This window comes from Lissotriton vulgaris, chromosome 9 (genome assembly GCF_964263255.1).
Source record: "Lissotriton vulgaris chromosome 9, aLisVul1.2, whole genome shotgun sequence".
Lineage (NCBI taxonomy): Eukaryota > Metazoa > Chordata > Amphibia > Caudata > Salamandridae > Lissotriton > Lissotriton vulgaris.
This window is the reverse complement of record NC_141697.1, coordinates 1,101,514,337-1,101,586,425: the sequence shown is the minus strand read 5'-3', so window position 1 is coordinate 1,101,586,425 and position 72,089 is coordinate 1,101,514,337. Positions and strand designations below refer to the sequence as shown.

The following is a 72,089-nucleotide window of genomic DNA, read 5'->3' as shown; positions in this document are numbered from 1 at the left end:
CGTGAGAACTCTGCCCAGTATTGACCAGCAGTGCAATATACCAGAAGCAGTGTGCTACTGCTCCGTGCCTGGTTGAACATATCCAGCAAGAGCTGTGGTGAGTGGGGCCATCAGACTCCTCACCCCTCGACCTCGTTGCTACAATAGCCCATTAGACTCAGGGCTTGGTCATCCCCCCAACATTTTAAGGTTACTCTACAAGCAAATTTGGTCATGTTACTTAAGCCTACTGTGCTCTGCATTGGCTGCCAATAAGCTCAGGACTTAGGTAAAATCACAATACCCAGTTAATCGATCTCTAAATGGTGGTGGTACTGCTACTAACCAGGACAGAATTGTGGAGCGTGTGATTACATATTCACTTCATTCTTCAAATCATTTAGAGCTTTAATTTCCCAGTTTACCTGGGCGAACCTTTTCAATTCTGGCCCCAAAACTGTGGAACTAATTGCCTCTTGCTCGCCGCTGAATCTCAAATTATGCCATGCACTCCGCAATTCAGTTTCAGCACCAAGACACCCCTGTGTGAGCATTTGCTTAAAAGTACTTCTTGCATTCCTTAATTTATTGCTTTTCTTCGGCAAAATCTGATGCTTGTGCAATTCACTGAAGTACAGTAACCAATAGGCTATGACCTCTGGTGAAGGGCCAACCCTTGGCAGGGTTAAGAGCTACAATTGTAAGCATGATGAATTTTCTGATGTTGTACAGAAAATTCTGGACAAAGGAACTACCTCAAGAATATGGAACATTGTGGAAAAAACAGCAGGCTTTCTGTGTCACTTGGAACAAAGTCCTGCCAGCCCACAAACCTGAGGCCTACAGTTGAATCCACTGCTGCAGTGAAGAAGCCCCTTTGTGGAGCAACCTTGCGCCGGAATTCACTGACAAAAATGGAGAGTTGTCCTGCTGGTCCTCAGGATGGGCCCATCAACCCAGAGGTGTGGCTGAACACTGCCAGTCGGGGCAGCTGGTTAGAGCGGCCTTCAGACCTTTCACCCCTTGGGCTCATGGCTGCCTATAGCGCATTAGTATTGGGCCTGCTGGTATACAAGCGGTTTGCCCACCCGGTACCTAAATATAGCATCAGAGGGCTTATCCTGCAACTAGACCTGGGAGGGACAGACTGGATATGGTGATGAATGACGCACCGGAGTGAAAGCATGGCAGAAGCAGTAATCTAGCAGCGCAATGGAGTGTGGGCCCTCCCTGCTTAAAATTGGATGGGGCTTCATTTAGAATTGTAATTGGACTGACCCTCGGGCCAGGGTAATCCTTTCTGTGTCTGAAGCTTTATTACAAAACAGACCATTTTCTTTCCTCCCCAGCCCCCGTACTGATCATTCCATCAGTCATTGCATGGAGCACATTGGACTGTTTTAATACATCAGGAAGTCCTGTAATGACAACTGCGAATAGGCTGCTCATGCTGCCCCACTGCCATGGGGCATAGAGGAGCTAGGACTGTCTGGTCACTTCCTTCTTCTTCTATCCTGTGTATGTGGCCACCACCAGACCGCCCAAAATTGGCATGATTGGGAATGGAAAAACCCACCCATAGCAGAGCATACTTTGTAAGTTCACTATTATCCTCCCAATTCAATGGGAGGGTACTCTCAAGTGGCGGTTGGCACCAGACCTGAAGAGACCCCAGACCTTGAGGAGGGCAAAAGTTCTACTACTGATGTCATTCGTCATGTCATACAGTCCTCCAGACTTGCCCTAGAAACTAAAACTGGAGAGGTGAGGGTGAACGTGGTGTTCCTCTGCCAAGACCATTGCAATACTCTTTCCTGAGTCACAGAGGAGGAAGGCCATATCACTACACTGGAAAACACTGTCTCCACACTATGCCAGACCATCAAGAAGCTCCAGAGTTCAGCAAAAGAGACTGGAAGTAGGGTGGAAGGACACACTTAAATATATGCTTTACCACCCTTCATGACTCAAGTTCCTCTTTCATTATAAAGCTTTGTTCTTTAACCATTGACTATCAACAAAAAGAAATACAGAGTTCCCCGGTAGCAGTCAGCTAAAGGACTGTCATTGGTCTCTCTCTTGTCGGGTCAAAAAAGGAGAAAAGTGAGTGTAGTGAACCCTCTCTCGGAATTTTAGGGGTACCTCACACAAGTCGCCGGTTGGACTACATTTGTAATCCCACCCGGTGATCGTCCAGCGTCATCATCGGTACCCTGCCCCTGCGCCAGGCTGGCAGTGCAATGCCTGTCGGGCAACAATAGTTGTTGCTCTTTGGCGGGGATCTTCTATTCCTTCGCCAAAGGGTGTGTGGATGTAAGGGGACCATGCAAGGAGGTAATAAGTGAGTGTGCAAAAGTGAGCGTGGGTGAATAAAAAGAGTCAGTGGAGTCCAAAAGTTTGGTTTTTAATGATATGGCTCACTGCTCTATTAAAAATACAAGGGGTATAGAGGCAGAACAATCAAGGTAGTAAGCCTCATTCGACCCTTGGTGAGTGGATGGTCAACATGTTTCTTGCTTTGGAAGCAATTCGTCAGGACCAAGGAGTGCTCATATGATTTGCAAGGGCACCCCCGTGATCAGGGGGCCCAGTATACGACCTGGTAGGTGTCGTATGGCAGTCCTTCCTCAGGACCCTTCCCAGGACTGAATGGGAAAGAGAAGAGAGAAGTGTACTGTCAAGGAGAGACCAGAGAGTCATTATGGATAAACGTGGAAACACTCGCGTTTTGTAACTGTTATAGTATACAGTGAGTGAGCATGCCTATGGTCTGCTTCAGGAGGATCGCATGCTTAGTGGTATCCAACAAGGTTGGCTGGAAACATGTCATGCAGTAAAAAACCTGGAAATATCAAGGGCTGTTACTGTGCTATAAGCATGCGCGGTTGCTAGTGGTAATTGAGACAACATTCGTGGGGGGAAAAAAAACAGTCTTAAAACGTTTCTTTGTGAAGTTTCAGAAAATAACACTAGATGGAGTCAGTGTATGGATAACTAACCCTTAGCGTGAACTATAACACCAGCCGAAGTACTATAGTGCTGGCAAATTTTAAAACAACCTTACCCGTATGTTAAACTCGGGAGGCTTCCTCGAGCTGACCGGGTGGGGCCAGGACTTGGTGGAGACCACCTGTTAGGAGGAAGTACCCCCGCCATGTTAACGATTGGCGGTCAATGTGCCTCCCCATTCATTTGCTTAAAGCTCGGTCCCGCCGTGGCGCTCAGAAAGAGGCGCACGCGGAGGCGCAGAATGAAGCATATGTGCCTTACCTCGAAGTTCCTGGCGTCGAGCGTCTAGTCACCTACCCTTCCCACTGCGGACGGTACCGCAGGTCAGCCGGTATAACTTAGGCGTCCCGGGCGCACTACTTATGACCAGTGTGTGTGGCCAGTTTGATGGGCGTGGCCCGGGCGTGTTACCAGGCAACGAATGGTCAGTAGTGGACATAGAAGATTCACTCGCTCCGTGTGATGCCGATAGTAAACAACGAAGACGGCTTCGCGTGCTAGCGAGGAGGGAGGGAATCGTAAGTGCCATCTTAAGAGGGGGGTGAAAATCGGCAACATGGTGATAGTCATGCTGGGGTGCTAGTAATGTTCCCCCGCGATTCTATACAAGGGGCACTGGATATTAGGATCATTCTGCTTGATGGTTATGGGCAGTGTTCGGCATAGTAAGGACAATTCAGTCCATCGGTCAGCTATCTAGTGAGCATCGTCCAGGGCACCGCATCGTTCAGCCCGTTTTCATCTGTGTGTAGGCGGTGTACCCATCTCTGCTCCAGTCTAAAGAGGGATTGCTGATTCATACCGGGTTGGCATTCTAGAACTGTCCACTGTATGTCCTCAGTGGTATGTTTATGTTCCTTGCAATGTTCATAAAGCCCGGTGTGTGCTTTGGAGCATCGAATATTGCTGTTGTGCTCCATTATACGTTGTTTCACCGGGCGCATTGTCATTCCGATATAAAGCATTCTGCAGGGGCACACCAAAATATATATACATCTCGAACTGTTACAATTGGTGTGTTTGTTAAAGGTCCAGGTGAAATCTCCTGGGAGTTCGATTGTTCTGCCTTGGATGGTTTGGGGGCATACCACACAGGAACCACATTTGTAGTGTCCAGTGACAGGGGGAAGATCCCAAAGGGTCCTGACTGGTCGGGTTTGTGATTTCTTTGGGCGAGTGTGGATCAATGTGTCCTTTAGGTTGGCAGTCCTTTTGAAAGCAAACCGCGGTCGTGCCAATTCCATCCCAGTGGAGTTCAAAATACCCCAATGTGTCATCACGGCTTTCTTGATAAATGACGAATGCCTGGTGTAGGAGGTGACACAAGTGATGGTGTCATCTGGTTCTTTGGGGTGGACCTCTAGAAGGGCATCTCTGTTGTTGTTCAATGCACGTTTGTACGATTTCTTCAACAACCGGGTGGGGTACCCTCTGTCCTGGAGTTTATGCTGAAGGGTCCGGGCCTCTTGTCTGAAGTCTTGGACAGAGCTACAGTTCCTCCGAATCCTAAGAAATTGCCCAAAGGGCAAATTATCTCGCAGGGCTTTAGTATGATGGCTTTGGTAGAGAAGTAAGCTATTTCTGTCAGTTTCCTTTTTGTATAGCGTGGTGGTTATTGCTTCAGGTTCCAGATTGATGGTAAGATCCAGGAATGGTATGGACGTCTCAGAGATGGTTCCAGTAAATTTAAGGAAGGGGTCTTGTAAGTTAATCCAGTCACAAAAGGCTTCACAGCTAGGACGGTCCCCTTTCCAAAGGATCAAGATGTCGTCGATAAAGCGACGCCAGAGAGTTAAATTCTCTCGGTATGGGTTTTGCTCCGGAGGGTAGATGTACCTCTTTTCGAACGAAGCCATATAGATGCAAGCCAAGCTCGGCGCAAAGGTAGAACCCATGGAAGTCCCCCGTACTTGGTGGTATAACTGGGATTCGTACCTGAAGAAGTTCTCGGTCAGGGCGATATGAGCCAGTTCCATAATGAATGATATTGGTGTTGGGGATAACCATTCCTCTTCTCGCATCAGCGAGTCCACTGCTTCCAAGGTTGCTTGTTGCGGGATGTTAGTATATAATGCCTCCACGTCGAGGGTAAGAAGCAGGTCAGTGTCCTCTCTGCCATCTATGTCTGCAATTAGACGGAGTACATCCCTGGTGTCTTGCAGGTAGGATGGTATCTGTTTGACGTAAGGTTGGAAGAACGCATCACAGAATTGTGACAGTGGTTCTAGTAGAGATCCAATTCCAGAGACAATGGGTCTCCCAGGAACAGGAGACGTGCCCTTATGTATTTTAGGGAGAGTATAGAAGTAGGGGATAACAGGATCCGGAGTGACCAAGAAATCTGCTTCCTTTCTACTAATCCACTCATTAGTCTCCCCCTCAATCACAAGGCCCATGATGGTAGTTGTCAATCTTTTGGTTGGGTCCTCAAGGAGAGGTCTGTAATGGTTGGTATTCGTCAATTGTCTTCTGCACTCACGATCATAGTCTTCGTAGTTCTGTATGACCGTGGCGCCCCCCTTGTCTGCTTGTTTAATGACGATCGACTCGTCTTGGCCTAGTGTTCTAACTGCTAGTTGTTCTGTATTGGACAGATTGTGGAAGGTTTTCTTCGAGGGTATCTCACGCATGCTCCTCAGGACCGCCCGCTCAAAAGTCAGGACTTCGGGTGGTACCATCCCATCAGTGGGGGTGAAGGTGGAGGGTTTTCTTAGACCTGTATCAAGATCCGGGAGCTCAGGTTGGTTTTCAAAGAATGCCCGAAGGCGGATTTTCCTAAAAAATTGTTTCAGTTCGATCATCTCTTGGAATGTATCTGGGGTCGGTGTAGGAACAAAACCAAGACCTTTCTCTAGTACTCGTGTTTCGGTTGGTGTCAGGGTTCTATTTGATAGATTGACAACTAAGCTCGTCTCCCCCTGGATGACGTGCTCCTGGTCTCCATTGCTGCTGGTGCTGGTATCTGGTCCTGCCACTGTACACCCTTTTGCCCGCCTCGCTTTCGCCCTCTTCCTCTGCCCCAGCCTCTGCCGTGAAAAGGTGGCGGATTGGGGGGGTAGAATTGCGGGGGGCCCTGTGGGTAGAAGGGGTACTGCCAGGGGGGTGCCATCTGTGGTGGCCCATGGAAAGCTGGGCCTTGATAATAGCCTTGTTGCCATGTCCGAGGTGGTCGGGGATTTCTTGGTGGGACTCCCCCACTGGAATCACTACTATCCGATCCACGTCTGGTATCGCTCCCTGAGTTGTCATCAGAGGAATAGGTCTTCTTTTTCCCGTTGTAATCATCCTTCAAGTAGGGGTAGACTTTTTCTTTTACAAATCTGGCAATATCTTTCTCGAGTTTGGTTGTTTTTTGTTTCAGTAGAAACTCGTGGTGATCCGCCATTTCTTGATTTATTTCCGAGAGTTTGGTCGTGAACGCTGTTTTGTTGTTCTTGGATATGGCGGTTTTCATGGTAGCTTCCATAGCGGAGATCTTCTCTAGTAAAGCATCCGATAGACGCTTCGCCGTTTGACTGATGAGAAAGAGGAGATCCTTGGTACATTTCCACGAAACTTGACACCACTCTAGTTTGAACCTTTTGTCGTCCAGAAATAGTCTCGGAATTATGTTCACTATCAAACCTTGTGGGGCTATATTACTCCTCAAGTATTCAGTCATCATGATTCCGTGAATGGTGATCCTGATGAGTTCCTTTTTCATTTCCGATAGTGTGGTCCAATCATCGGAGGATGCGCCGGATGGTGTGGCGGGCGGATTTGTAAGGAGGGATGGTGTCGATCTTAGGGCATCGGCTATGGTGTCCTCATTGAAACTGAGCCCGGGGACGTCCTCCATGGTCGTAAAGGTTCCGGATGCGGTGCCGAGGATGTCTGCCGGCCAGAGTCAGGTGATCGTCAAGATTAATGTGATTCTCCCACTCAAAATGTTGTCTCAAAATGGTCCAACGTGGCGAGTGAAATCATCGCCAATTGGTAACCTATAAACAAAGGGGTTCCCGTGCCAGAGGCACGCAGGGAATTGTATCAACAGGGGGGAACACAGGGTTAGGACAATTATTTAGAGGGGTCCAATGTGTGTGTCCTAGAAAGACTATCAACAAAAAGAAATACAGAGTTCCCCGGTAGCAGTCAGCTAAAGGACTGTCATTGGTCTCTCTCTTGTCGGGTCAAAAAAGGAGAAAAGTGAGTGTAGTGAACCCTCTCTCGGAATTTTAGGGGTACCTCACACAAGTCGCCGGTTGGACTACATTTGTAATCCCACCCGGTGATCGTCCAGCGTCATCATCGGTACCCTGCCCCTGCGCCAGGCTGGCAGTGCAATGCCTGTCGGGCAACAATAGTTGTTGCTCTTTGGCGGGGATCTTCTATTCCTTCGCCAAAGGGTGTGTGGATGTAAGGGGACCATGCAAGGAGGTAATAAGTGAGTGTGCAAAAGTGAGCGTGGGTGAATAAAAAGAGTCAGTGGAGTCCAAAAGTTTGGTTTTTAATGATATGGCTCACTGCTCTATTAAAAATACAAGGGGTATAGAGGCAGAACAATCAAGGTAGTAAGCCTCATTCGACCCTTGGTGAGTGGATGGTCAACATGTTTCTTGCTTTGGAAGCAATTCGTCAGGACCAAGGAGTGCTCATATGATTTGCAAGGGCACCCCCGTGATCAGGGGGCCCAGTATACGACCTGGTAGGTGTCGTATGGCAGTCCTTCCTCAGGACCCTTCCCAGGACTGAATGGGAAAGAGAAGAGAGAAGTGTACTGTCAAGGAGAGACCAGAGAGTCATTATGGATAAACGTGGAAACACTCGCGTTTTGTAACTGTTATAGTATACAGTGAGTGAGCATGCCTATGGTCTGCTTCAGGAGGATCGCATGCTTAGTGGTATCCAACAAGGTTGGCTGGAAACATGTCATGCAGTAAAAAACCTGGAAATATCAAGGGCTGTTACTGTGCTATAAGCATGCGCGGTTGCTAGTGGTAATTGAGACAACATTCGTGGGGGGAAAAAAAACAGTCTTAAAACGTTTCTTTGTGAAGTTTCAGAAAAGAACACTAGATGGAGTCAGTGTATGGATAACTAACCCTTAGCGTGAACTATAACACCAGCCGAAGTACTATAGTGCTGGCAAATTTTAAAACAACCTTACCCGTATGTTAAACTCGGGAGGCTTCCTCGAGCTGACCGGGTGGGGCCAGGACTTGGTGGAGACCACCTGTTAGGAGGAAGTACCCCCGCCATGTTAACGATTGGCGGTCAATGTGTCTCCCCATTCATTTGCTTAAAGCTCGGTCCCGCCGTGGCGCTCAGAAAGAGGCGCACGCGGAGGCGCAGAATGAAGCATATGTGCCTTACCTCGAAGTTCCTGGCGTCGAGCGTCTAGTCACCTACCCTTCCCACTGCGGACGGTACCGCAGGTCAGCCGGTATAACTTAGGCGTCCCGGGCGCACTACTTATGACCAGTGTGTGTGGCCAGTTTGATGGGCGTGGCCCGGGCGTGTTACCAGGCAACGAATGGTCAGTAGTGGACATAGAAGATTCACTCGCTCCGTGTGATGCCGATAGTAAACAACGAAGACGGCTTCGCGTGCTAGCGAGGAGGGAGGGAATCGTAAGTGCCATCTTAAGAGGGGGGTGAAAATCGGCAACATGGTGATAGTCATGCTGGGGTGCTAGTAATGTTCCCCCGCGATTCTATACAAGGGGCACTGGATATTAGGATCATTCTGCTTGATGGTTATGGGCAGTGTTCGGCATAGTAAGGACAATTCAGTCCATCGGTCAGCTATCTAGTGAGCATCGTCCAGGGCACCGCATCGTTCAGCCCGTTTTCATCTGTGTGTAGGCGGTGTACCCATCTCTGCTCCAGTCTAAAGAGGGATTGCTGATTCATACCGGGTTGGCATTCTAGAACTGTCCACTGTATGTCCTCAGTGGTATGTTTATGTTCCTTGCAATGTTCATAAAGCCCGGTGTGTGCTTTGGAGCATCGAATATTGCTGTTGTGCTCCATTATACGTTGTTTCACCGGGCGCATTGTCATTCCGATATAAAGCATTCTGCAGGGGCACACCAAAATATATATACATCTCGAACTGTTACAATTGGTGTGTTTGTTAAAGGTCCAGGTGAAATCTCCTGGGAGTTCGATTGTTCTGCCTTGGATGGTTTGGGGGCATACCACACAGGAACCACATTTGTAGTGTCCAGTGACAGGGGGAAGATCCCAAAGGGTCCTGACTGGTCGGGTTTGTGATTTCTTTGGGCGAGTGTGGATCAATGTGTCCTTTAGGTTGGCAGTCCTTTTGAAAGCAAACCGCGGTCGTGCCAATTCCATCCCAGTGGAGTTCAAAATACCCCAATGTGTCATCACGGCTTTCTTGATAAATGACGAATGCCTGGTGTAGGAGGTGACACAAGTGATGGTGTCATCTGGTTCTTTGGGGTGGACCTCTAGAAGGGCATCTCTGTTGTTGTTCAATGCACGTTTGTACGATTTCTTCAACAACCGGGTGGGGTACCCTCTGTCCTGGAGTTTATGCTGAAGGGTCCGGGCCTCTTGTCTGAAGTCTTGGACAGAGCTACAGTTCCTCCGAATCCTAAGAAATTGCCCAAAGGGCAAATTATCTCGCAGGGCTTTAGTATGATGGCTTTGGTAGAGAAGTAAGCTATTTCTCCCGAGTTTAACATACGGGTAAGGTTGTTTTAAAATTTGCCAGCACTATAGTACTTCGGCTGGTGTTATAGTTCACGCTAAGGGTTAGTTATCCATACACTGACTCCATCTAGTGTTCTTTTCTGAAACTTCACAAAGAAACGTTTTAAGACTGTTTTTTTTCCCCCCACGAATGTTGTCTCAATTACCACTAGCAACCGCGCATGCTTATAGCACAGTAACAGCCCTTGATATTTCCAGGTTTTTTACTGCATGACATGTTTCCAGCCAACCTTGTTGGATACCACTAAGCATGCGATCCTCCTGAAGCAGACCATAGGCATGCTCACTCACTGTATACTATAACAGTTACAAAACGCGAGTGTTTCCACGTTTATCCATAATGACTCTCTGGTCTCTCCTTGACAGTACACTTCTCTCTTCTCTTTCCCATTCAGTCCTGGGAAGGGTCCTGAGGAAGGACTGCCATACGACACCTACCAGGTCGTATACTGGGCCCCCTGATCACGGGGGTGCCCTTGCAAATCATATGAGCACTCCTTGGTCCTGACGAATTGCTTCCAAAGCAAGAAACATGTTGACCATCCACTCACCAAGGGTCGAATGAGGCTTACTACCTTGATTGTTCTGCCTCTATACCCCTTGTATTTTTAATAGAGCAGTGAGCCATATCATTAAAAACCAAACTTTTGGACTCCACTGACTCTTTTTATTCACCCACGCTCACTTTTGCACACTCACTTATTACCTCCTTGCATGGTCCCCTTACATCCACACACCCTTTGGCGAAGGAATAGAAGATCCCCGCCAAAGAGCAACAACTATTGTTGCCCGACAGGCATTGCACTGCCAGCCTGGCGCAGGGGCAGGGTACCGATGATGACGCTGGACGATCACCGGGTGGGATTACAAATGTAGTCCAACCGGCGACTTGTGTGAGGTACCCCTAAAATTCCGAGAGAGGGTTCACTACACTCACTTTTCTCCTTTTTTGACCCGACAAGAGAGAGACCAATGACAGTCCTTTAGCTGACTGCTACCGGGGAACTCTGTATTTCTTTTTGTTGATAGTCTTTCTAGGACACACACATTGGACCCCTCTAAATAATTGTCCTAACCCTGTGTTCCCCCCTGTTGATACAATTCCCTGCGTGCCTCTGGCACGGGAACCCCTTTGTTTATAGGTTACCAATTGGCGATGATTTCACTCGCCACGTTGGACCATTTTGAGACAACATTTTGAGTGGGAGAATCACATTAATCTTGACGATCACCTGACTCTGGCCGGCAGACATCCTCGGCACCGCATCCGGAACCTTTACGACCATGGAGGACGTCCCCGGGCTCAGTTTCAATGAGGACACCATAGCCGATGCCCTAAGATCGACACCATCCCTCCTTACAAATCCGCCCGCCACATCATCCGGCGCATCCTCCGATGATTGGACCACACTATCGGAAATGAAAAAGGAACTCATCAGGATCACCATTCACGGAATCATGATGACTGAATACTTGAGGAGTAATATAGCCCCACAAGGTTTGATAGTGAACATAATTCCGAGACTATTTCTGGACGACAAAAGGTTCAAACTAGAGTGGTGTCAAGTTTCGTGGAAATGTACCAAGGATCTCCTCTTTCTCATCAGTCAAACGGCGAAGCGTCTATCGGATGCTTTACTAGAGAAGATCTCCGCTATGGAAGCTACCATGAAAACCGCCATATCCAAGAACAACAAAACAGCGTTCACGACCAAACTCTCGGAAATAAATCAAGAAATGGCGGATCACCACGAGTTTCTACTGAAACAAAAAACAACCAAACTCGAGAAAGATATTGCCAGATTTGTAAAAGAAAAAGTCTACCCCTACTTGAAGGATGATTACAACGGGAAAAAGAAGACCTATTCCTCTGATGACAACTCAGGGAGCGATACCAGACGTGGATCGGATAGTAGTGATTCCAGTGGGGGAGTCCCACCAAGAAATCCCCGACCACCTCGGACATGGCAACAAGGCTATTATCAAGGCCCAGCTTTCCATGGGCCACCACAGATGGCACCCCCCTGGCAGTACCCCTTCTACCCACAGGGCCCCCCGCAATTCTACCCCCCCAATCCGCCACCTTTTCACGGCAGAGGCTGGGGCAGAGGAAGAGGGCGAAAGCGAGGCGGGCAAAAGGGTGTACAGTGGCAGGACCAGATACCAGCACCAGCAGCAATGGAGACCAGGAGCACGTCATCCAGGGGGAGACGAGCTTAGTTGTCAATCTATCAAATAGAACCCTGACACCAACCGAAACACGAGTACTAGAGAAAGGTCTTGGTTTTGTTCCTACACCGACCCCAGATACATTCCAAGAGATGATCGAACTGAAACAATTTTTTAGGAAAATCCGCCTTCGGGCATTCTTTGAAAACCAACCTGAGCTCCCGGATCTTGATACAGGTCTAAGAAAACCCTCCACCTTCACCCCCACTGATGGGATGGTACCACCCGAAGTCCTGACTTTTGAGCGGGCGGTCCTGAGGAGCATGCGTGAGATACCCTCGAAGAAAACCTTCCACAATCTGTCCAATACAGAACAACTAGCAGTTAGAACACTAGGCCAAGACGAGTCGATCGTCATTAAACAAGCAGACAAGGGGGGCGCCACGGTCATACAGAACTACGAAGACTATGATCGTGAGTGCAGAAGACAATTGACGAATACCAACCATTACAGACCTCTCCTTGAGGACCCAACCAAAAGATTGACAACTACCATCATGGGCCTTGTGATTGAGGGGGAGACTAATGAGTGGATTAGTAGAAAGGAAGCAGATTTCTTGGTCACTCCGGATCCTGTTATCCCCTACTTCTATACTCTCCCTAAAATACATAAGGGCACGTCTCCTGTTCCTGGGAGACCCATTGTCTCTGGAATTGGATCTCTACTAGAACCACTGTCACAATTCTGTGATGCGTTCTTCCAACCTTACGTCAAACAGATACCATCCTACCTGCAAGACACCAGGGATGTACTCCGTCTAATTGCAGACATAGATGGCAGAGAGGACACTGACCTGCTTCTTACCCTCGACGTGGAGGCATTATATACTAACATCCCGCAACAAGCAACCTTGGAAGCAGTGGACTCGCTGATGCGAGAAGAGGAATGGTTATCCCCAACACCAATATCATTCATTATGGAACTGGCTCATATCGCCTTGACCGAGAACTTCTTCAGGTACGAATCCCAGTTATACCACCAAGTACGGGGGACTTCCATGGGTTCTACCTTTGCGCCGAGCTTGGCTTGCATCTATATGGCTTCGTTCGAAAAGAGGTACATCTACCCTCCGGAGCAAAACCCATACCGAGAGAATTTAACTCTCTGGCGTCGCTTTATCGACGACATCTTGATCCTTTGGAAAGGGGACCGTCCTAGCTGTGAAGCCTTTTGTGACTGGATTAACTTACAAGACCCCTTCCTTAAATTTACTGGAACCATCTCTGAGACGTCCATACCATTCCTGGATCTTACCATCAATCTGGAACCTGAAGCAATAACCACCACGCTATACAAAAAGGAAACTGACAGAAATAGCTTACTTCTCTACCAAAGCCATCATACTAAAGCCCTGCGAGATAATTTGCCCTTTGGGCAATTTCTTAGGATTCGGAGGAACTGTAGCTCTGTCCAAGACTTCAGACAAGAGGCCCGGACCCTTCAGCATAAACTCCAGGACAGAGGGTACCCCACCCGGTTGTTGAAGAAATCGTACAAACGTGCATTGAACAACAACAGAGATGCCCTTCTAGAGGTCCACCCCAAAGAACCAGATGACACCATCACTTGTGTCACCTCCTACACCAGGCATTCGTCATTTATCAAGAAAGCCGTGATGACACATTGGGGTATTTTGAACTCCACTGGGATGGAATTGGCACGACCGCGGTTTGCTTTCAAAAGGACTGCCAACCTAAAGGACACATTGATCCACACTCGCCCAAAGAAATCACAAACCCGACCAGTCAGGACCCTTTGGGATCTTCCCCCTGTCACTGGACACTACAAATGTGGTTCCTGTGTGGTATGCCCCCAAACCATCCAAGGCAGAACAATCGAACTCCCAGGAGATTTCACCTGGACCTTTAACAAACACACCAATTGTAACAGTTCGAGATGTATATATATTTTGGTGTGCCCCTGCAGAATGCTTTATATCGGAATGACAATGCGCCCGGTGAAACAACGTATAATGGAGCACAACAGCAATATTCGATGCTCCAAAGCACACACCGGGCTTTATGAACATTGCAAGGAACATAAACATACCACTGAGGACATACAGTGGACAGTTCTAGAATGCCAACCCGGTATGAATCAGCAATCCCTCTTTAGACTGGAGCAGAGATGGGTACACCGCCTACACACAGATGAAAACGGGCTGAACGATGCGGTGCCCTGGACGATGCTCACTAGATAGCTGACCGATGGACTGAATTGTCCTTACTATGCCGAACACTGCCCATAACCATCAAGCAGAATGATCCTAATATCCAGTGCCCCTTGTATAGAATCGCGGGGGAACATTACTAGCACCCCAGCATGACTATCACCATGTTGCCGATTTTCACCCCCCTCTTAAGATGGCACTTACGATTCCCTCCCTCCTCGCTAGCACGCGAAGCCGTCTTCGTTGTTTACTATCGGCATCACACGGAGCGAGTGAATCTTCTATGTCCACTACTGACCATTCGTTGCCTGGTAACACGCCCGGGCCACGCCCATCAAACTGGCCACACACACTGGTCATAAGTAGTGCGCCCGGGACGCCTAAGTTATACCGGCTGACCTGCGGTACCGTCCGCAGTGGGAAGGGTAGGTGACTAGACGCTCGACGCCAGGAACTTCGAGGTAAGGCACATATGCTTCATTCTGCGCCTCCGCGTGCGCCTCTTTCTGAGCGCCACGGCGGGACCGAGCTTTAAGCAAATGAATGGGGAGACACATTGACCGCCAATCGTTAACATGGCGGGGGTACTTCCTCCTAACAGGTGGTCTCCACCAAGTCCTGGCCCCACCCGGTCAGCTCGAGGAAGCCTCCCGAGTTTAACATACGGGTAAGGTTGTTTTAAAATTTGCCAGCACTATAGTACTTCGGCTGGTGTTATAGTTCACGCTAAGGGTTAGTTATCCATACACTGACTCCATCTAGTGTTCTTTTCTGAAACTTCACAAAGAAACGTTTTAAGACTGTTTTTTTTCCCCCCACGAATGTTGTCTCAATTACCACTAGCAACCGCGCATGCTTATAGCACAGTAACAGCCCTTGATATTTCCAGGTTTTTTACTGCATGACATGTTTCCAGCCAACCTTGTTGGATACCACTAAGCATGCGATCCTCCTGAAGCAGACCATAGGCATGCTCACTCACTGTATACTATAACAGTTACAAAACGCGAGTGTTTCCACGTTTATCCATAATGACTCTCTGGTCTCTCCTTGACAGTACACTTCTCTCTTCTCTTTCCCATTCAGTCCTGGGAAGGGTCCTGAGGAAGGACTGCCATACGACACCTACCAGGTTGTATACTGGGCCCCCTGATCACGGGGGTGCCCTTGCAAATCATATGAGCACTCCTTGGTCCTGACGAATTGCTTCCAAAGCAAGAAACATGTTGACCATCCACTCACCAAGGGTCGAATGAGGCTTACTACCTTGATTGTTCTGCCTCTATACCCCTTGTATTTTTAATAGAGCAGTGAGCCATATCATTAAAAACCAAACTTTTGGACTCCACTGACTCTTTTTATTCACCCACGCTCACTTTTGCACACTCACTTATTACCTCCTTGCATGGTCCCCTTACATCCACACACCCTTTGGCGAAGGAATAGAAGATCCCCGCCAAAGAGCAACAACTATTGTTGCCCGACAGGCATTGCACTGCCAGCCTGGCGCAGGGGCAGGGTACCGATGATGACGCTGGACGATCACCGGGTGGGATTACAAATGTAGTCCAACCGGCGACTTGTGTGAGGTACCCCTAAAATTCCGAGAGAGGGTTCACTACACTCACTTTTCTCCTTTTTTGACCCGACAAGAGAGAGACCAATGACAGTCCTTTAGCTGACTGCTACCGGGGAACTCTGTATTTCTTTTTGTTGATAGTCTTTCTAGGACACACACATTGGACCCCTCTAAATAATTGTCCTAACCCTGTGTTCCCCCCTGTTGATACAACTTTAACCATTGACAACAAGTCTGAGAATGGGGTAGAAGAACGCTCCCTCTTTGAACCAAGGGGGTTAGAGGTTGTCTGAGGCTATTTGAGAGGTGGTGAGAGGTGGTGAGAGGTAAGCAGCAACAGGATGATCTTACTTGCTGCATTCACTGTTACCGTAGATAGGGGCTTTGACCCCCGGAACCCATGACAACCTCCAGAGATCATGCCAGCTCCGGAACACTAACTCCTCCAATGCAAATGGTGAGGGAGGGCCTGCTTCTGCTCCCTGAAACATTGTAAGTGGTGGTCAAGATATCTTAGCCAACCTCATGATACATGGTTGGCACTTGATTGTTCCAATGATTACCAAACCCCCACCTCATAAGTGGTTTATTTTGTTTTTCAGGTATGTGGGTATTAATGGTCGGGTGACAGATGCTTCTGGATGGGAAGTGTGGTGTGTGGGGTCGTTGGGGGCTGCTGTTCCTAAAGTTATTCTGTTTGTGAAGAATAGCACACAGTAACACCAAATACAACTCCCAAACCAAATCTACTTACAATGTTTACACAATCAGATTTGCATTAGCAGTTTAAAGTTATAAAGTAAAATGTCAATGGGCTCCTGGTTAGAATCAAGGGGCAGTACTGTGACATATCAAACAGTTGGCCCTAGAGGTTATCCTCTTGCAGGCAAACAACATTTTGGGCACAAAAAGAATCCTTAGAGGACAATATGTGTATACTAGAGTATTTCAATATGGTTTCACTAGGGGTTCTAGATGGGTTTACGATTCTCTTCCTGCATTAGATCTAGTATTTGTACAGATAGATTGGGCTGTTTAGCATACTATAAGGATCAATGGAAGGCTCCTCATGGGAGACATGTAGCGAATAAGCCTAGGATAATAAGCTTAGCTTTAAATGTCTTATCTGAAAACCTCCTACAAGCGTCTGTGGAAACATTGATGGAAGGGGGCAACTTCAGTGCCATTCTTCATAAATCCTTAGGCACCACTTCCCCTTCTGCTAATTCTAAAACTGCAGCTCTACATAAATGAGTGACTTTAGCACCTAAATGTCAGGGACTTTGAACACTTCTCAACCATGCATCATTGCAGCTCTAGGTTTGATTATTTCTTTAGGCCTACAGTCTGTCTCTCCGCCATCAAAGGAATAATCATCCTTCCAAGACGTGTCTCGGATCTGCTCTGATTGAGATGCTTATGCATAGCCCTGAAATAGGACAGACCGGTATGTGGAACTTAAATGCCTGATGGTTCAGGAATGAGTCCCTGACAGAGACACTACGCCAGGGCATAGTTGTCTACTTTGAATGGAACTTGGATCGGCGTCCTCTCCTATTAGTCTCTCAGAGGCAGTTAAAAGAGTGATTAGAGTTGAGGACTTTTGAAAAATAAGAGGTAGGCAGAATGGTAGGGAGCAGGAGACTGTAGAATGAATTAGAATTACAGATTTTACAACTTGAGCAGCTTTCTCTTCTGACCCCACAGGAGAATTGTATGTTCAATTACATGACCTTTGTGAGACCCTGTAACAGAGACTGCTGGGCCCCTTGCTCGATACAGGCTGTATGAGTTCAACAATAAAGCAGGCATATTTCTCTGCTGGCTCTCATAAAAATAAGTGGGTGCCTATAACAGTCCCTCACCTCCATACATAAGATAATGACCTAGTCATTGACTCTGTCATGATTTCAGAGCCCTCTGCTTATTACTACTGGGTATTAAATTACAGGGTAACACCTCCTACCCAGGAACTGTTGCATCCAATTGCCAATTATCTGCTAATGAAGGTTCTCTACCCAGGTGATAGGGAAGAACTAGAAGCACCCCTGACACTGGAGGAGATCCATGGAGGATAACCACCTCACCTCCGGCGAAGGCCCCCCTATCAAGGTTTTCCAAAAAATGGAATTGCCTCTAACCCCTACCCTTCTCACCCTCTTCCAGGAGGTAGGGCAAATGGGCATGTTGCCTGTTGAGCTCCATTGTACTACCATCTCCTCTATTCTCAAGCCTAATAAACCAGCAGAAAATTGTGCCTCTTATCGACCAATCTCTCTTTTGAACGTTGAGGTAAAGTTTCTAGCCACCAGACTGGCCAAGGTCATACGATCCTTTGTCCATGAAGTCCAGAATGGTTTTATGCTGGAAAAGAGTATGCAACATTGCCTACAAAGACTTCAGGTAGAATTTTTCTACCTAGATGTGCAATAGGGTCCAGCGGCACTGTTAATAATTTACTACAAGAAAGCTTTCAGTACTATCCACTGTCCCTTCATCTTGAGCATACCACAGAAAATAAATATTGACCCAAAATCTTATGTTTGTGGCAGTCCTCTATGACACTCGAGGGTACAAGTCAGGGTGAATGGGGTACTGTCCTTAATCTTTCCAACTGAATGAGGAACATGCCGGGGATTTTCCAGTCTTTCCCTTCCTTTTCACTCTGCTCTTGGAACCATTGGCGAAATCGATCAAGAGAGATGCGCCACTCTATGGTATTCTCTCGGTCAAGTGTTCAGGATGGTTGAGGAGAATCATATGCAGATGACATGGGCTTGTACTTTCAACACCTGCACGTTTCTCTGCCTTGGGTGGTTCAGAAGCCAGCGATCTATGGATCAGCCTCTGTCCTAACAGTATACTGTGGAAACATAATATACATACACTACCCATACTTCCCACTGGGCTCCTGTAACTGAGAATCCATTTTAAGATTTGGGCATGCATATCGTGCTAGATTGACAAGAAGCCTGTGATGCAAATATCACTATCATCCTTACTGGAACTCGAAACGTCCGGCAGGACTCAGGTAGTTACATTAGGGCCATTTCAATCAGCCGAGCTGTCTCTGCCATGTGGGGTTCCTCAAGGCTCATCCCTTAGTCCGACTCTTTTTAACATCTTGAAGCCCATGGGATTCAATTCAAATACCGATTCGGTATTTACCGAATCGGTAAATACCGAATTTGTCAAGGGTGCAGGGGGTATCACTTTGACACCCTCTAGCACCCCCAAAACGGGCATGTGTGCAATGTGGCACACAGACATGCCCTAAGGGCACGTCTGTCTGTCACATGGCACATGTGTACATGCACAGATGTGCATGTACACAGGAATCGGTATTTTACCATGGATTTGTATTCCATGGTAAAATACCGATTCTGTAAGCCATGTGCCAATGGAAAATTGGCTACCCACATAGCATTTTCGGTAATTTTACCGAATCGGTAAATATTTCCGAATCGGTAAATATTACCGATTCGGTAATTATTACCAAATCGGTACGTATTACCGATTCGGTAATAATAACGATTCGGTAAAATTACCGAATATGTGCCCCTACATCTCCATAGCCCTTTACCGATCGGAAACGGCCGAAAATCGGTATTTTCGGCCGATTCCGATCGGTAAAGGGCTACCTACATCTGGCCCTATGTGTCGGACCTAGCTAGAGTCATCAAACAATATGGGATGGGCCTTACCTCCTACGCGGAAGACACCCAGTTAGTCCTCGCCATTAATAGCGACAGAGAAGAGGTGGCGGAGCGCTTCCAGGATGGTATGCAAACAATTGGAGACTGGATGTCCTCTAGCTGCCTTAAACTTAACTCCGAGAAGACCGAGGTTGTCATCTTTGGGAAACTCTCCCCACGCTGGTCATCCGTCTGGTGGCCTTCATCGTTTGGAACCCTGCCCAACCCTGTCTCGAAGGTCAGGAATTTGGGAGTCGTTTTTGATGAACATCTCAACTTTTCCGCGCATGCTAATCAGACAGTGGCAACAAAACTCATTAAAAAAATCATGCCGTTTTTACCTGAAAGTGCAGGCAAAACCCTGGTCAGCACACTTGTACTCTCATCACTCGACTATTGCAACGGCCTTTTCGCCAATGCTCAAGTCCGGGTCGTTAACAAAATGCAATCAGTACAAAACGCTGCTGCAAGATTGTTATCTGGAACCCCCAAATTCAAATCTATTGCCCAAACCATCCGTAATTTTCACTGGTTACCGATTAAAAATCGAATAAAATTCAAAACACTCTGCCTGGTATTCAAAGCACTGCATAAGTTAGGCCCGCAGTTTCTTAGAAACCAGTTTATACCACATCATTCTTCAAGGCAATTGAGATCGGTGACCTTGCACCAATTAACTGTTCCCCGTACTAAAACAGTCTCCTGGGATGACAGACGCTTCTCAGTCACAGCAGCCAGACTCTGGAATTCACTTCCGCTCCCAATTAGATTAAGCCACTCTCTTTATTCCTTCCGCAAAGGTTTAAAGACCTGGCTGTTCACCCAGTAAACCCTCAGGAATTATATCAGTAGATCCACGAGTTGAGTTTTCAGAGCGAGACGCCCACGGGCATTCGTTCACGCTTTACAAATCTCATAAATAAATAAATAAATAAATGATCTAGAATCTTGGACCTCATTTTTTTTTGTATTACAAACAATCCATACATTTTTTTCAGCTACCTTCTTTCAAGATCTCCAAAGATTGATTTTAAATTTCTTTGGCTAGGCAAACTCCCTAGGGTTTCACTTGCTAAATGCACTCTCCTTATGTATGCATGATGGTGGCCTGGGTACCCCTGACATATGGCTTTATTACTGGGCAACGCAACTAATACCAATTGAAGACTGGCTACATGGAGACCGTCATGACTCCTTCTTATCGTTAGTTAGAAACAGTCAAGAAGCTGGGGATTTTTAATTTACTGTACGGGGTCCTACTCCATTTTCACTTCATCTAATTAGGAGCCTACCACTCCTTTGTTGGCGGGCTGCACTGACTCACATGAAATGTATTAACAGACTTTCAGCTCACACTACCCTCTTGTGGTGTACAAGGTTTAAGCATGTAACGCCCCTTGCAGGCTGTCATATCTAGGACTTCATTGGAGCTTTAGGACATTTTCGAAGGAGATCGTATTTTTACATTTGAACATCTAACCAGGAAATTCCTAATGCACATATCATAATTTTTTAGATACTTCCAAATCTGTCATGTATTAAAATCCCATAGAACAGATTTAGTGGGAGTGCCAGAATACATTCAACTGAAGGCTCAAATATCAATGGGCCCATTGAGGCCGAAGAGTATATCCAGCTATATTGATTCATTTATCTCAATGGCCTAGTGGTAGGACCATAGCTCAATCTGTGGACATAACATGAGTGAGCTGGATGATGATGACTAGCGAGATGCAGTAATGGCTCCCCGAAAATGTTCCATTCCTAATAATCTCTGACTGATTCAGTTCAAATACTTCCATAGGGCATATAAAGTCCTAACAGACTCTGGAGAAAAGGGAGAGCTAAGTCATTAGTATGTAGAAGATGTGTTGACCAAAGAGGATCATTTTACCAGGTAGTGTGGTCTTGACCCCTTTATTGCCCAGTACTGGCAGATATAGCACAACACCTTGGCCAATATTCTCCATACCCCCACAACATTAGACCCCAAAGTACACGGTTAGGAATCATGGGGGGATGGACTAACTCACTATCAAAGATCACTGATGACTACTGGCTTCTTTTTTTGGGTCAGGGGGAGTTTTATATTGCGCAAACTAGACCTAAAAATATCGAAAAGCATGACATGGGCACCAGTTGCGTTACAGATGGACACATTCATTTTATTTTTTGTTAGGCATGGTGAGATTAAGTGATTTGCCCAGAATCACAGGATGTTGAGCGTCTCTGCCCCAACTCGAACCCGGTTCGTCAGCTTCGAGATTGACTGCCCAGCCATAAGGCCACATCCTCTCCCCGAAGGATGGTTGCTTAGCAAGACATTGCTTGGTACTGTAGCATCCCGTAACATCCCCATTTGGTGGTTTGGTGCTGGCTTCTTGGTTGATTAGCAAATCATTGTTTGTCCTGTAGAAACCTGTACAATCCCCCTTTGGTGGTTTGGTCCAGAGGTATAGAATACGGCGAGAGGGGAGAAAAGGAGATACATAAAGATGAAAATATGGAGTCCTTGGACTTCCCGACACAAATACTCCTGATTGGTACTCATCTGCTGTGCCAAATATTACTTATGTATGATGATTATGTGGTTTGTGGTACACCTTTCTTAAAGGAAAATTCATCCCTGCTGTATGTGGTTCATGTGCTACCTTTCCTTTGATGGAGTTTATTTGTTGTTGTACAACATTTAATTGGAATAAAATGAATTAAACATGTATATATTTTTTAAAGAATATTGAGCTACTGTATTCAGGTTGGGCAATGTGACTCTGTGGAGTTGCTGTCACCTTTCTAGGAATTCTTGTTTCTTCAGCTAAGAGCATGATTTCTATTGATGCTAAAAAAGTCTTCATTGTCTGAAGGAGTGTCTTCTGTTTGGAATTTCAATTCAATATAGTTATTTATTTGTATTAGTAAGCGCAGTTAGGCTCTGGAAGTGTTATTATTTCGATTTTTGAACATTAGCCTGGCCATTGTTTTAAACTATTTCTTAAAAGGACACATCTTGTTCTATTATATAAGTATACTTATTGAATGTGCAGAGTATTGCCTGGATGTGGCAAATGACAAGTGTGGGCAAAGCAGTCTCTGTAGTTAACCACAGGATATTGTCAGTTACATATCTTTTGATTCTCTTTGTGTAATACTCTTGAACACAGTTTGGGCAGATTTGTTTATTCCTTTTCGTAATTTTCTTAATTAGATATCTCCTTTCCTCTATTGAAAGTCATCCAAAGCAGTTGAGGTTCCAGTCTGCTCCTCTGCCTACAGGGTTTCACTTTCACACTTCTCCTAACTACTTCTCAAGATCTGCGGGCAGATTTACAAGACCCTTGCGCCACTTTTGCGTCACTTTTAACATTGAAAAGTGATGCAAAAGCGGTGAAAAGTACTTGTAAATCTGCCCCTGATCTCCAACTTTTATGTGATTATGTTGGAGGCTAAAGATACCAATAAAAGGGCATTTTAAACTATTTGGGAGAAAGTCATGGGGAAGACACAGCGCCCAGGGAATTGGAGGCCCTATGGCAGGATATACACAAGCGTTCCCTCTGTGTAAGAAACAAATTCATCTTAAAGTGCTAAACAAATGACACTATGTCCAAACCAAAATAAACAAAATCTTGCCAACACCGAGTCGCAGATGTTGAGAATGTGGAGTCCAAGGGGCAATTTGTTGGATATGTGATAGGAATGTCACAAACTGACCCCGTTCTAGAAAGATATCAGCAAAACATTAAAGGAAATGTTGGTATTCCCAACCTCAAACATCACAGAAGTTTTTATTCTGGGATTACGCCTCCCAAACAGGAGAAACTTTGCAAGGACCGATAGACTCTTGATTGGGCTTCGTTTAGGTGCAGCTAAGCTGACCATAGCTTTTTGGTGGAAACAAAAGGACCCGCCATTATTGGGATATATTAGCAATGAAGTGGTTTGTATGCAATGTTAATGAAGAACATATGAGATCTGAAGAGTACTGGGACACTGCTAAACTATCTGTTCAATGGTCTCCCTACTGTAGCGTTTCCTCTGTGAATTAAAGCCCTGGAGTTGTTTTAATAAAATGGGAACGTTGGATATATGATTGCAATTGTGGAAAATGAAGAGGAAATGAAGCTCACAGAAAGGAAACTGAATTCAGTGTTAAATATTCAATTACCTGTGTTATGTTGAATGGTGACCTATGCAATCAAGAGGTGGGGGCTCTATAACTTTAGTATTTGTTACATTGGGGGTAAAAATGTTCTGGCTGGTGTCTCTTCCATGTGATGGATAAAATATGTTCATATAAAACAAATGCCAGTTCAGATGCTTCAAATGATCAGAGAGTTGATTTTGCAGTGTAATAAATGCAACCACCAACAGAATTTCGCTTTACAAAAAAAAGAGGGGAAGTCCCAGAGTTTTTCCAATGTAGATGCAATCTGGGAAATTGCACTCAACCTATAAGCATTTCAACAACCTGTGCTGAAGTCTGCGCATGTCTGTCACTACTCAGCGCCTTTCAAACATGACATTTTATTAGACTTAACGATTTTGGATAGAAACTTGAACGCATGAAAGGAGGTAAATCAAAGTGAAGCGAAAAACTATTGAAGATGCAGTAACTCAAGCTGAGTGCATTAGGGTTTTAAAGTAAGTATTCAAATATTTTTTTTCGAGTGGATTTGAATCAATGAAAATGCGCATTGGTTGTGCACGAAGCCAGACAGTAGGTGAATGAGAAAGCAGTGGGAATGGAGCCTACGACCAGATGGACCACCTTGTAGGACGCAGTAAGAAGCTAAAAAAACTGAAATACCTCTAATTACCCAGAATAAGACCGATGTGTGCATACATCAAGAAGCAGATACATTGTATGAAACAGCTCCGAATACAAATTTACAGACCCATCTATTTGCTTTTTCAGATGTAATATTTATTATTTTGTTTCCAACTTTAGTTAAAAGTTGACACTTGGAACTGCCATTTTTCTGCATAATTTTACGTAGAAGAGAAACAGATGTTACTGTGTTACTTTAAGTGAAGCACTTGTGCCAATGCACACTTTTTCTGGCACGTTTTTTAAGCTTTACGGTTATCAGTACAATATTACACCAATGCAGTGCTTAATTAGGGAAGAGGATGTAGCCTTACGTCTAGAGCGGTCAACCTCGAAGTAGGGGAACCGGGTTTGAGTCTCGGTAACGACGCTCAACATCCTATGATTCTGGGAAAATCACTTACCCCCAGATTCATCATGGTCATGTTTTGTGAGTCCTTAATAGCTAATTTTAAGGAATCGCTATTAAAGCTCGCAAAACACTATGCATGTAGAAATTGCAATATTTTATGCGATTTCTACTGCTTCCTTATTTGCGATTGTCTAATTGCGAATCGCAAATAAGGAATGACTTTCCCATATATTCCTATGTGCCTAAAGGCCCATAGGAATGAATGGGGAGTCATTCCTTATTTGCGATTAGCAATTCGCGAATCGCAAATAAGGAACCAATTTCAAGGGTGCAAGGGTGTCCAAAGGACACCCTGTACCACCCCTGAAATGGTAATGTGCACTGGTGTTGGGCACACACATGTCCAACTTAGAAAAATGCACTAAAGTGCATTTTTCTAAGTTTTTGCTATTTACCACGTAGTTAGACTTCGCGGTAAATAGCGGCCCCAGATTGCGAATTCGCAATTTTTAAATGATTCATGAATTGCATTTAAGGAATCTCAAATTGAGATTCCTTAAATGCAATTAATCGCAATTTAGCGATTTCTAGAATTGCGATTTTTGCATTTGGGATGATGAATCCCAAATGCAAAAATAGCGCCCGCAAAGGGCCAGATTCTCAGAATCTGGCCCTTTGCGAGCCGATTTCGGCTTGATGAATCTACCTGTTAATCTCCCCGTTCCTAACAATGAATGTTTCCTTGTGTTAGGCCCCTGGTGCTCATGTAAAATGCTTTGATACCCAATCTCTTCGGATCTAGTTCGCTATATAAAACTCTACAAAAAAATTATAATATTTTGGATGGATGGTTTCAGGTGGGGCCTACCAGTACTCTTTTTTTGGGGACCAGCATTTATTTTTCTCAATAGATTTTGTTCCAGTGCAAGAGGGGAAAACAGAAAAGGGGGAAAGGAAGAGAAGAGCTGGAATCAAGACCACAAGTTCTTGCTATTTGGCACCCGACATTCAAGTTGTAGCGGTGAGTGGTGGAGATCCAGCGTCTCTGGCACTGGTTGAGGTTGGGTCGAGGACGGGCGCAGACAGGCTTGACTTGCGACAGCACAGCGGCCGCCATTAAATAGGAAGGGGAGGGATGTGCAACTGGAACCAGGAGCGGGGTGCCACAGGGGGGAGGGTCTCAGTGGGGAGGGGCCGCACGGGCAGCAGCGGCAGGAACTGAGCAGGGCACAACAAGGTTGACAATAACAGGAATAAGCAGAGTACCAACAAATAAAAAAGGAAAAATGAGTTCACACAATATTACACTAAAGGACAACAATACCACAATGCAGGCAACAATTGCGTGAAACACCAAGGATACAGGCCAAGACCAGGCGGGGCCCTGAAAACCTACAGGAGGAGGTCAGAGAGTCAGATGGCGAGGCACAGGACTTTGAAGAAAGAGCCAGCCTTAGAACAGAGGTCAGAGGTCTTGCTCTGCCATGGGAACAATGCTGCCTAACAGCATCTTAAGACAACCTGACAATGCAGCCGACATTCTATAGTCTATTGCTTCTTCCTCCTAGTTCCAAGGTACTTTCTCCTAGAAAGTGTGCACTTAGTGTTCTTTGCATCATCAAGATACATGATAGTGGCAGCTCTAGTCATACACAACAATAGACTACCAGCTGCTGTCAGGCGCACAGTCAAATCCAACAAAACAAAACACTGCAAATGAAATGTAGTTCCTAGTAAACAAAGCAAAACTGTAAGCCCCACCACAAGTTCAATTCTGGACTCAAGGAATAAAAGTGATGCATGTGCTAACAAAACATCAGTAAAAAAGAACAGAAGAAACTGTAGAACATATCCACGTGGGTCACATATGTAAAGTAAAATAATTCCCAAACAATGGGAATCAACCAAATTAAGCAATAAAATAAAAGGACAATAGCAGCAGCGCTGGGCACCTATGATAAACACAAAGTATGGCATGCTTAACTCACAACAAATGCTCCACTGTTCATACCTATTTAGAAGCATTGAGGATCCTCCTGCCAAAACAGGACTTCAACTAAGCGAGTCTCAATACCTACTCATCGCAATCCCAAGGAAAATTCCATAAAATGCAGTGTAAAGGATGCACGATGTAGGTAACGAAAACAAGATCCTTCCTGTTGCTGAGTAATCACTTCTCAGTGCTCCTGGTACTGAGCTATCAGTCCAAGAAAACCTCTCTAAAATTGTATATCTCATTGCTAAAGGGTGCTAGGAGCATCATATCAATATCTCCATGTCCAAGTAGGAAAGATCTTGGTATTGGAGATCTAAACAAGTTTCTGAAATTCAGGGAAAGTTGAGGCACATCCAGGTCTCATACAAGGTGTCTTTGAGACTTGGGCGCTGGCAAGCAGACAAGTCACTTTGGGTTTTGGACCTCTGCACAGCAAGAAATTGTCACAGAACCCAACAGGGTGGCTAGAACAAACTTTGTTTTGCACCAAGGCTAGTAGGGTTGCTGATAGGCCTGTGATCAACATGCCACCGGACCATAACTGCCGGGTACTGCGGAAGAGGCATGGAGGGAGGTCACTGAAGACTGAAGAAGAAAAATGTGGGCATGCAGAGTTAAAAATTCCAACTTTTTACTGTCAAGAGTATACCAGTTTCATAATCTTCAAGTTTTTCTACCCAAATCTCACCAAGCAAAAAAAATGTCTGCTCGTGCTTTGAGGTGAAATCCAGAATACTTGTTACATTTATGGTTTGAGAAATTATTTCATTTGTTTTTAAGTGTATTTACAGATTTCAAATCTGGCCACTGAAGGCAGCACATCATTGTACATGTGAACAGAATATGTAGCTAACAAGGGAGGGTACAAGGACATGTGAGTATGTTTACAAATGAACTTAGAAATACTAAAGCCGATCAACTCCATTTACTCTTATGCCCCACACCTACCTTTCCCACTACCTTCACCTTTCATGCAACATTTCTTTTCTCTGTATTTTATATAAAGAACTCTCTTTAAATCCAAATCAATTAAAAACTTGATGAAATCACCTTCCAGACTCTGTCCAATTCACTGAACCGAAAAAGATTCACCAATCAACCCAAATCTCTGTTAAACATACACACAAAAAAAAACATAACAGAAAGGTTTACTAAGGCCTAATTCTAAGCATTGGTGGTTTGAAGAAAGTAAGGCTCTCGATCTAATCCAACCGGAAATCCTGGTTTGGGTACAAATGGAGTTTGCTCTCATATTGGTAAATACATCTTTGAATAATTGCATGTAAAACTGTAAAACGTGGCTTAATTTGCGCATGAAAATACTACGTCATTCTGATATTTACACCCCAAAAATGGTTAAAAAAACAAACGTGTGGTTCTAATGAGCTAATCACCATTGTGGGGGATGAAACTTGAAATGATGTGGTAAATACACACCAAGTAGAAAGCGCACCTCACTGTGTCTGTATTTATTGAGTGCAGCAATATTGTGGCACTCATAATAAGGGCCGTTGTCTTCATTAGACCACCAATGCCAGATTTAGGTGAGAGTCGAATTTGGGAGTAAGAAAAGAGGCCTCAATCTCTATTATTTTCCTACACGAAAAAATACTTTACAGAGGTAGACTTTCCATTGCAAACATTTCTTAAGAAAGGAAACGTCTTGTGCTGAGCCCAAAAGGCACCTCTACCATCAAAGTTTTGTTCTCTTTCTGTAGCCTCATTAAGGGGGGAATTACAGGAAAAGAAAAAATGACCTACAGAAAACCTGTGGACAATAGATTTGTCAGTGCAACTACCCACTAGGCCCCTGGATTCAAGCATGGAGTCTTGAACAGCAAAATCTATGCTATGCATAAAGAAGCAAAGGGATCAAGTCAGGGACTTCTTGCTTGCTGCAAATCCCCACTGACCTTAGGACAAAACATAAATTCCTGCGCAACTGAAAAGACATCACTGAAACTGACTACTTCAATAATCAAGAGTCCCTTATGCTGAACATATTAGCTTCTGCTCAGGAAGGAATCTGAAAGGCAAGCTTGGCTGGAGGCTCCAGCTGAACCCCCTGGACCTCATCTTTTGTTAAAGGCCACAGTTCTGTACAGTCCAACTGAATCAGTAACTCCTTTTGGAAGAGTGAGAAGAAATGTCTCAGGGTCCTAAAAACTACAGACAACTCCTTCCAATTGGAACATCATAGGAACACCCTTGCTGAAATTGGGTGGGGGACTTCCTGACACCGGAATTGACTCCCAATTGTCATCGATCTAAAAGAGGGGCTTTGTACTCATGGGAACTCTTGGGGACTGGAGGTCCGCCAGACAACAAGTTGTTTCTGAAGTGGCTAGATTGAGGAGCATATCCAAAACAAACGCAGATAGAAACAAACTTCTGAGGCGGAAGCCGGGAGCAACGCTGTGTTTTAAATTGTAATTTTGTGCAATCTGTGTTTTGTTTTAACTACTGGGCACTTACCCTCTTCCTCTATTCCCCTCACCGCTTGCACCCGTGTAGCCAATTAAGACGCTGCTACGGGCCACAGGGAGGATCGCCACCATTCTCGGGGGAAGCCCTGGGTGACGGAGCTAGGCCAGGCCAGCTGACGCTAGGTCATGCCCCTTTCCACCTACTTTACGATGAGCCTCCCCCGGCCACGCAGCGGACGTGCGCGTGCCGAAGGTGCGCCAAAGGCAAGCCCGTCTGCGCCCATCCGCGCCCAAACGGGCCCCGGGGCCGGCCATGCTGCCGGGCTGACCACTTATTCCTGTGAGGGGCTGCTGAACATTAACAACGGTCAGGGTCACTTGGCTGGGCTAACATACAACCGGGCCCCGAGATTGGGGATTTTAGCTAACTGTACCTCCACCTCTGAAACTACCATAACGACAAATCTAGGTCTTACCAGTCACACAGTGCCTGGCTTCCAGTCCCATTCCAAGTCCATAGGCTATCTAAACACCCGCTCCGTGTTGAAACACAAGATGGACCTTTTTCTCTTATTGGATATGGATAAACCTGGCATCCTCCTATTTACTGAGACTTGGCTGACCCAAGACTCTGTCCCAGATATAATAGCGGCACTGCCACCAAATTATTGTATTATCCATTCTGATCGTGGATCAGGTAAACCTGGCGGGGGAGTGGCGGCTATTTTTTGCTATGACCTGGGAGTCACCGCCTTGACTAGCCTGAACCTCCCAGACACTGAAAATCTGGTTCTAAAAATTGATACCTCCTACACAACAAAGGCATGCGTCCTTTTGTACAGACCCCCTAACAATATGCCTACTTTCCCTCTAACGCTCAGCGAACAAATCGCTAATTTGGTAATTGACCATGCCAGGATTCTTCTGGTTGGGGACTCCAACTACTGGTTTAATGATCCTTTGGAAGGCCCTCAGTCGTGTGAACTCACCGAGCTTCTCACAAATCTAAATTTTGAACAACAAGTCCTCTCACCAACCCATTGCAAAGGTCATATCTTGGATCAGGTCTGGCCCAACTCTCTTTTAGTTACTACCCCGGTAAATACCCCATGTTTATGGTCTGACCATTTTCTTCTTAAATTTAACCTCGTCTATTCCCCTAAAAAGATAACCGCTACAGTTGCGGGTGGACGAGCCAGGAAATGGAACTCCCTAGATAGGTCTGAATTTCTACAAACACTTGCCAATTCCATTCCATCCCATCACCCAGACATAAATACATCAGAAAACAATCTCTCTTGCTGGCTGCAAACAGCTAGTGATGCCCACGCCCCATACAAGAAGGTTAAATTGGCCCGGCGCGCAGACGCCCAAAAATGGTTTTCACCGGACCTTAAAGCAAAGAAATTGGCCCTTCGCCAAGTAGAGTGCCACTGGCGTCCCAACTACGCCCCTGACTCCAAATCTCGATACATCATGGCCAGGAAGGAATATATGAAATCTATCCTATCCACGAAGGCTGCTTACTTCTCTTCCCGCATTATCAACTCAACTAATGAATCAAAGGACATTTTTTCTATCCTCAATGAGTTAACAAACCTTGACAATGCCCACCCAAGCTTGTCTCCAACCAAGACTCTCTGCGATTCACTTAATGTCTTCTTTACAGAGAAAATCGCAGCCATTAAAGCCAGTATTCCACAAACCATAAATCCCACCCTTTCTGAACCAGCAAGTCCTAATACTACTGGCTCACTTAGCAGCTTCACTCCTATTACCTTAGACCAATTTCAGGAATTACTGGTGAGAGTAAAATCAGGTGCTCCATCGGACAGATGTCCACCCTACATCTTGAAAGACTGCCTTTCAGTTATTCCAGTCCCTACCTGCACCCTCTTAAACAATGAATTAGCCACCGGACAATAAGCATGGGCGTAAAATCCGTTCCGCTCGCGGATTTTGCGGATTTTCGGTAAATCCGCAATCCGCGAACTCTCGCGGATTTACCAAAAATCTGCAAATCCGCGCGCTGCGGATTTTTTGCTTGTGTTCGCACTGCTCGCGGCCCGCGGCGCGGGCAGCAACAATCTCGCATTCGTAAAAGCAAAAGCAATGAGCAGGTGCAAAAGTTCAAGCTCATCATTTGTAACCATTCCCTGTAGTGCTTCCTGAAGGGCCCCTCCAGAATTCGGTTGCCTACTTGCAACTATTGTGTGACCCTGCTCTGACAGTCACAGAATAGTTACAAGTATGCCATTGCCAACAAAGATCCTGTTAAAAAAAAATTACATTGCAACACAAAGTAAAGGGAGCAGACAAGCAGGTGCCAGCCTACATTAATGTCAGTTGGGGCAGGGCAGGTTTTGTTGTAATTTAATTTTGCAAAACTTAAAGCACTTAGCAGGTGTGCTTTGCTTTGCCACAATAATGTACACTCACTGGTCAACCAGAGGGTGCTGTGATGACACCGAGGGTGGCATGGGTGTGCCAGCCAGAGGGAGGCATGGGTGAACCAGAGTGCCAGTGTTGACAGAGGATGGCAGTGCTTTGCTTTCCCCCAATAATGTACACTGGTGAACCAGAGGGTGCTGTGATGACACAGAGGATGACATGGGTGAGCCAGAGGGTGGCATGGGTGAACAAAGAGAGTGCCAGTGGTGACAGAGGGTGGCAGTGATGAAGAAAGGCTTGCAAACAGGCTGGGCACGTAGAAACAACAAGTTCGCAAAACTGGCGACCCGACAAGTAAGTTCGCAATTTGCGAAATTGTACGAAACCCTCGCGAACTTGCAGAAACCCGTGCGAACACGAAAAAAAAAATCAGCGAGATTTCGCGGATTTTGCGGATTTTCGCAATCCGCAAATTCGCAAATCTGCAAATTCGCGGATTGCGAATCCGCAAAATCCGCCCATGCCTACCGGACAAGTTCCCCTCGCATTTAAGGAAGCAACAGCAATACCACTCCTAAAAAAACCTGGGGCAGACCCCACCTGCAAGGGAAACTACGGCGGCCCAATTTCCCTTCTCCCCTTCTTAGCAAAGGTGTTGGAGGCTCATGTTGCTAATTGCCTGTCCAACTTCATGGAGGTATCAAACTGCCTCGAATCACATCAGGCGGGTTTTCGCCCGGCCCACTCAACAGAGGCGGTGGTAGTTTCAGTAATGGATACTCTCCGGGACTGTGCCAACAAATGCCTTCCGCAGGCTCTAGTGCTTCTGGAATTGTCGGCCGCGTTTGACACGGTCGACCACACCAACTTGATCGACCGTGTCACCGAGGCCGGCATCCGGGTCAAAGCAGCCTGTTGGCTGAAGTCCTTTTTAGAAGACCGTTCTCAGGCAGTTCGTCGGGTGATTTAGTTGGCACCAAGCAGGTCATTACGTGTGGCGTACCTCAGGGCTCGTCCCTGTCACCCCACTTGTTCAATCTCTACATCTTCCCCCTAATCCAGGCCCTTAGAGACAAACAGGTGACGGTGCTCAACTATGCGGATGACCTGCAGCTACTTTTTACAATCGACAACTCGGAAACGTCCATTTCCTTCTTTCAGTCAACAATGAGGTTCATCCAAGCTTGGATGAACCAAAATCATTTGAAACTGAACCCAGGAAAAACCGAGCTGGTTCTGACCGGGGACAGTGTTAAACACTGGGGCTCACATTACAGGCCGACAGATATGGGTCAGGCTCCAATACCTTCATCTTTGGCAAAAACGCTTGGTGTCACCTTGAATAGCGACCTCTCACTCAAAACACAAGTGGGTCAGGTTTTCTCCAAATGTGTCTTCCAACTGAGAAAAATCCGGAAGGTTCGTCGCCTGTTGGCCCTTGAAGCTTTGACACAGGTGGTGATCGCTACTATGATCTCCCACTTAGATTACGCAAACTCGATCTATCTGGGCCTCCCTTAGTTTCTTCTGAAACGCCTTCAGATGGAGCAAAATCATGCAGCCAGACTGATTCTGAGCCAGTATATACCAACAAAGAGAGAGAAAGGGTTATAGGGCACTCTTGGTCCCCAGTCAGTATAACAAATAAACAAAGGATCCACGAGATCCAGCGAGGGAACAGCTAGGTGCCGAGAGGGTGCAGAGCGTTGCGGGCAGTGTGCCATTGTCGCTCCCACCCCCCTCCTGAGTTCTATGGGGCGTGGCTCATTTCTCTGCAAACTTCTAGGTTCCTCGTACCAGAGGTAAATCCCCAAACTTACAAGTTTGTTTACTTTTTGCACCTTTTTACACATAGTGCTATTTTTAACTTTCACAACCTTTGGCAGGGTGGGCCTTAGCGCGCCCTCTCCTGTCAAGGGGGCACTCGCAAACTGGTCCTGAAGAAAGCCCTGTAAAGTCACACATATCACAGGCAGAAACATGTTGACCTTTCTCTAAAAGGGAAACACCAGTATATTTTATTTGGTTAGTTTTCCCTACACATAGCAAGTTTTTACCATGTCAGGTTGACCAGCTAATAAATGATTTTTTGGTACAACCTTAGACATTTTTAATCTCACTATACTTTTTCACTCTTCACCCTCACAAGAACCTGCTCCGCAGTCTCCTGGCGTCGTAGCACACCGGGGAGGTACTCGATCTCTCCCGGTGGACCCGATGATGAAGCATGTCACCACTAGGGTGAGTGAGGGTTTCCTGAAAAAATCTTGCATTTTTTCTTGAAATTGGTCTTATCATCTGACCACTTACAACTGGCCTCAGACTTCACGTGCTACAACCACTTTGTACCCCTCCCTGACGGACACTCTTCCTTTGTTTATTTGTGATTCTAAGCCAGCCCAGATGGCAATCAGCCACATCCTCTTCTGAAGACACTTCACTGGCTCCCTGTGTCCCAGCGCTGCACCTTCAAAGTTGGCTTATGATCTTTAAAGCGCTTCACTGCAAAAGTCCTACATTTATTACGAAACTTATCACGAAGCATGCCCCGTCCCGAAATCTACGCTCGGCTCACCAATGTCTCTTCCAGACACCATCTTTTAAAAGCAAACGCTTGGGCGGTTGCAGATTCGGCACCCTGGCTCCTAGCCTGTGGAATGCCTTTCCTCTTGAGATCCGGCTATGTCCGGACCTCATGTCATTTAGGAAATCCCTAAAGACCTGGCTCTACCAACAAGCATACCACTAACTCTGCAGGCTTTACACTCTGACTTCGTTCTCTGTCTTCAACAGCGCCAGGAAACCAATCGGTGTCAGTGCGCTTAACATATCATTGTTAACATAACATAACATAACACGTACCCCAAGCAAATGTCAGCCACTGCCTGACATTTCAACATTCTGATAGTTCCATTTTTAGACAGAGGGTTTTGTCGTCAAAAAGAAGCATCAAAACTAGTTGATTGACTAGTTAATTGCATAAATGAGGCCCAGTGATGGTAACATTTGTCATTAAATTGTTTCCTTGTCGTTCTGTAATGGAGACATGATGGTTATGAGTGTAAAATGTGTCATTAAATGGTATTTCTATGGTTCCATACACTACAATGTAACATCGCACAGTGAGTCAGTGCAAGATCTGCTGCTGAAAAACACACTGCATGCAAGGCAGATGGAAATTCCTTAGTGACGTCATCCAGCATGGGAGAGACTCTGAAGTAGTCCACTTAACCATGAAACCATGCCATCTCAGAAGAGCAATGGAAAACCAATATAAGTTATTTTCCTTGTTTCAGCCCTAATCCAGCCATAACATGTACATTATTGCTTTCATATTCTTCTAAGATGCTGGTAGACTGTAGGCAATACCAACAGTGGTTTCTGTAATTTAGGGCCAGATGTAGGTCAAAGCAGTTTAGCGAGTCCTTAATAGCGATTTTTAGGGAATCGCTATTAAGGATTGGCAAAATGCCACGTAGGTAGGAATCGCAATATTTTTTGCAATTCCTTAATATTCCTTAATTGCGAATTGCAAATTGCGATTCACAATCAAGGAATAGCTTCCCATTCATTTCTATGTGCCTAGAGGCCCGTAGGAATGAATAGGAATTGCACACGCAATTTGCGAGTACCCAATAGGTACTCGCAAATTGAGTGCGCAATTTCAAGGTTGCAAGGCTTCCAAAAGGACACCCTGTTGCACCCCTGAAATATGCATGTGTGCACATGTGGTGCACATACATGTCTTAAGGGCATGAATGTGTGCCACATGGCATGTGTAAAAAAGCAAAAAAAGTGTTTTTTTAAAGAAAATCGCAAATTACCAACAACTTGAAGTTAGCGGTAATTTGTGATTCCTTAAGGCAATATCGCGATTTGCGATTCCTACTCGCATAGCATTTTGAGCTCCAAGTCCTTGCGCAAAATAAGGAATCGCAATTTTTGCAATTCCTTATTTTGTGCGTAGGTATTGCCCTTCCTATATTGCACACAGCTGAATTGCAATCACAAACGCTGAAATTCGCAGAATTTCAGCGTTTGCGATCACAATTTGGCTTGCTATATCTGGCCCTAAATCCTCCTAGATCTGATGGAAACAGGAAAATACAGAAGGATACTGGGAATGCCAACATTTCTTCATACTGAAGTTTCATGTATCAGAGTTGTGACCCTCCTTGTACGTCAGGACTGAGACAGGAAGGATGGCATGGAAAGCCCTTTCGGCCCTAATCCTTGAATAACAAATATATACTCGTAGAATTTAATGAATAGGACATAGTCCCCCCACAAATGTTATACCAACACAATACAGTTTCCACATCATCATAAGCTGAATCAGAATGTGGCCTGCTACAGAAAATAAGAAATAAGTACAATGTCAGTGAACTGCTGAATACAATACTAGGCCATACCAGTGGCAGAATGTTGGCTAAAAACAAAAAAACATGCTTTGGCCTTTTCCCTCAGTGGAATAGTCAAAGTATGTTGACACTGTCTCTTTTGAATGAGGCTTATTTTTGGCAAAAACATTAATTACTATATAGACCTCAAAATGTTATGCAAGAGTAATTCATTATCAGTTTCTCAAGGTAAACAGATATTGCGCATACAACTTTTATTTTATTCTTAGCTCCTATCTGCACGGTAACTGTATTGTCAATACACATTGTTTTCAATAAACTAACAGCATTGCGTTTATCATATCATATATGCCTCGTGAAATGAACCAGCAAATGCGTATCACAATAATGCAAAAACAAGGTTTATTAAACAAACTATAACACATGATAGCAACACATTCAGGGATATGTAGTCATTTTAAAAATAATCACACAAAAACTACCAGCACCTAAAATATACACAGTGAAGAATATGTGACTAATGCCACATGATGGGCCATGAACTTCCAGCTCACGTGGGTTTTCGAGGGTTGTTCAGCCCTGCTGGCTATGGATGTCACTTGACCTGCAGATTTCACTACGAATAAGCATCAGAGAAACAAACAGTGACATTGCGCGACTGGCCAATTATCTTCCTCCTTCTTTGCTCGACCCAAATACGAGAAGGATTTAGACATAAGAAGGAAAAATACTGAGCAGGATGGCCAATGCAAACGTCTAAAGCATCTGTGCATGCACATGACAGAAAGGCTTGCAGCAATGGTATGCATTCCTGACATTTACAGTCATTTCTGGAGAGAAATGCATAGCCAGGCAGACCCAGACAGCTGAAAAACCTCGAGATGTGTAACAAACCACCATGCATGAAGGAATTGCAATATTTAGTAAGAAGCATTCTGCCTACGACCATAAACATGCAAATGCTTAATTTTGTTATGTATTTCCGTTCGCATCTCATTCATGTGGATAATGCACGCGAAGAGATGCAATAACGCCCTCACTTCTCCAAATAGGATTCTGTGTGCATCGGTGCAGAAACCATCAGCGTTACCACATGACCTGGACTGTTTTTGTTTACACCACATCCCTGAATGGCACGTTTGAAAAGTCCCTTTCCCTCCTTTTTTTATTCCCGGGCAAATACAGAGCTGGCATTTAGATCTGTAAGGGTGGTACCTTGCCAGGGCTGGCATCGCACTGAAGCGAAAGGTGTCACCTCTTCAAAGTGAGCGAACATTTAACAGCCAAAGCCCCGCCGTGAACAAGCCCTCTGAAGCCCTCCCCAGTACCACCTGCACATACACAAGGCGCAAGCTTTTTAAAGCTCCCCTGCTAGGCAAGTGTCTGAAAATAGACCCCAAGTGCCTTCTGATCGACAATTACAACGCGGTAATCAACAGTGCCTAAGCCATTAATTACGGCAGGCGGATCTAGGCGCCAATAAAGTGCCTTCGGCAATCTTCTGTTTTATCACTCCTCGTTTTGGCTGCACGCGCGCATGTTTTCTTCCTGCCATATTTCGTGAGTAAATGGTACACAAAACACTGTGCAAAGGGTTTGGAAAACAGCCTGTCCACGGCCATTACCATCACAGAATCACAGACGAGGTCCGTGAGAAGACATTGGGGATTTTAGTAGTTGTTTAAAAACGCATTCAGTTTCGAAACTTACCCATTCCAGGACGCGCAGAAACGCCAGGGGCTCCTTCACCTTTTTGAAAGACCCCGATCCCACCAGCTTTGGAGGCGTGAAAAATAAAACAGAATCCGTTGTTCAGCAGATAGTTTCTATTTTTATGAAAGCGATGCAAAGCGCCACTTGTCTGAGGCGAAGAAAGGCTCGCGCAAGCATCATTCTCACCTGGTTTAGGAGATCCATGCCTTTCTCGACCCCTGGAGTCCGAAACAAAGTAGTCCGGAGAGTGTAACAAATGACAGGTGGAGTAGCAGTCAGGAAAACTATTGATGGGGATGCTGAAGATTGCTGTGCAACCGCTGCTGCTGCTGCCGCCGCTGTTTCAGCTCAGCCAGCTCAGGCAGAGGAGGATGCAAGCGCTGCCAGCTTCTGAAGGAAAAACAAGCACAATCTCTCTTCAAAAGAAGCAAGAGTAGGTTCAACCTACAACAAGCCTTGGCATAGCCAGTAGGTCTCGCCTATGGGACCTTATAAGTGTTTAGCAAGATCTATTGATTTTGCTAATTTTTGTAAGCTATATTGTAGAGTATTGTGGTGCTGTACAGCATGTTAATGAGTTATAATAAAAAAGTATTATAAACCTTTTTGTTACTTTAAATATCACCAATAAGACATTGTGTACAACTGAACAACTTCATTCAAAAATATTTTTTATAAAAAAATATTTTCTATATTTTTTGTCCTTGCCGTAATGGCAAATTCTTTCTGACTGTTGTAGTTTTTTTTATATGGGGGTGGGGGGCATAACTAATGGGAGCATGGTGTTTGGGAAATAGTTCCTAAATTATAATGCGAGCAGCAGACGGACAGTAAAGGAGAATGAATAGATGCCATATTTAAAGGGCAGATTGAGCTGCTGGTACTTACTGATTTTGAGGTGGTGCTAAAGTGATGATGTGCTTGAAATAGAGATGATGCGTTGGTGATTCTAAATGATACTCAGGTGGTGCTTAGTGATGTTGAGGTGGTGCTTAGTGATGCTGAATGAAGCTGAGGTGGTGCTGAGTTATGCTGAGGTGGTGCTGAGTCATGTTGAGGTGGGGTGCTGTGCTGGTGTCCAGGTGGTGCTGAGCTGGTGTGCACCTGCAGGCCCAAAGGATAGTAGTAAACACTTAATCTCCCTGTGCCTACCAAAAAATAACTGTATCCTTATGTAATGTAAGTGGTGCTCATGTTAAAGTGCTCCAATACCTGTGTGTTGTGTTCACGCCATATAAAATAATTTAAAAAAAACAAAAGGGAGAGTTTTCTGGATGTAGGAAAAAGCAGAATATAAACAATATTCAAAGCTCCCATCTACTTTAAAGTGGGAGGCCGTAGGAACGGAGGCAAGGTGAAGATATAGCGACTCCCTGGTGAAGCAGTACACCACAGTGGGGCAGTTGGTTGTAGTTGTAAATGCTTTTATTAATAGCTAGAGGTGGACTGGAAATAGATGTCGCTAGGCGCCTAGGGCAGAATCAGTGACATTTCAGCATTTCCAGTGTCTGGCCTCTAGGCTGTGACGGTGACAGTCGCATATCAGGCTCAACTCTATAATGCCAGTAAGGCATGGGCAGAGTCAGTGGCATGCCAGGTGCCAGGCCCAAAGGATAGCAGTAAACACTCAATCGCCCGATCCCATGCACACTGGAGCACTTTAAATATCGCCATCCACTTCAAAATGTGAGGCTGGAGGAACGTAGGCTTGGTAAAGATAGAGCGACTCCATGCCTGTGTATGTTTGTAGGGACACTGCGGGTGCTACCCCAGTCGAAAGGTCTCCAAAAGACAGAAGCACCCGTTCTAACCACAGTAGGCAGGTGAACTCCAGCTGCTGATGCCCTGAGCCAAACTGAACAAAAAAAAATACACCAACAAACACATACATTAACAACAGAGCGAACAAACATCTAAACAAGGTTACTATATTTATAATAACATTTAAGGAAATACTATTACATATGTAAAAGCTGTAATAATGTGATTTCAGAGAAATTAATTAATCTCCCTGTGCCTACCAAAAAATGCACGTGTCCATATGTAATGTAACTGGTGTTTGTGCAAAGCGCTCCAAAAGATTTGGGTCGAGTTTGTGCTATATAAAACTTTTTTTTTTAAATCCATAACGAGACCCTGAAAGGATTGTTAGAGTAAACTGTCTGACCACAGGCAACCTAGAGCCCAGAAGTCCTCGAGGTCTGAAAGTATTCAAGCTTGGTGAAGAGACAATTTAGACTCTGAGTTCACAGCTCAGAGACTGGCTACAGCAGAAAAGATGTGGTATGACAGAAGCTAACTATCTGCTATCGAGAGAATGATAGGGCAGGCTTCTGGTACTCAAACAGACTAAGGAGGCTGGACTCTGAGCAAGGGTGGGTTTGAAGGTTAAGGGGCACAGTGGAAAGAATGTATGTCTGACAAGGGCCTCCACCTCAGTCAGCCCTGATTCATTAGCCAACAGCATTGAGCACTCTGGTACTAATTGTTCAAAATGTCCAATTTCAAAAGATGTGCATTTAAGTCACAAGTTGCTTAGTGCTGCTGAATGAAAAATCAGGGCTGGCTGGAGGTCACCCTAATCACATCGGGCCACTAGACAGTTAAGTGTTTGAGCAAGGAAACAACAATATACACTATCTGTAAACTAAACACTATTAAGTAAGGGTGTGCAGATGAACAGAAGCACCTATGGATTTCTAGATTTTCAGCCAAGCTGGGATTCAGACTGGTTAAGGAGATGACAGCAATTTATAGGGAAAGGGTTTTTTCCATCGCAGCTTATAGGGCTGGTGTCTGGCGTTATCACAATGGTAAAGCGCTGCAGACGGAGGACAATGGCTTTCTCAAACGCCTTTTTAGTCTGCCCACTCTGGCTACTTCTGAGATCACTTACAGAGAAGTAGGGCTTCAGTACCTTACAGACATAGTTTCATCTTGCTCCTTACTGCTCAGGCGTTACATATGGTCCAAAGAAGAAACTAGTTTTACAAAATCATTCATTTTAGACTGTTTTATTCTGTAAAAATGTTTTGGCGATTCCCTGGTTAAGTTATACCAATTCTTTGTATAGTAATTTGTTTAAGATGTCAGTCCATACTAACTTCATACAAGCAATATCACTTAGCAAGTTGTCTTTCAGAGATAATTTTATGAATTATAAGAGGGAAGTTCAGCTTGATTGTGAGAGAAGGAAACAAACTGTCAAGCTTTACCTATCACTTACTATAACAGCGGGTTGTCAAGATTATTTAATTTATATTCCCAATTTCATGCACTGTTTTGAACTAGTTAGGTTCAGATTTGGAATTATCCACCATTTAGTTGCCATCCCAAAAATGAAAACCTGTCCTTTGGACAAGACCCCTTGCCCATGTGATGGACAGAGTAAGCAAAGCACTGTGCACTCTGAGGTTTTTATTCTGGTTTTAGAAGTTATTACTTAAAACCAATTCTGCTTTGGTACAGCAATAGATCACATCTTGCTGCTTTAAAATACTTGTCCAAGCTAATTGAATGACAGGGTTTGCCTTAATATGGCACTTTCTATTATTAGTGCACTTAATATAGGCAGAAAAATTCTTGTATCGACATAGTGTTGACCTTTTAATGATTTCTAGAGACTGTACTACTTTAAAACAAATATTTTAGGTGTTTTTATACGTGAATAACTTCTGCCCCATGCTGTTTATTAAGCTTTATATGTATTGTTTTTTAACATCTGATACTATTTACGTGTAATGTAATCAGTTTGAACTATTTTAACTTTTATGGTTGTTTTACACATACCGAATAATGTTCTTCTAATCAAATCGGGTGTGCAGATTCAGCCTAGGAAAGGATAAGGAGATACGTCACAGGTCATGCAGCGATTATTTGTAAAAAACATATTGCCCTGACTCCTGCAGGGGATCTGCCACTTTTTAAATACCATGAGAGCAGGATTCCGTTCTCTCCTCTTGGCTGTAATACCCTCAACCTAGACTCTAATTCTGCTATTCCTGTGTTTCACCACCTTGCCAATCCTGCACACAGACAGACATGCTGAGTTCTCTAGACAAAGAAGACGAACAAGCATTTGACTATTAGTCCAGATAGCACCATCTTGTGACGTATGTACCTTTCACCTTCGAAGCAAAAGTGAAAGAAATACCAAGCTGCCAAGAAAATATGTCCTGAATAACGCATGTTTATTTTATATGACTATCTTTAGCACATCAATAAAATACATTAAGCACACAAAATTAATTATACGTGATGAAGTACAGCATATTGAAAGCAAGGTGTTTGAAAGTATAGACAACAACATAATCAAATTACAGTCCATTAGTTGCAATTAAAAAGTCGGCCAATGTCCCAGTTCCTTTTGCTTTTTGTAAGTTTAACAACGCATTGGCACTATCATGGTTGTCCCTTTTTTATTTCCAGAGCTGGTGGTGTTTTATGCAGCTACACCTGGTTCCATAAAGAATGAACTAGAGTTCTGACTTGCCTTTTACAATGTTTCTGCAGTTGTGTCATGCAGCTTCACAATTCAGATTTAACATTGTTTACTTTCCTCTGCAGCACTCTGAATTTGAGAAGGAAATGGGTTTTCTCTCTGCTTCTTTCCTTTGTAGCTTGGGATTACTACCTTTCTAATATTTGCATAAGAATTTCTGTAAAACTCCCCATACCTACTCCAAACAAGTACTAAACAAGTCGGGTAGGGAGGTGGCAAAAAAAGCGGCTGCAAGCCTTTCTTTTCTGAACATGGCGCCCAAATTAAGAACAACACAAACACAGCTCCCAAAGTAAATTTAAAACAAGAGAGTGCAGTGACTGTGAAGAACGAACAAGCACAGCAAATGAAGCGGCCACAAAACTTTCATCAAGCCACACACCAAGTAAACAAAACACGAACACTTAGCACAAGCAGAGGTAGCCCAACAAAACAGAGTGATCTCAAATTATCCTAAATTACCTGTAAAGTAAGAACACATGTGACAGGAGCAGTCCTCATGGGAGGATGCTAAAGTTCAAAAGAAGGACCTACTAAGCATCTTCACCAAACAAAAGCTGCCATTTATCAAGGACAGTAAGAGGAACCAATGAAAAAATTGGGTGGTGCTTGAAGCCCATATTGTAGATACAACATGTCTCAAAGAGACAGCGCACATGCGCTTCCTAGGCAAGACCCAAAAAAAGGAACAGGACGCTAAAAATGAGAATGTCCTTTGTTTTTTTATTCAAAATAATATTTAGTTAAGCAGGCTTTGCTTACTGCAATATTTCCCATGCACTGAAAAAGGACAATTTCCAGTTTTTTTTCTAGTAATTTTGTGACACCATTATTCTCTGCCCCAAAACGAACTTACCTCTCACCATATGGAATTACAACCCTGGTGCCTCGAAAGACTATTGTTCATCAAATATTCTAGGCCTTCCAGTCAGTAACATTAACTTGGGTCCCGATAATGGTCCCACTAGTAGAGATTCTTATCATAGGGTGGACCTGTGCTTAGCGATGCAACCATACTCCTTGTCTTCAAGTTGCAAAATTCACAGTTCTTTACAGGATCCATCTGACAATCTAGAGAACTGCCTAGTGATGCCATGTTTACTACTACTAATCCTAAGAAATTATTCAGCTCCAGACATACGGCCATTTGCTCAAGTTTTATGAAGCAGAAGAGGTGGGATGTGATACTTAAATGTCAATTTATAGCAAATCTTCTGTATATATATGTGTAAAATGGTTTTTTTGTCTCTGTTTACTTTAATCGTCAATCAGACATAATTTAGGGAGCTTTTCTTGTTCCTTTTGCTGTGTTAACTATGTACTGATAAGGGGGAAAATACCAGCTTTAGGTCGTTTCTCTATTTTTTTAAAGGCCTAATCGGTAAAATACTGGTCATTCCAGTAACAAAACATGTCAGTAAAAAGAACAGGCTAGATGGCAAACCTGTCCAGGGACTACGGTTATCCTGTGTGAAAGAAGTGAGGGATTAGTTGAGAGGAGTGAGTACCCACCTCAAATAACTACAATCCTTGTCAGTGTGAAACCTTAAAGTTGCTAAATTAACATGAGCTCAAACCCCTAGTAGCTATAGCACAGAGCAGAGAGTCTAAACTCAAAAGCAGTGAGAAAAGTATTTACATAGAGCTCAAACAGTAATAAAGGCAAAACACAACACAAGGATAATCAGAAATCAATTTAGAACAATAGAGTAAATGCTGAAAATAAATTGACATCAAAACAACAAAAATCCAATCAGTAGAATTGGAGTTATACATGTTTAAGGCTCAAAATAGGACTAAAAAGCATTAATTGGCAACTGCTGCACTTGAATGGGACATGGGTAAGGATTAAGGTCGATCACAATGGAGCATGGGTCGGATACATGAATCCGGTTGATCCTGGTGAAAAATATTACCGTTGGACTTAGTCTCTGGAATGGAAGTCAAAAATCCACAGTGGTACAATCCAACATGCTGTGGACAAGAGGGCTCCATGTGATTGGATAGCCGCTCAATAAGTCCTCCGTGAGGCTGTTGACTTTTGGCAGGAAAGCACATAGTTGAAGAAATTTGATTTTCACACCCAGAGAAGGTTCATTAATGGACGGATACTTTTCATGCCAATGAAGACTTCTACCATCAGACTTAGTCCCTTTTCGGGTTACTCCAGCAGGGCAAGGCTGCAGGCTATAGCTGAAGAGGGCTCCACAATACCAGGTCGCTTCTCCACAGGGTCCTGCTGGGTCAGATTTACCCCTGTGGGGAACATAGTAGGAGCAAAATGGAATTTTGGCCAGGTGACAAAACATCTTCATTGTACGTGCAAAAAGTAAAAAAGTTTCAAAGACCCAGGTTTCAGATTTGTTTGAAGAGTAGTTTAACAGCAGCAGAGTGTCCAGGACATTGAGGACAGCGATTGGGGTTCACGAATAATCCAGCCGAGGCCAAAAGTAGGGTCTAGATCAGGTCCAATTGGAAATCGTCAGCTGGAAATGCAGGCAAAGACCTCATGAAGTTTGCTGTGTCCCTGCAGCCAAAACGGGAAGTCAGTCTTATGACCTTTGATGTCTACTTATTTGTCCTGAAAACAAGAGGGAGAGCAAGCTCAGTCTTATTGCCTAGTCTCAGGTCACAAATTGTCTGTCAAGTTCTCTTCTGCTCGGCCACAAGTCCAGAAATCATTCTTGGCTCTTCTCGGGTCAAACACAGCAGGTCCAGTCCTCTTCTGGTCTTCCCCAGGTTCAGAAGGTGTTCTTGGCTCTTCTAAGGTCACAGGCAGCAGGTCCAGTCCTCTTCTGTTCTTCCACAGGTCCAGAAAGTGTTCTGAGGAGCATGTTGGCGATACCAACTTTTTATGTCCAGTGCCAGCCTGTAGGTGGGGGAAACTCCAGTCCACTCCTTTACAATGGGGTAAAAGATCCCAGGGGAAATCCCACCAACTTTTGCAGAACTTCCTTTGTTTTTTTTTTTATCAAAACATTCCCACCGTGTCCTTCTCTGCAGTCATGTTTTCCCTATCACTGCATTGCTGGCACAACGGGTGTTGCAGCCCACTGCTGACATTTAACTCACAGGGCCTAAATACACTTTAGGCACCATATACTAGGGACATTTAGGTAAGTTTAAGATGCCAATTAGGGGCATGCTAATTTTATTATGCTGAAAGGGCGAGCACGGGCACTTTATCACTGTTTAGCAGGGGAAGGTTCCACAGAGTTTTACAGCCAGCAAAAAACAGTCTAGGTAAAAATCTGTGGGTACACAATGCAAAATATGGTATTTAAAATACTGTGTATTGATCCTATTTGACCTACCTTTCCTTTAGTCCTCAAACACTATTTACCCTCTGGTGCTAATTGAAAGACTGCCCTTATGCATCCATGTTTTCACGGTTTGCTTCTTTTCTGCAAAAATACACCCACACTGGGCCCATTTCTCTCTAGAAAAGACTATCTAAAATGTTACATGCTTTGGGTCCTTGTCCTGTCACCATCACCATTGAACTATTATGCACTTCGGGTAGGAGGCTGGAGGTGGCTCCCAGTTCTGCAGTTGGCATCAAAATTAGAAGCGCGGCTATCTCGCCCTCTCCAACTGTAGGTAAAACCATTGTGTTCTTTGCTTGAATTACAGACACTTTTTACAACTTGTCGAGTTGGCCTCTGCAGCTCAGTCACCGTCCTGTCATTCAGATGAAGATTTCTACTGCCCTATATGTCAAGAAGTTTTTCAGACTCCGGTGAAGACTCTAGCCTGTGATCATGTGTTTTGCAGGAAGTGCTTTCAGATGGCTATGAAAGGCGGGGCTGTTTGTCCGCTTTGCCGCCGGAAAATCTCTCACAGAGAGATCGCCACCCCTCGGAGAGCCGCCACCATCGAAGAAGATATGAAGACCTGCTACGGCCGCTGCAAGTGCTGTGGGCAACAGGTGAAGTATTACCAAATGAGGCAGCATTACCGGACATGCTGGAAATACCAGGAGGAATACGGCTCTCCTACAAAGCTGACGCAAGCTCACTCAGGCAACCCTTCATGAGGCAGCAGTCAGTTGTTTGAATGCCCCGTGTGCATGCGACGCAATTTGGACAGGAAAGGCTTTGTGGCTCATTTCAACCGAGAACACAGTTACGAAGCAGCTACATTGGTATGTCCCATTTGTGCTTCTATTGGACAGAACAGAATATAGAGAAGAGAAATCTTCTGGATCATCTAAACAGAAGACACCGTTTTGACTATGATGACTTTATGAGTCCCTATCTGGATGAAGTTGCCCAGTCTGAAGCTGCCTTGGCAGAGTCCTACTTGACCAACTTCTGAAATTGCATATTATCCTTTGGCTTTCCGATTATCAGTAAAAGCTGGGAGTGAAGGGAATCTACTTAGATGGTGAGAAGGAAAGCATAGGTACTTTACGAACAAACTTCTAACCACTTCAGGGTCCGCAAGAAGTTTAGGTTAAATGTATTGTAATTTGTTTTAAATATCCCCGTGATGCATCAATAAACCTTGGTTACAATTAGTTTTAATATACATGCTGTCCAGAATATCTGCAGACACAAACTCCATAAAGCTGACATGTCCCCATTTTAGATCAGACAGCCATTTTCCTAGCCCATAATCCAGTGTAACTTAATTGCATCATAATTAAGATTTTTAACTATTAGGCTTGACGTACAACAGTCTATGTTTGGAATCCCACCTGGGGAGCAGTCCTAGCGAGTCCAGGCCTGATGAATAAATATGTAAAAAAAAAAATGTAAATTGATACTTGTATAGCGTACTACTCACCAGCAAGGGTCTCAAGGCGCTTGTACGAATACCGCTGTGGAACCCATCCTGGCTTTCCCTGTGAGGCGTCCACTCCTGGGCACCCCCAAGGTGGAGGCCAGGCATCCTTAGCGTTGTGGGGGCCGTTGTGGAGATTAAGCAAGCTATTGCCCAGAGTTGCAGAGTGGGACTCCATGATTGGAATAGGCACCGAGGTGAGAATTATCAGGTCCGTGGAATTTTTGAGCCCAAGACCCACCAAGGCGGGGATTGATCCCTGGTCCCGGGCTAGACCTCTGCATCAGGGTCTGCCGCTCTAACCATTGAGCCACACTTCTCCAATAAATGGGTTTGACTGTGGGAATTCTTGGACATTAGAAACCTTTTGCCATTATTCAGTGGGTTCATGGTTTATTCTTTTTGACCCTTGTGATATGCAAGTACTTTTGCTTTTAATGTTCTGGGGGAAAAATCTTTTTAATGCCCAAGTGTACTGTGCACTATGAACATCGGAAAGAAAAAAAACAGCGGGATGTCATGTGATAAGGTTGTTCCTGGAAAGCCTGTGTCCATTTGAGTGGGGCGAAGCCAAAGAATTAACGTATAACTTTTTTTTTGCCTTTTGTCAATTAAGGTGTGTAGGAAAAGTAGCGTTGTTTTATAGTATTGTTTGAAACAAGTTGTGGGTACTGGGCTCTTGAACAGCACTTGGATCTGGTTTGCCCTCTTAACCTCACACTAAGTTATTTAAAGATGTGTTAAATTTGTCTCAGATTGTTTAATTGTGGATTATTGCTTAATAAAGGTTTAATTTATAACTAAAAAAAATGTTGTCTCCCCCCCTCCGACATCTTAGACTCTTGCAAGATTGGATATCACATATATGCAGATGACTCATAGTTCCAGCTCAAGCTTAAAGACAAGCCTAGCAACCTTCTCTGCTTGTCTCATCACCTTTCAACTGTTCAACTTCAGTTGCTAAAAGATAGGCTCTGCCTAAACAGTAAAACAAAACTGAAATCCCACTCATTGGCCATGTCTTCCCTCTATCTTGGCACGAGGAACTGGACTCTTAGGAACATCCCCATCGACAGATACTTTAATTTGAGGGATGCTCTTTGATAGTAATCCACAAATTTACCTCCCACATCCAATCGAATTTAGTCTGAAATATAGTATTCCGCCATCTTTGACTGTAAAAAAGGGGCACTGCTACTGCTACGCTAATTTAAGAAAAGCTCGGTAAGTTTGTGTGCTTTTGACCTGCTTCGATTCTATAGTTTAGACACTGGCCTCCCCAGCAGATCTCTTTAAAAATGCTCACATTTTGTTTGTCTTGAAATGAAACAATTGCAACACAACATATAGAATTCTTCCCAGTCCCTTGTCAACAAAAAAAAGAATGATTTTAAAACAATGTACACATACACAAGGCACTGTATGGTTGTTCACTGACTTGTCCTGGAAACATTTAGGATAGTGGGGAGCCAACTCATATATCTATGATCCAGCACGCAGGGGCATATTACCAAGCAATAGCGATAATTATCGCTATTGCTTGGTTAGAGACAAAAATTTATCGCCGACCTGCGGCGATTTTTATCGCAGATAAACCTTGGTATTACCAAGGTTTATGGCAAATGCGATAAAAATCGGCCGCAATGCATGAATACCGCTGAAAAGTCAGCGATATTCAAGCATTACCGAGCTAATGCACTTAGCCATGTTATCCACCTCCCATTGGATATCATGGCTAAGAACTGCTCAGGGCAGGTGTTAGCTTTTGGAGATGTTCCCGCTTAGCACGAATATCTCCAAAAGTTGGTAATAGGAGATAGCGATGTTAGGGACTGTTTCCAGTCGCTAACATCTTGGCACGCCCACTTTGCATGTCATTAGTGATAAATATCACTGACATGCAAAGTGGGGCCCAAGATGGTCGCTATCTCCTACTAGCTGTTGCTAACTGGTGTTAGCGACAGCTAAGTAATAGGGAGATAATTTTACCTCCGCTTTCTTGGCTTTTAAAGCCAAAAAAGCGGAGATAAAACCCCTTGATAATATGCCCCTTAGTTATTAAAATATAGCAAAATCTAAATGTATTTTTCAGGTTCTAATTGCATCTTAAAATGCACTCAATTCTGATGGGTTTTAATTGAGATAATATTGATATGCCCTAGGTAACACATTATCCTCTTTTAAAAATTATTTTACAGCCTTGACAAAGCAAAGTGTTCCGCAAACCTCAAGTTGGGTGCTGCCATGAACTATGGTTTAGAAATATTGTAAAATTGGCTGTTACAATGAATTAAGTAGTTGGAATTTTGAAACTCTACGAATAAAGGTGGTGATACCATAGATCACATGGCAACTGTGCAAATAGAATCACTTGAATAACCTCTTGGAATCTTTATGAATTGTCTGTAATCTACTTTTAAGAAAGGCACATAACCTTTGTTTGATCTGAATAAATAACGAATATACAATAGAAACATCAGTTTGCTTTTCACCATCCTGTACATTTCCCATTGGACAGTTCTCCAGGGGGTGGCCCTGACACTTTGGTGAGTAGAAAGAACACAGCTCCAACATTACCCATAAAAAGAAACTGCTTTAATTTTTGTCTTTTGTAAATCAGTTTGTCTCTTACCAACCTGTCATACGCCTTTTGTCCGCCAACTGGCGCTTAAAGATCACCCAACTGATTAGACACAAGTGATATTGTGATACCCAGGTCAATAACTAACCCTGCCAAGGGTGAGAAACACATTGATTCACCCACAGTAAAATGTCCAAAACCGGGTGATCAAAAACATTTAAAAAAAATCCAGGCATACTAAATTGAACCCAATTGCAACAGTGACCCATTAAAATCCTGCTTTTTTGTCTCTATATCACCGTTTGTTCCAGTCAGATAAGATTTTGTGAGGGAGTGGCCCATTACATTGGACCACACATATCTCCTAGAGCCGAATAAAAGAATATATGCAAACTTTCCCTTTTCTTTGATGATTAACGCAAATTGTTCAACGTGGGTGGCAAGAAAGAGATTTCAAATATAAAACATACAAATTGACTCCTATTCTATCTTCAACATGCACCCTGTCCCAGTGACAAAAGCAATGTTAAAGACTTTTTGAAGGCCTGATCACCTAAGCTCAGTGCTGCATTCCTGAGCTATTTGCTAAATGAAGACACACAACAGTTGCTCAGAAGGATGAAGACCCTTTGCCACCCCTTTTAAAAATCATACCAGGAATCTACAACAGGATGGCGTGGTGAGAAGAAAGTCCACCACAGATCCCACCCAAGAGGAAATTGGCACCCAGCCTCACTACTTACGCCAGCTGTGTTATGAAGGTCCTTTCCCATTGTTCTTATCACCCAACTGCTCAAAAAGCCAGATTTAGGAAACCGTGGATAGAAGTAGCAAAATGAATAAAGGTGGCAAAAGAGAGAGAGAGGAGGGTGACAGTTGAAGAAGCCCTCACCATGCCTCAGAAACCTAAGCAGTTTTAGGGGTAACAGCATCCATTCTGTTACTCAACAAAACAACTGCAGAGCAACAGAGACCCCAGTATTTCCAAATTGAATGTGCTTTGTGGCTGACAGGAAAGGGCTGAATTAAGCCTGATGGATTCAGAAGGGACCATAGAAGAGGTGAGTTCCCCTATGATCAGCAGATGCAAGGTTTCTACTTTAACCATTAGAGAAGGTTGTAGATAGTAAGAGGGATTGCTGCTATACCACAAGAAGAGAGATATCATGGACAAGTGTCACTCAATATGTTAGCTGAAATGGCCATTGAAAGGGTTAACTCATACATCCCATCCCACCCAATCCAGAGTCTCAATCTGAATTGCTGCCGCTAGTTGATATTAAAACATGAAAACAAGTTATCTTCACCAAGGAGTGGAATGTATTAAAGTAATAAACTCAAAACATGAACCTGCATATTTCCGTGTATCCTGCATTGAAGACCAGTCCAGTACATAGTAATCCCTATAGTACGATTTTGCCCCAAAGTAGAGAAACAAAAAAGTTGTAACCCTCCGCTTAGCCGATGATGCAATACTCCTAGCCTGACTGAGAAGACATGCCCCACTTATTGAATTTCTTTGAAAAGGCTCTTAAAACAATGAGCCAATAATAGATGCAAGTGAGATTAAGTTAATGATCATAAACTAAAAATCAACTGCAAATGAATCTTTTAAGAAAATGGAATAAAGCTTGAACAAATCTCAGACTTTGATTAACTAAACATAAGGTTTGCACCCAAGGTTATATAGGTCAAACAAAATGAAAATCAGTGTATATCATGTATCAGGAAGTGGAAGATGTTCAGCTTAAAGCAATACTATTTTGGGTCACACTATACATGAACCCTGCTGCTTAATTGTACTTAGATTGTCTACTTTATATAATGGGCCTGAAAGGTTCTGGAGAAAAGATAACATCAAAAGGGTATTGTAACTTATGGAATGACCCATAAACAATGACAGCAGGAGGAGCAGCATAGCCATAGAAGCTAACTTTTGCCACCTAAATCAAATCTAATATATTAACAGTGCCAGGGGAGGCACCTTGCTACTTGATTATCCAGAAATAAAGAATGTTGAGGACTGTGGACCCCATCTGAATGTTATTTTATGGTACTCTTGAGGAACTTTGGGTCAGATGTATGAATTACTGGTTGCAAAACTTGTAATGAGTATTGATGTGACCACTAAAGTATTTATGAACACATTTATGTACTTATAAGTTCGTCCGTAAAATTCTGCTTGTAAGTGAACCATTTTCTGAACTACCTTATACATTTTAAAGTGGTAGGTTGTAAATTGCAATGCACTCAGATTGCTGACCATCACAAGGAAGTTGACCTTCTAGGGTGAGCAGATCACTATATCTCTAGTTACCTTTAAATAAAGTACATTTTTTGTTTGAATGCATACCATTTTCCTTTTTTGAAAGGTTTGTTTACAATTTGGCAGTGGTTGCCTCAAGCGCTGCCAACTCCCCAAACAACTTTTGTTTTTGTCGCCAGGAGACCCTTTCCCTTTTGAAAATGCATTTCCACTCCAACACAGGGTCGATAACTACTTTCCAATGTTTCTGAACAGGTTTTTGTCGCAAAACAATGATATAGCTTTAACCTATATTGTACTTGGAGAAGACATTTATAACAGGCCATTAAACATAGTGAATCAATATGAGGTTACAAGCCCATTTTAGCATTTGCCAAAAGTTTACCTCATCCTAAAATATGTTTACTATTTTGGGGTTTCAAACTCTGAATCAGTGTGACTGTCACATAACTTCATACATCTGGTCCTTTTGTTTTAAAATTCATACTCAGAGTCATACTTTTGCATGTCCTTACTATGAAATGGTGCCCAAACAAGGCAACCACTTTCCTCTGCAATTGTGGCCTAGGAGGAAATAATTAGCCATGTTATGTTTCTTTATACAAAAATGTGGGCGGTGGAGAGTTGCTGATATTCCTACTGTTTAAGATGTATATGTAAGAAATTGGATTATTATTAGAGGTCGGTGAGTACTATAAAGTCACTAAATTCACCTATGTTCACCCTAGTAGCTATAGTGCAGAGCAGAGATGCTTAACTATGTGCAATAATGAATGATGTATGCATCACCCAAACAGTCAAAATTCTAAAAAATACAAATCCCAAATAGAATTAAAAATGACAAAAATCCCAAAATGGAAACCAGAGATATGATTTTTGTTAAAGTTTTAAAGTACAAATAGTGTAAAAAGCACACGGCTAGTCAATGGTCGTGGTAGACCTGGACATGAGCACAATTTGTGAGCATGGGTCAGATACACCAACCAGGTTCAACCTGGTCAAAGATTTTACATTCTGATATAGTCCTTCAAGTTCAAATCCTTCGGAGGAATGCACTTCTAAAGGCGTGCATGACTTCAGGAGAGACACTTAAAGACTAACAGGGTGTCAGGCAGAGGCCAACCACAAGGTAGTCCAGGTACAGTTACCTCTGGTCAGCATGGCAGTTGGGAAAAGGCCTCTTGTAGCTTATTTGTGCCCGTGTGGTTTTAACAGGAGGCAAGCCTTTTGACCCTTAGAGTCCAATTCTTTGCCCTAGGTACAAGAAGAAGCTGGTCCGGTAAATCAGGGATCTTCTCATTTCAGAGACAGCACATCCAGTTCGCTTCAGTTCTTATTCAGGTCCAGTAGTGTTTTGAAGTAGGCGGCTGGAGGTGCCACATTTATCCCTGTTGGTAAAGAATGACACCTGGGCATGTCTTAGCAAATGAGATAAAAATTCCCTTTTCCAACCCTACCCACTTTAGTTATCTTCACAATAGCAAGAGCCTTCAGCCATACTAATCCTGGTTACTAAGGATTAGGGGCTGTTTAGGTATTGTACTATGGGAGATTAGTGTCCTCCCACATCTAATTCTAAAATCTAGTTTGGGCAGCCACTGCACTCACAATAAACCAAGAGACAGAATCTGGTTGAACAAAGTATGAAGAACCAGACAGTGGATACACAAGAATTGTCTTGCCAGCCTGTTCAGGTCTTTTCAAGTGTACCCCCCCCTGTGTTATATATAAAACACAGAGATAGAAGTCTGGTATCGCAAAGCATGTTCATTCACCAACAAGACGGAAGATGTGCAAGAATTATCTTGGCATCCTGTTCTCTGTCTTTTAAGTGCCCCCACCTAAAGTGTTACATGTAAACCTGGCAGACATGTCAAGCAGGATTTGACACTAATGTTACAAGAGATGCTCACAAGCCCCACCCTTCATAGGTCCTCCTTTGAAGCATTTCACACCTTTTTCACACCTATTCAAATGCTAATCCCTGGTTGGGAGGAGTTTGAGAGCAAATGAAAATTAGCCTCCAGGAACTTCAGAAAGGGAAAATAAAATGTCCTAAAAGTTACCTTTCCTTAATACTTATTAAGAATCTGACTACACCAGAGGATCAGATTTTTATTAACTATTAGAAATAGTTGTTTATTTATTTTTCCAGCTAGTCATGTTCCCCAGATACAGAATTAGGATTTTAATCTGTACTCTGGTAGGCCTATCACAGGAAAAAACAGATTTTTGGGGTTAGTCACTATAAGGACATGTTAAAGTTACACGTCTACATTTACTACATTTAAACACCATGCCCGCTGATTGTGGATTACAATGCCTACATTGGGGTGACTTGCTAAAATTTACGAGGGAGGTTTTTACCTGTCAAAATGGCTTATTTTGACAGGTTGAATTGCAGCATTTAAGCTGCCACAGTCAGCTACAATGGTAGGTCTGAGGCATGCTTTACACTGTCACAATGGAGGATGTCACAATAGGTCATGCAGCCAATTAGTGGCATTTAACTTACAGGCCTTGTGTACATTTTGTTCCGTGTACCAGGGGCTTATAGGTAAGTTAAATTTCCCATCCCAATAGGGAATATGCCAGTATCAATGATGTTTAAAGTAGGAGGGCAGGCACTTTACCACTGGTTAGGAGGCTGGTAGTACACAGAGGTCTAATGCCAGCAAAAAAATAGGGTCCAGCAAAAGTAAAAAATATGGAATGACCACCCACAAAAGGGGATTTCCTACATTATGGAACAAGATGTAACAATGTAAATGTCATTGTACAGATGTTACAAGCATTTCCTTGCCCATTGCAGCCTAACATGCATCAATATGGCAACTTACAAGTAGTGAACATATAGGCTTATAGTAGGTAATTTTCCAGCTAATAACCCACAGTGCTTTTATAGAATCACTTTATAATGTTTTTGATGTAATGTGTACATTTATCTTTCTAGTCTTTCATAACTGACCTTCTAGTGGACTGCTACCTTCACTGTACAGCTTCGCCTGGTAGCTGCTTCTGCCCCAGTTGCTGCTGCTGTACCTCTGGTAAGGAGTTCAAGGCTCTCCTCCATCCACAGGCTCATCCCTGGTGGTCTAGTGGTAGAGTGTCACTGCTTTCTGCTTTCTCTGCCTTTCTCTGCTAGACTGCCCTTCTATCTCTTTTTTCTGCTTTTCTCTGCCTCTTTTGCCTTATCTTCCGCCTTTTTCTGCTTTTTTCTTTCCCTGTTTTTTACTCTCTTTGTCGACACTGCGATACTGCCCCAACCCCTTTATTGACCCTTCCCGCTCTCTGCATTTCCCACCTCCCAGCTATCCAGCCCCCGCACACTACTTAATGACAGCCGCTATGCAGTAAAAGTGCAGTCTATTGACTTTCAAGAAGACTGCTCCCTTCACTGCACAGCTCCACCTGGTAGCTGCTGCTGCCCCTGTCGCTGCTGCTGACCCTCAATTCAGGAGTTTGAGGCCCTCCTTCACCGCAGGCTCCTGCCTGCACCCCATTCTTGGTGGTCTAGTTGTAGAGCGTCACTGCTCTGCCGCTTGACTGCCCTTCTGTCTCTATTTTTCTGCTTCTCTATGCCTCTTTTGCCTTTTCTTCTGACTTTTTCTGCTTTTTCCCCCTTTTCTGTGTTTTGCTCTCTTTGTCGCCCTTGCTGCTGCGATCCCTTGCTGCCCTGCCCCCCTCTAGTGACCCTTCCCGCTCCCCGGGCTTCATGCCTCCCAGCTGTCCACAACTTAATGGCGGCCTCACCAAAACCCAGCTGTTCACTACTTAATGGCGTCCACACCAAAGGCAAGCCCCGTCTTTGCCTGTCCGCACCTGGACAGTGCCCAGCACAAGGGACTCAGGACCTCGGACCATCCACTCGCCCTCAACACAGGATACCACAACGCCTGCCACCTCACGTTGCCAAAGGTTACCCAAGGGCCCTTCTCCTGCCAGAATTGCAGCCACATCCTTGCCCACCCCAACACACTAGCTCCTCTCACCACCCAGCCGACCAACAGCACGCACGACTTGCTCAATTGCATTCTCCTAAACGTGCATTCCCTCCACAAACATTCCAGAGGAGTCTAGGACTTCCTTGATGCCGCTTCTCTGGACATCACTTTCTTCACAGAAACCTGGACCAACCTCTGCTCTGGTCCAGACATCATTACCACCATCCCCGACAGCTAAAAAATCCCCCACAAGGGCCGCACTGACCGACCAGGAGGAGCTATTGCCATTGTCCACAAGAACACGCTTCGTCTGACCACTCACTCAAACGACCCTCCGACAAGCATGGAAAAACTCTATTTCCAGATCCAGACCAACCCCAACACCACCCTGCAGAGCACCCTTGTCTGCAGGTCCCCCAGACCCCTCCTGCCCTTTACCGAAGCCATTGTAGCTAACATTGCACCCCAGGCTCTCACATCCACTGATTACGTCCTACTTGGAGGCCTCAACTTCCACCTGGGCAACCCCAGTGACCAGAACACTACGTCCCTTCTGTAGAACCTCACAAACATCGGACTCAAGCAGCTAGTCACCGCCCCAACCCACGCAGCTGTACACATGCTTGACCCTGTCTTCACTGCCAGCAGGAACATCACATGAAGCCACACCTCTGAACTCCTCTGGACCGACCACCATTGTATGCACTTCACCTGCACCACTCCAACGTCCCCCACCACCCTCACTGCCCCCTATGTTAGCTGGGACTAGGCCACTGAAGAAAACCACACCGCCTTCCTCAGCACTACCACACCGCCAAGATCAACAGATGTCAGCACTCAACCTTCACCAGTGAACCTCCAAATGCGCCAACACTCTTGCACCCCTTTAAAAGGCACCAGGCAAGCAACACTCCAAGAAAGCCAGCTAGTTCATTCCCGCCCTCCACAAGTCCAGACATACCTGCAGATGACTTGAGAAGAGATGGAGAAACAACAAAACACCGGAAACCCACACAGCCTTCAAAACCACTGTTAACACACACCACCTCCTCCTCAAAACCACAAAGAAAATGACCCTCCAACAGAATCATCATTAATGCACACAATAGCAAAGAACTCTTCTTCATCAGGAAAAGTTGAACCATAACTGATAGGTGACCAAATACAAGGGATTGCTGCTCTTTGCCCATCTTTTTTCACAAATGTGTGATTTTCTGTATGTTAACCCTTTGTATGCAAAAACGAGATGGCTTAACTCTTGGTAAAAAATTGTGACATTTCTCAGGTGACTTATGGCTATGATCTGCCAAAGGGCTTCACCCATGCCAATTATAGGGCACACAACCCCCATTATATGTGTGTTCAACATTCCATTTTTATTGAGTTTGTGAACTTTTGGACTTAGGTATTTCACTCCACATGCGCAAAGATTGGCATATTCAAATGTCTGTGTTTGCTAATAGTTTAGAAAATGTGAACACTATAACATGTTGTCTCGAACTTCGAAATGTGCCTTATACCTCCAAAGTTACTGAATGGGTTTTCATCACACGAAGCAAGGGCATCAAATGACTGATAAATCGCCATGCATTAAAAAAATGGTGATCGTGTGTTCAGCAGGTTTGGAGTTATTTTTAGGGAAAAAAAATCCTAAAGGAAAGATTAAAACAGTTTGCCCTTCAACACAATTTATAACTTCCATTCTGTTTGTTCGAGCTACACTAAATTTGACACTTTCTTAGATAGACTCATTCACATTAGTCTCCAAGTTTGGCACAGGTTGGTACCCAAGGTTATTACGGATAGAAAGATCAGATTTCCTGTTGAGTGAGATGCTTACCTTAATAAAGTTTGTTCATTGATACTAGTTTTTACTATTGTAGGTAATGAATCGTTAGGCCTAGAGGCCCATAGGAATGAACTGGAAGCCATTCACTATTACAGATTCGGTAAATACCGAATCGGTAATAGGGGGAGAATATTCAAGGGTGGCAGGGTGTCACATTGACACCCTGTTGCACCCCTGAATCGTGCATGTGTGCACATGTGTCGCACATACATGCCCTAAGGACATGTATGTCTGTCACATGGCACTTTTAAAAAAGCAAAAATTGCTTTTTTAAAGGTATTTTGTATTTACCACCAACTTCTAGTTGGTAGTAAATAACGAATCCTTAACCCAAAAATACACTCACTTGAGTGTTTCCTACATAGGATTTAAGGATTCGGTAATTTACAGATTCCTTAAATTAAGGAATCAGTATTTTACCGATTCCCTAAAATAACGAATCGGTAAATTACTGAATCCTTAAATCCAACCCCCTACATCACAAAGGGCTAAATACCAGTCGGTAGTGGGAAAATTAACGATTTTTGTCCGTTACCGACCGGTATTTGCCCACCTACATCTAGCCCCAAATGCTTAGTCCCCTAATCCAACGTTGATTAGCCTTTCATTTATAAATTGCAACCTCCAGGTTGGAGATAGCTAAAAGCCTAACTAACCATTGTTGGAAGGACGGTGCCATTGGATCTAGCCAAGCAGAGGCTATGCATAGACGTAGAACATCCATTGCAATAAAGATTAACTCATGACCATTACCGGAGTGATCCGTCTCGGCGGCCCCTAGCAGAATTACTTCACTGGATAGGGATATATTCCTTTGTAAGACAGTAATCAGAAATGTCTCTACATCTCGTATTAACTCTGTTAGCTCACTACATAAGGCAAAAATATGAACCGAGTTGGCTTTACAGGCATTGCATCTAGGACAGCATGTTCCCTTACCATTTCCTCATTTGGCAATTTTGTCTGGGGTATAATAAAGAGAAAAGCAGGTTTTATAAAAATGAGTCTGAAGTTTGGTATGCATGAGGATGGATTGGGAGAGAGAATAGGCATGTTTAAATCCCTCAGCGGATATATCTACTGTATCCTGCCATTTCTGGGAGGTTTTCTCTAGATCATCCGGAAGCATTGCTATCAGAGAGGAGTAAACTCCTCCAATAGTGTGGACCCTAGATTGAATGATTAACTCAATAAAATCTGTCTTTTCACTCCAAACTTCCAAACTTTCATATAAGAAAATCCCTTATTTGTAAGTATTTTAAAAAATCTCGCCAGTCCAGGTGGTACTCAGTTTTTAACATTTCACATTTTTTTATTATCCCAGCTAGGGTGAAAAACAACCTAATTGTGACACTCCAGCCCTACTCCACCTAAGCAGGCAGTTATCTCTAAAGATGGCTCCTGGAAGTATAGAGTTATCTACTAGGGGTGTGTAATATGACAATTGACCTAGCCTCAGCATTTTCCTCATCACCTTCCAAACTTTAAACTCGCTCTAAAGAGTTTTAAATTTAACTTTTATATGGTAGCTATCAGCATATGTCTCCAAAGATAGCCTCAACATTTGCTACCAAGCAGTAATTGAAGATTGTTGGTGAATCGCCCCCCACCGTGTCCTCATGTATGAGCTCGCTGCTGTATAGTACTACCAAAGCCCAATAATACATCTTTAGGTTAGGGAGAGCTAGACCCCCTCTATCTTTAGGGAGAGTAAGGAATTTATAATCACGCCGGGGTTGAGCATAGGCCCAAATAAAGCTGGCAAATGTGTGTTCTATTGCCTTAAACCAATGGTTAGTGAATTCCAAACAGATTGATCTAAATAAGTACAAGATCCTTGGGAAGTACACCATTTTAACAGCGTTGACTCTGCAAATGATGGACAGATGGAGATTTTCAAGGCGACGTAGGTCTTTCTGGATTGAGCCTACCATTGGTTATACGTTTACATCTACCAAATTCTCCAGATTGGAGCAGTTGGCCACACCCAAGTAAGTAGCTGACTCCACCACCCAGGGATCAATCATCCTGCTTGTTTTATTTAGGATAAATTGAAACCTCCCTTGGTAAGAGCTTAGCCAGAAACTAGTACAAAGTTGGTAGCTTCCTCCTCAATATTGGGCATAGCAGCGCTAGGATCGGCGGTGGCAATAACTACATCATCGGCGTATGCCAGAGTTTTAGTTGGATAATTTTGGAGCAGAATTGGTGGTATATTCTCATTTCTCTCGAGTTTCCGAATAAAGGGGTCAATATATATGGCGAAGAGCAGTAGCGAGCAAGGACACCCCTGTCGAGTTCCACGAGATATTGTAAATTCTTTGGTGAAACTTCCATTCACAGATACGACTGCCCTAGGTTTAACATATGGTTTCTGTACTGCCTTAATAAAGCACTCCTTAAACCCGACCTTGGCCATGGTAGCCCATAAAAATTGCCAGGAGACCCTATCGAACGCCTTCTAGGCATCTAGAAGGACTAGTGCCCTAGGGTCTCCTGCCACCTCTGTACCATCAAATAAGGTAATCACTCTATGTATATGATTGATAGTAGACGTCCCCTGGACAAAGCCGTGTTGACATCACATAATCACCTTATGAACAATAGAAGCAACCCTATTTGCTAACATCTTGGAGTACATTTTTGAGTCTGCGTTAATGAGCGTGATAGGGCGGGAAGATCCTAGCTGTTCCGGGGGTTTATTCTTTTTAGGGAATATTATTATTTTAGCCCTGGACCAGGAGCTAGGAGGTTGACCACCATCAAAAATGTGAATAAATAGTTCTCATAAAATACCCTTAATTTGCTCTAAAAATGTTAGATAGAACTCAGAAGGGATGCTATCCAATTCAGTGGCTTTCCCTTTCGGGAGGTTTTGAATGATAGTTACAAGTTTCTCCAATTTGGGAGATTGTTCCAACATGCACTGACCCTCCTCATCCAGCTTGTCATAGTCACCACTCTCTAGGTATTTTTCTATCTCCGTTATATCCCCCCGTCCTTCCTCCGTATACAAAGTCCGGTAAAATCCCCAAAAGGCTTCTCTAATAAGCTCTGGGTGAGATATTGTGCCTTCCACAGGATCATGTATTTAACAAATCAGATTGGAGGTGGCTTGTTGTTGCATACGCATGGCTAGCCGATGGCCCACTAATTCATTAACTTCATAGACCATTTCTTTCCTGGCAGCAGCTTTCCTCACAGCTTTCTCAGTGAAAATATTGGTAATAGCCGCTTTGGCAAGTGCAACCTGGCTTTGGATTTTGGAGAATTCGTCAGTCGTATTGGCCCTCCTTGTAGCTTTTGACAGCTCTTCTTCTGACTGCCTGAGACTCTCTTGCGACGCACCCATTATCTCCCTCTCTACCGTATTGGATCTCATTGAATACTGTATGGTCTTAACATGAATCCCGGCTTTCAAGGTGTCCCAAACGATATCGATCGAGGCGCAACCTGAATTATAAGGTAAGAAATTGAGATCCATTCTTTCATATGGGCATGGTATTTGTCATCCTCAGTTTTGGCCGGCATTACATTTAATGAGCAAACTAGGGGATTATGATCGAAGAGTATTCGGGGCAGCTTCTCTGTTTGACATTTGGTTTTAAGGGAGTTAGACACAAATATAAAATCAATTTTGGCATGAGAAGAGTGTGGGTTAGAAAAAAAGGTATACCCCGGATCATTGGGTTTCGATATCTGCCAGCCATCCACTAATCCATGTGTGAGGCACACATTTTTTAGGGATTTGAATACTTGCGGCTTACGGCCTCTATATACCCATTCATCTTTAATTGACCTGTTGGTTGGGAGATTAATGTTAAAATCCCCACAGTTCAATATCGGTAAGGGCCAGTGTATGAGTTCATTGGAGATTACATCGTAAACAGCAGGGTCATCACTATTAATCCCATGGACCATACATAATGTAAATTTTAAGCCCTTGTCGTACTGACATTCGGTAATAGCCCACCTACCAAAATTATCGGTTTTGGATCGGCTAAAGACCAATCTATTACCTTTAGCTAAAATAGCAACCCCCCGAACTAGAGCCCCCTCTGAAGTTGCGCAAACCAACCTATACCCAAGTGAATTCAGCAGCTGGCTCTTAGAACCCTCTATGTGTGTTTTTTGGAGGTATACAATATCTGCCCCCCAAGCCCGTAATCCTAATGCTAATATTTGCCTTTTTTAGGTCGTTTAGGCCACAGATATTTATAGATAGTATTTTTAGTGCCCCTATGAGTTTAAGGAAGTTGAATTCAGAGCAGAGCCGAGCTTGCCACCACTCCCAATGTTGCCTTCCCTCTGCCTATACAAGTTTGTGATGCCTAAAGTGATTTTTGCGCTTTCGTAACCCGTCCTGTCTGACCCCCCTTCCTCCTGGCCTCCTCCCCGTTCCCTCCACCAATCTTGAAGGTTACCTGCCCCGCGCTGGGACAGGGATCTGACGTCCGTCATTCACTCCCCCATGAGCCCGCTGAGTCACCTCCCCTGTGTAACTATCTATAACTCTAGTGAGCCAGAAAAGAGAAAAAAAAGATAAGAAGGAAGAAAAGAAAACCCACAGAAACCCTAGAGGAGACATCGCATCTGCATGACTGCTCATGACTGCTCATTGCAAACCTGATAGTGCGTTTTAACATTGTAGAACAATAATCATTACTTATGTCCAGTGATTTCATCTAAGTAGCTTTTGGCCTGAATTTCTGAAATAAAGCTTCAAGTTGACCCCTGAAAGATGACTTTAAGCTTTGTTGGGTTTTGTAGGTACACTGTAGCCCCCGGTTTTTGGAAAGGATCAAAGAGCGGATGGAGTCTCCATCTGCGCTCCACAGTGGCGTGCGCGAAGTCTGGTAAACAAAAGAATGATACGCCTTCAAAAGAGCATTTATTTGTGGGTCTGGCAAGATCATAGAGGGCCTGGCGAAGCAGAAAGCTGCCAAAGAAAAGCTGCATAGCCCAAGGGTGTTGTTGGGAGGCCGGGCCCTTCTTGCTGGGAAATAGAGGAAACCTGTGAGCTCTCTGGACCTCCTTGTCCCAGTCCCAGTCCTGAAGTTCTGGAAACGCTCTGTTAAGAAAAGTTACTATAAATTTCCTTGGATCATACTTTTCAATCCACCTGGAATCCCCAGAAAGCGAAGGTTATTCCGCCTCTGCCGATTTTCTTGCTCCTCAGCCTTCCACATTAAGGGGCCCATTAGGATGGCGGGCGGACTTTGTCTGCCCGCCATCCCGATGTGAAACGGGACCGCCCGCCATAAGGGTGGCGGTCCCGTGGGGACCATTTGGATGCGCCTGCCACCCTCAGTCACGGCCTCCGGCTATCTGCATTTGCTTCTGCTTGGAAACTTCTGATGGATTGTAGAATGTCTGCTAAAGCTGGTTCGTTGTTTTGACCACTCCCACTGCCCAACTTGGAGACAGTCTGCCGCAGCTTGGGACCCCCCGGAAGTTACGACAGGTTTGGAGTATGACGAAAGTGAGGTGTCTTTCATCCTCCCATTTTAGGTCTGTATTATCATCTTTGTCGGACGTGCCTCAGTCATTGCCATGTGGGCCCTTATTCCCCATTGTTTTTAGCAGTTGTTTCTTTTTTGAGAGGAGCTTGTGCTTCAGGGGGTCAGTATTTGGACCACTATACCACTCGGTGCCTTCCTCCCCACTGGAAATGGAGATACCTTTGTCTGAGAGTTCAGAATCCTCGTGAGGGAATAAAATTTGTCCTGACAGTCTGGAGTTTTGAGAGTATACTACTGCTGAAAGGGGGGTTACTAGCGTGTGTATGCTGGGAGATGATCTCACAGGCTCCCTCTGGATGGATTTGTGGTAGCTTACTTTGTTAGAGTCAGTGCTGGGTCTCCCAAGCTGCTGCGTCATTCTACCCTCAGGGAGAGAAGAAAGTGCAGTGGCTGTTGTTGATGTAGCACTGTCTGAAAACTGCGAGTCACTCACTGAAACTTCCAGCAGGGAAGGGCTGGAATCCCCTTGTTCATGCTTGCCTGATCGGGTCTCGCAACAGCAACAGCAGCATCAATAGAAGCGGGCCCTTTTCGTCCCTTGAGATGGCCCCAAAACGTGTAGTTATTAGAGGTTGCTGTTTCCCTGTTACTCGTGAGGGGCCTTTTTTAATTGTGGCAGAGTTTAGGGCATCCAGTTCATTTGGTCTTCTCTCTGGGCATCCCGCTTTTTCCCCCTAGGTTGGTGTCTCAAGACCATTCATCCCAGTCTCCTCGCTCAAAACGTTGTAGCGTAATTGCTCCAATCGGGTTTCAATGTACGGCTCTACCGGTTCAGCATTGGTGAGCTCAATACCCGGGGAGATGCTCAGCGGAGCGACTCATCGGTGGTGTCAGTCGGCCCCCATCTTCCTTCTCTATATCATAATATATTCATCATATTACCTCGACCCTCAAACTCCAATTCATCCAATTCCAATCCTCCTATTGTCCTAGACAATTCTTCTACTTCAATGCAAATTCTAAAGTGAGGGGTTGCAAACATAAAAAAAAACAAGAAGATATGTAAGAATCATAACAAAACATTGCAAGTGGCTTGGGCGTGCATGGAATGAGACATGTTCCATTGAGTCTCCTCTCCGTGGCCTCCCGTAACTGCCTTATTCCTGGACACCGGGCCTGCCTAGCAGATCGAGAAGCCTGGTCACTTGTAGGGGACTTCTCAGTGACGCCTTTTACAACTGGGGATGCTCGGAAGCTCCGACCAGACAGAGCTCCTTGGAAAGGAGCGGCCCGATCCGCTCTTGACGCCATCTTGAGCTTCGGCTGCAGCTGTGTGGGCGCCTGGGGGCCCTATCTGCGGGTGCTGAGTGACGCAGAGTGGTCCTGGATGCCCCGGCTACCACTAGACTGCTTTGGGCCAAGGACAGCTTCTGGGAGCCCTTCTGTTCTTTGGCACCTGCAGGGACGGGCATTGGCCCCCCTGCCATCATGGATACCTGGCTGTGTGGGAGGTGGCCTTCCCCCTAGGCCTGAGTGTACATCGGCTGATGACTGGCTGCTTGGAAGGTGGAGGTACCGGGGAGGGGATCATCTGCTTGCTGACGGTCAGATCATCTCTGCTTAACCCGGCTTTCCGGCACAGGGTCTGTCTGCCTTGTTCCCATCATCAGCCTATGCTCTCCCGGCCCCTGCTCTACTGCTTATTCCCATCCCCTGAGACTATCACTCCAGTACACATCCCAGGTGGGTTCACCACTGCTGGGGCTTGTCTGACACTGCCTGGCTTGACTCTCGTGGTCCCTGGGCCCCGTGCTGCCGGAATACTGGCCTGTGGGGGCCCTGGTGATGCCGAACTCTTGGGGAGATTGCGCCGTGCTGGGCGCTGGCTCGCTGCTTGCGGAGCCCTTGGAAGGGGCCCAGTGACTTTCTCTGCCTCTCAATCTTGTGTGGCCCCCAAAAAGTATCCTGATTGGCTTGGCTTTTCTTTGAGGGCCCCCTAGTGTTACGGGACAGCGGAGATGGCCTGGGGTATGTCGTCCCTCTTCTGTTGCTGGTTGGACACTCCTCTCCTGCCTGGTGGGGTGTGATCACCTGTGGCCCCCCTGCTGTCATTGACCCCATATATCGGGAGGCCCTTTGTGTCCGTCGACACCCTGTGTGGTGCAACTTAAGCCACCTTCGTGCTGAGTGGGTCTCCGATCCTTTGCTATCTGGTTACCGCTCGTCTCAGGACCCGCTGCTAGTTGGGGTAGCATTGATCTTTCTGCGCTGGGTCCCTGACTTTTCCGACCTTCGCAGTCATGCCTCCTAAGCACAGGGGTAATAAAGAGGCCGACTCTGCGGCTGCCCGTGAGAATCCAGTAACCTCCCTCTAGTCCAAAATGCCCTTGCATATGCAAGAGGACCCTACCGCTTCTTCTGTGCCCTCTGGGTCGTCCGCCTGAGAGGTGCCAATCACCCAGGCCTACATGTCCTCCTTCCTGCAAGAAATTAAGACTGAAATTAGCTCCTTTCGGCAGGACTTTAAGGCTGGGCTGCCAGACATCTGCAGAGAGGTCATTGAGATAGGTGACAGGGTTGATGGTCTTGAATGCACGATGGACACCAGGACGGAGGATCTTGAAGAAGGTAACCAAACTTGAAGACCAAAATATTACCCTACAATTAAAGCGGGAGGATTTGGAATACTGCAGTCGGCTGAACAATCTACGTATTAGAGGTGTCCCACTGGGAACGAAAGGGAAAGACATCTTGGGGTACACAGTGGACCTCCTGTATGCCATTCGATAGGGGGAGGGCACTTCACCGCCCATGCTTGATCAAGCGCATCGTGTCCCTGGCTCCCGCAACCACCCTAACTCTGTCCCGGACATCATCACAAGAGTCCACTTCATTGCAGATAAAGAAGCCATCCTTAGAAAGGTGCAGGGGGTTAATTTGGTCTCCTACAATGGACTCTCCATACAAATTTTCAAGACCTTGCACCTTCTACACTCCCCCGAAGGAAGGACTTCAAGCCCATGATGGATAAATTGAGAGACCTTGAGGTTAAATTTCAATGTGGCCATCGATTTGCTCTGATGTTCACCTGGGATGGTAGACGGCGAGTTGTTCAGTCCCTACAGGAGGCACAGCATCTCCTCCATCTCCCTGTGTACTCTGACAGTGATGACCTCCAATCTTCTTGCACGCGCCCTGCAGGTATACTTCGGCCGGAATGGTCCACCGTCCATCCTCCCAGATCCAGACGCCTCTCGAGGGAACCTGAATCATCGCAAGCCAATCAGGATGTCATCAAGCACATTCCCTCTTTGAGCAGCTTCCTGTCTCTTACGAACTAGCTGCCCTCTGTTACATGATATTCCTTACTGTGTCTCTACCTCTGGCCCAGTCCTGGCAGTCCTCCTCGTCTGGGCCCGGTGCCGGATTAATCCTTGCTTTGCTCATTATTCCACAGAATGCTGTCGGCGGAGAATCTCCACCTCCTGTGTGTCTGCCGCTCCCATCTCCAGAGCCCTACTGGAGAGTGACTTCTCCGAATGGTCCATCCTCAGGATTCCAGGCTGTTCCAAATAGACTCTACGTTGACTTGGAACAGTTGGCCTGTTTTTTCTTTATTCTTTCTCTTTTTTCATTCTGTTTTCTGTTTTCTCTCCTTGTACAGTTTTGCTTTGGCTGTGCGATTGACGGAGGCTGTGTTACTGTGTCTCTCTGGGGTGTTTGGAGGAGTTATTGGCAACTATGTGGGGTCAGCTGGCCCTCTGCTCCTGTTCTTTCTGCATTCACTGGTCTCGACAACTTGTTTCTTCTCTTCCCCTGTGCGATGTTGGGGGGGCTGCTTTCTTCCAGGCATTGGGGGTTGTCTTCCTTGGCTTCACTGGGATGCGCCTAGCTGATTTTAGGGTCTGGTATGTTCTGTGTTTTGGCGGGTGGCTGGGGCGCCCTGTCTTTCCCCACCGGCACCATGACGCATACCGTTACATTCCTCTCTCTCAATGTGAAGGGGTTCAACTCCCCTAATAAGCATCGGCAGGTATGGCGCTATCTACTCCAGCATGATCCTGATGTTGTTTTCTTACAGGAGACTCACTTACTTCCCTCTGACACCCAACTCATGTCCCACCGCAAATACCCTATCCAATTTTGGGCTTGCTCCCCGTCCAACACTAGTGGTGTGGCCATTCTTTTCAAATCCGGCTGGCATGATGTGACCCCCAGGTGTGTGGCTGATGAGGGAGGGAGGTTTCTTAAAGTCCATATGGTTTGCAGTCGGGGCTCCTGCATTTTTGTCAATGTATACGCCCCCAATCAGAAACAGTATGCATTCTTGGGCTTCCACCTTTGGGCTCTCCTTCGCTCCCTTTCTACACCGGTTGTCCTTGGAGGCGACCCTAATTTGGTTTGGGACCCAGAAAGAGATTGTACTGCGCAGGCGCACCATGTTGCTGAGGCGATGTCAGCGTCATTACGGAATGTCATTACCGACCTCGGTTGGTTGATGCCTGGAGACACTTACACCTGGACTCTCGAGATTACTCTTTTTTCTCTCATGTTCACCGCTCCTATTCGCGCAATGACTATTTTTTCCTCTCTCTTTTTTTGGCGCACAAGCTGTGTACCACGGAAATGTCAGATATTTCAATATCCGATCATGCGCATGTTCTGCTCATGCTCCACTCCCCAACCACCCGTGGTGATCCCCTCCTTGGTGGCATCTGCCTCCAAGGCCCTCCGGGACCCAGTAGATGTGGCAAACATTCATAAGGAGATTGAGGCCTTTTTTGTAGCCAGTTCTCTTTCTGATACTCCCGGAGATTTCCGTTGGGATGCCTTTAAAGCTACTGTTCTGGGGGTTATCACCTCAATCTCCATCGCCCAGACCAGGGAGGCACGTCTGGTCGAATCCACCCTCTCTCGCAATATTAAAGACTTAGAACGCAAAGATCATGCATGTCCCTCCCTCACCAATAAGCGCCGCCTCGCTGCCCTACGTGGTCAACTGCAACTACAGCGTACTAATAAGGCAGAGCCGCTTCTTGTTAATCTTACACAAACATTCTACGTGGGTGGTGATAAGGTTGGGATTTGCCTGGCGTGACGCCTGCGGACCCAGACTGCCCGGTCCCACATTGCGAAGCTCAAGCGGCCCGACGTCTCCTGGGCTATCTCGGAGTCGGACAAGGGCCATACATTGAGAGCCTTTTATAATGATCTTTATGCACATGATCCTTGTTCTCCGGAGGTTGTCGGGGCATACCTCAACTCCTGTCCCTGGGACCCTATTGACCCCTATTTTGCAAAATTACTTGATGAGCCTTATCTCCCACAAGGAAATTGCTAAAGCATTAAAACAGCTCCAGACTGGCAAAACCCCGGGCCCGATGGCCTGCTAGTCGCTTTTTATTGAGTCTTCTACCCCCAATTACAGGATCACTTGCTCGATCTCTTTAGCAGCTTCACTGATCACTCGGGCTTCCCTCCTAAGATGAACGAGGCGGAGATAGTGCTTGTCCTCAAGCCTGGCAAAGAGCCAACCCTATCAGCCTCTTTCCGCCCTATTGCCCTGTTAAATTCTGATGCCAAGTTATTCACCAAAATCTTAGCGAATCGTTTGGATCCCCACCTTCCGGGCCTTGTCGACCCCGATCAAGTACGGTATATCTGCCCATTTAGTGGAAAAGTTGCGTATCAGACCTATCCCTGCTTACCTGGTCTCCCTCGATGCCGAGAAAGCATTTGATCGCATGGACTGGGGATTTCTCCGGGCGGTTCTCCAGAAGGTTGGCTTGGGACCTGGATTTATTTCTAAACTGATGGCGCCCTATATGAAGCCTACCACTCACATTCATTTAAATGGCTCCACCACTGCTCCTATCTCTTTCCACCGAGGCACTCCTTTATTATTCGCACTTGTCTTCGAGCCCTTGGCTATTGCTATACACCGCAACCAGGATATGCAGGGTATCCCTATGGGAGGCACTGAGCATAAAGCTTCGCTCTTTGCTAATGATCTTCTTCTGATTTTGTCCTCCCCGTTGGCATCTCTCCCTGTGGTGGCTGAGCTATTGGGGTCCTTTGAAGCCGCCTCTGGCTATCAGATCAATCTTGCGAAATCTCAGGCTCTTAATCTTATGCTCTCGGCCTCGGAGGTCCAGGGATTGCGGGACCTGCTCCAGGTGCAGTGGACTAACGAGTTGATTCGCTACTTGGGGCTGGATCTGACTCCTACCCTCGCATCTTGGTTCTCATCTAATTGGCCTAGATATTGGAATTCCATTCACAAGGAGATGCAGGGCACCTGTGGCAGGTGTCCTGCACCATTCCCCCACCAGTTCAGGGGTTCTATCCTGTAACTGGTATTCCAGGTCAGGGGGGACACCCAGGACCTGGCCCTCAAACCTAGGCTCCAAAGCCTCCAGGTTAGACAACACCTGAACCTGGCTTCCCCACCCAGGGACCAACCCCTGCGGTGGAACACTTGCCTGGTGCACCAGGACTTCACTCACTGATGTGGCCACACTGGTAGACAGTACCCACCTGGCCAACACAAGGGTGTGGCCTAGTCCACCCACAGGGTGAGACTCCTGTTTTCCTTCCAGGGGCGACCCTGTCCACCAAGACAACCACAACTTTCCTACCAGTTCAGGACCTCCCTCCAGCAACTGGTCTCCCAACCTAGGGTTTAACCCCTCAGGTTGTACCGGGGTCAGAAGCGAGGACTCCCTCCCTCTGTACCCCCTTCTAAGGCCCTGCACCCTCCCTACTGGAGGGGTACCCCTGGGAACCATATTGGTCAGGGCACTGGTTACAGATGCCCTTCCTTCTAGGTCAGGCAGATCCTGGAACTTGTCCCCCGACCCAGGGACCAAAACCTGTGGCTGTGCACTTGCCTGGCACGCCAGGACTTCTGGGGACTCCTTCCCCCTCTCACCCCTCAGTCTGGACTTCTGCACCCTCCCAACTGGAGTGGCACTGCCAGACACCAGAACTGATGGAGGCCTAGTTAAAGGCACTCCCCGTTCAACAGACACTAGGAGATCTTCCTCAAATGGCCTACAAGTACAGTCTAGATCCCCAACCTGGTATTCCCTTAAGGAACCCTCCAGGCCCTGAGACTGGGTTTCGGGCACCGTGAGACACACTGTCCCACACTCATTCCTTCTCCACTGAGACCGGACATGAGCCCCTACACCCCTCCAACTACACTGAGACCTAACTGGGCTACACTGAACCTCTTCCACCTCACAGGTCTGGAAGATATCTAAGCCACTCCTTTTGGGATCACTCCCCAATGCCTCCTCAGAGTCTCTGGAATCCCCCAAGAGGTTTGCCTCCAACGCAAGCTCTCTGGGATCAGAGAACTCACACTCCACCGGGTGTTGGCATAGCTCTGGAAAACAGGGACTTAAAATATGCTCTCCAACAAATGAATCACACAGCCCCCCACAATTGTTAACCAAGCTACCTTTTGCCTTACCCTCCAGTGCCTCGCACAAGTACCCCACACCATTCTCCTGAGACTCGCAAGACAGTATCAGACTGTCTCTGTCACACAACCCACACTCTTCTGGCTGGTCTTCACACACACACACCAAGGTTTCTATCATGGGGGAACCCCTCTCCCTGTACCTCTCATCTAGAGTCAGTAGAGTGTCCCTCCCACCACTAGTAATATGGTCCCCTGTGCCAGTCCCCCATTCTACTTCAGGGACACTGCACTCCACTGGAACTACATCATAAACCTGAACCCCCTGGTGTATGTCGACCCCCTCCCTCAAGTCAGGCACCACATCTCTGGGTGTTTGTACCTTTCTCTCCACACTAGATATCATAATCATGCAGCCACCACCTGAGCTGGACTCCACCTCCAACTCAGCAAAGCTCCTTCCTTGAGCGACCCATTTTTATTTCTGGGCTAAGGCCCACCGGATCATACCTTCCTTGCTTAGCCGGTCTAATTCTCTGCACCTTTGCTCAGCAGCAAGGAGCCACACATCTTTCTCTTCCTCACTGTCAGAGAAGTCCTCCTCCTCAGAATCATCTGCTAATGTTGCTTCCCAAATTCTGGCCTCATTGGAATACAGACATGCCTCAAGATCCCTCCTTGTGGAACCTTTCTCCACGGGCAGCCCCCTCTTCTTGCAAAAGGCTTTTATCTCCTCTTCTGTGTAGATGCACAGGTGGAAAAAGTTGACTTCCATTTTGGCAGGATTTTACAGGTGCAACACTAGCCAGAGTCTCAATATCCCAAAAAATACTTCCATGAGGACACCGGAAAAAACAAACAGTATGTGGTGGCGTAGTGGTCTGCACTCACTAGTGATGTACACCAATTACTGTGGGTCTAGTACAAATACAAGTTCAAATCCCCACCACTGACCAACAATGTTAGAAAGGGGGGTCTCTAGTTGGCAGAGTTAGGTACCACTGTCCAAATAGGGACCCTTGCTTCTAGTCAGAGTAGGAAGGAAACCCTCTGAGATAACCCCTGCTCACCCTCTAGGTAGCTTGGCACGACCAGTCAAGGCTAATCAGAAGGCAATGTGTAAAGTATTTGTACCAACACTCACAGTAACACAGTGAAAACACCACAAACTGACTCCACAACAGTTTAAAAAAAATAAAGGTATTTAATCTAAACTACACAAGACCAAAACGACAAAAATCCAAAATACACCGTTCAAGAATATGGTTTCAAAGGAGTTCTTAAGGTTGCAATAAAAGTTCTTTAGGTTGGGATAAAATAATCCACAGTTGCGTGAAAAGTTCACAGTTGCATCACCTTTCAGACACAGTACCTTTAGTTGCAACAAAGTTCCAAAAGCAGAAGCTGGTGCAGTGAAAACCAAGCGATGCGTTGCTCCTGAGACCCTGGGAAGGCATTTGCGACGGCCCCGCTGCAGCAGTGGGCGTGTTGCGACGAATCCGGTCTGTATGGGGAGGAAGGCCACTTGTATGGATTCCGGTGCTAAGGTTCCGTAGGAAGTTTGTTCTCGCAAAGGCACGATGCGTCGATCTCGTAGGGGCTGCGACGATCTCCGGGGGGGACGATGCGCGATCCAGCGTCGATCTCTCTCTCGCAGCTCCTCGATGCGATGGCTTCGGCGATGACTCTCGCAGCGACGTGATGCGGTCCGCAAGCAGGCGGTGCGGCGATCTCACCCAGCGACGACAGGCTCTGCGACGACACTCGCAGCGATGTTAGGCTTCCCGCACCGATCGGGTGCGTCCCGCAAACGAAGGATGCGACGGCTCT

General features: G+C 45.2%; 1 pseudogene; it reads left to right on the top strand.

Moving 5' to 3' along the window:
- Nucleotides 1-37,735: 37,735 nt before the first annotated feature.
- LOC147692860 (E3 ubiquitin-protein ligase RNF138 pseudogene) lies at nt 37,736-46,615 on the top strand (annotated as a pseudogene).
- The last annotated feature ends 25,474 nt before the right edge of the window (nt 46,616-72,089 follow it).